This window comes from Miniopterus schreibersii (assembly GCF_964146895.1).
Source record: "Miniopterus schreibersii genome assembly, chromosome: 3".
In the NCBI taxonomy this organism is placed as follows: domain Eukaryota; kingdom Metazoa; phylum Chordata; class Mammalia; order Chiroptera; family Miniopteridae; genus Miniopterus; species Miniopterus schreibersii.
This window is the reverse complement of record NC_138103.1, coordinates 47,160,633-47,232,721: the sequence shown is the minus strand read 5'-3', so window position 1 is coordinate 47,232,721 and position 72,089 is coordinate 47,160,633.

The window sequence follows — 72,089 nt, the reverse complement described above, 5'->3', positions numbered from 1 at the left end:
CTTTTCTTTTTTTTTGATGAAAAGAAAGTGGGCTTTTATTCCAAGTGTTCTTCTTGGAGGTAGACAGGAAAAAAATTATTGCTAGTTGAAAAGGCATTTTCTGACTTGGCTCATTTATGACAAAGGCTAAATCTTCGATGAACATGATGTAGACGATAGAGTTGGCATCTAATGACAGGGGCCTACTCTGTGGTAGAGACAGGGAAGATAAACTTCCACTTACTCTAAGGAACAAAAGGGCAACTAAAAGATTGTTCTGTCTTCACTCTCCTTGTTTCTTACATATTTGCAGATGGTTAAATATTGTAAATTTCTCACAGACGTGTCATGTACCATTAGGTGACAAGTAGTCTCCTAAGTATGAACTGAAAATCCTGGAGTACTTCCATGCTAAACAAAACTTTGTATCAATGACAGCTGTTCAAATGTACTTAAATCTTTCCAGAAAGCAGGAAGATGATAATGTGAAATCATGTAAGTGCTCAGGGATCTCCCACAGTCATAAATCATGACTGGAAAACAAAGCAAGTCCTGGGCAAAATTGCAAAATAGAGGAAAATGTATCTTAAGGACTCCTCCCCCACCCCACTTTCTCAGTGTCTCTCTTCCATTTCTATGTAGAGTCTAATGATCTCACTGCTCTTTTTAATAGAACAGAGACCCAACTCTAGGACCTCAATGAGTACAGTGCTACTGACCAACAAGTTATTTTCCCTGTTCTATAAAACAATAGTAATTTTTATAACTTTAGTTATATATCTTCAGGGAATATGCAGCTAAAATGAAAACATACATTTATGATAATTACTAAATAAGTATTATAAACCTAACCATATTAAAGTGCATCTAATAACTGATGATGGCTAGCTTAATACATTTAAAACATAAAATGAGCATCTACAAGTTTCCAGGGACTATAAGTTATTATCAATTAAATAGATGTGTTGAATCTATTTTGAAATTGTGCTATTAAGATAACTAAACTATGTCTATGTATCTATCATCTATATATCTACCTATCCATCCATCATCTATCTATATCTATCATCTACTATCTATTGCCTATCTAAGTCTTTTCTTTTTCTATCTAAAACACGTAGGAAAATTTCCTTAAATTGCTGTAGAATACATGTATTGTATCCCTTGATACCTCCAGACAATGAATACATAAACAACCAGGGGTCATGTGACAACCACTACTATAAATGAAAAAAAAGTTGATTCTGACAAATAGCAGGCAGCAGCAATTCTTTTAAAAATAATTTGTTTCTTCTTCTGAGCCTTTGTTTAATTCTCTAAAATTTAAGTTTATAAAGAATTAAAATAGCTGAACTTTGTGTAATATTCTAAGAAAATGTGGGTAAGTTCTAAATTTACATTATAAATGTACATTCACTACTCAGATGTACAGAAAAGTAACATTAATTTCCCATAACAAATTGAACTTAGCAAAGATGTACCCAATTCTGCTGATATCTGAAAACTCTAACTCTTAGCCTTCCACTCACTCTAGAAGTAAGTTCTATGAGAGCAGACACATTGTTTTGTTTCCACATAATATGGTATATGCTCCATAAATATATGTATAATAAAGTATATTAAATTTTGTCACTTTATAATAATCTTTACTAGTAGATATGGACTTATTTCTATTTTAAAACTTAGACCAGTTTGAGTATATATTCATTAAAAGTTCAACTTGTGATTTCCCCATCTTGATGTAAGATGGTCTCCTGCCAGGCCTCTAAATTGCAAGGAGGGAACAGCCATCTGATATCGAGTTTCCCCTCAGCAGGTCTAGAATTTATGTTGCCAAGGCCCTCATGCCCCAGGCTTAACCTGTACCATCATTCTCTACTTTACAGTTTATTCTCTTTAAATCTATTCCCCATAATCTACACTCTAGAAATATAGAGCCTGGACGAATATTCTAAATTGAGCATTTGGACATTTAATACATCTATGGCCATATGAAGTGTTCATCACAAAAGTGTTTTATTTCAAATCAAAGTATCTTCTATAAGCTAAAACATATTTTCATCACTTTAATTGATTTTTTCCCACTCTCTGTTCTATCTACTACATTCCCAAGGGGAAGAGGGAGGATATGATTTACTGAATGGGAAGAAACATTTGGAGAAATAAAAATATATCTTTTTTATAATGTATTTTATTTCACTCAATATGTTGAAGATGCTATTTCAACCTATAATTAATATTTGAAAATATTAATTTATTTTACATTTTTTAATTAAAACTTTTTAATGTTAACCTTATTGCAGGTGTCTTCATTTTTCCCCACTTTGCCCACTTACATCCATCCCCTCCTCCCCCTCCCTTGGCTTTCATCAAACTATTATCCTTGTCCATGGGGTATGCATATATGTTCTTTAGCTAATCCTTTCACCCTCTTTATCCAGTTACCCCCAGTCCTCTCCCCTCAGACACTGGCTTTATTTTAAAAATCTTCAAATATTATTTCATGATAAAGTTTGATGGAGTATTGTAGTGGTGGCCAAAAATACTTTGAGACATAAACTTTCTAAAAAAAAAAGAGATACAGAGACTACTTAAGGGAGAAAAAGACTGAGAATTTTAGAAAAGTAAAACACTGTGTTCTTCAAATGCAAGTATCTGATGCAAATAAATGATCAACAAGGTGTAATATATTTGAAAGAATGCAGTTTAACAAATAAGGACCACAACATTTAGCCCTTGGATATTGTTCTTACACTTCTGACTTTCTATCCCACCTGAAACAAATATGCCTCTCACATTAAAAAACAAAAACAAAATTATTCTAATATTAGCTTTTTCAAGAACCATTTCCAAGCCACTGAGATAATTTTGAGAGAATCTGATTTTATCTTCTGACACATTGCTTTTCTCATGGATAGCTGCAGGTTTCCCCCCCTTTTAAGAGCAAGATCACCTCAGAGGAGTGAGATCATCACATTACCTCATTATTCTTATATCTTATAGAAAATAATGCTTATGTTATAATGTGTTCCTGTCTTTTGAAGATGAAATATTTACTGAACCATCCTTAACAGAGACATATTAACAGAGATATCTGGATAATACAATCCATTAGCATTCTGTTCCAACTCCTCTCAAGACATGAATTCCTTTCTAAAGGTGGGAAAAAATAAAACTTTCAACAAAAATGCACTTCAAGTTGCAAATAACCAACTCATAGTCCATTGCAATGACCAAAACATAGTTACATAAAAGGAATAAAGCAGTATAAGAAAGAGCAAATTATGAAAAGGCAGTCACTTGCTTGATGTCTATAGAATATCCTGCTGTCAATCATACCCTGGCAGAGAAAATGCCAAAACCTAAAATATCACTGACTCTTGAAAATATCACAGCTCCATGGAAAGTGATTTCTTAAAACAAATTCTGAAGTAGCAGTAGTCAACAGACATGACAAGAGTGTATTTGGATTGAAGCCCTCTTTTATCTACTTCATAATTTTTCTGATTGCTGGATGTGACCAGAAATTTTGGGAATGTTTAGTCACAGACAATGAAAAAGATAACGAGATAAATGCAAGAAGAAAACAAATACAATATATGAAAATGTGTCATTTCCTTCTGTGTGACTAATTTACTAATTATAAAAGTTCCCTAATATTTTCAGTACCAAAAGAATCTATTTTCTCATTTTTCAAGACTCCGTTCATTTAACAACGCTGATTTGCTCTCTGTTATAGGGTGTACCTCATTACCTTTCAAATTTGCATAATCACAGAATGCTTGATTAAGGAATGGAAGCTTTGAGTATAATAGATATGCATGCATGATTAGCTGTAGGAGGGGATCTGTAATTAGTGGTGTATAAATATACATCTATATACTTTAAAGCTTCATAATAAAGACAACAAAAGTCTTGACATTTATTTTAAAATTCTTTTGGCCATAACTTTAAAAAAGGAAAACAATAGTATGTTTAAAAGAGCTATAAAAAGTCTTGATCCATGTTTCCAGAGGGAAAATTTACATTTGCCATAAAAAATATTGGTGATTTTTTGGAAAGACAGATGGAGCTTTTGATTTCCCAGGTATTTTTGTGCTATGAGAACTAAATATCCCAATTCCTTAGGCATGCGGAGGGTACTGCACTTCACATCTGTTGAACTGAATTCAAAACTGGTACATCCTTTATATACTTTCCCCCTCTGTTTCCCCTCACCTTCTTGTACAAATGCCCATAAACACATACTACACCATCACTGCTTCCAAATATCAATGTGGACTTCAAACTTACCAACTGCTAAGGAATAAATTGCCATTCAGTATATATGCATAAAACAAAAATGATAAACTGCTATTAACTTTATTTTCACAGTAAGTGTAAAAAGCCAATTAACTAAATTCAAATATCAATCTTTAAATACCCTAATAATCATATTATAACATAATTAGAAATTAATTTTTATCAGTCAATTTTTTTCTATATCCAAGATGACTAGTATTCATCTACTTATCTGGATTCAGTCCATAAAGAATATATATATAATGTTTTTATTTATTTCAGAGAGAGGAAGGGAGAGAGAGAGACAGAAACATCAATGAGAGAGTCATTGATCATCTACCTCCTGCACTTATCCTGCTGGGGATGGAGCCTGCAACCCAAGCATGTGACCTGATCAGGAATCAAACCGTGACCTCCTGGTTCATAGGTTGACGCTCAACCATTGAGCCACATTGGCGGACCGTAAAGATATTTTTTATTTATGATTTTTTTCCCACAAAATGTGTGGAAACATTTTTTATTACATATACTGAGAGAGAAAACTGGCAATTGTAGATAACAAAAGTCTCTTTTTTTCCCCTTAAATGATTCTGAGGCATGTCACTTGTAGTTGTTTAAAAAAATACATTTTAAACAAATTTATTATTTTAAAGGCCATGTAAAAAAATATTCAACAGACTTATTTCTTATGTCTTTATATAGATTTCATTTTGAAGAAAGAAAAGTTCCTTTACACATCTAATTGACTCACTTGCCCCCCTCTCTATTATCATGAACCACATATTCCTTAGTTTTCAGCGGTCCGATATTTTACTGAAGAAGACCTGATAGGAAGTCATTTTTAAATGTCATCTTCACTTCCTACCTCACTAAAGTGCTCTTGTAATTTGCAAAAGTGAAAGAAAATTTATTGCTAGGTCATTAATGTGGTTTTCTGGAGTGAATTGATGCCTATGGTTTATGAAAAACTTTATGTGCACAATCTACAGCCATAATGAAGGGGGGTAAGAATAAAACATCACAAGATGTGTTGGACTGCTGCTAGAAATCAATGTTTAGCAAAATATATCAAGGTACAAATTTGCCAGTTATTCTGGACTGATCAAATGACTTACTTGGTTCTTTCTTTCTCTCTGTCTCTATTTCCCATCCTCCCTCCCTCCCTCCCTCCCTCCCTCCCTCCCTCCCTCCCTCCCTCCCTCCCTCCCTCCCTCCCTCCTTCCTTCCTCCTTCCTTCCTCCTTCCTTCTTGTCACTTTTTAACAGAAAACGTAGACAAGATGGCTCATGTGCCTGTTACCTGGAGTTTAACTAGGAAGGACCCGTTTTCATCTATACCATGGAGCTCAGTTACCCCACAAGTTGTTTACATAAGAAAGGTGGAAGAACCAAAAAATTTTAAAAACATTTTTCTAAAACATTTGCCAAGATGCATCAATCTCCAATTGACTTGCAATCTTCAGTGGACTACAGCACTTTCTCGGTATCATAAGTTTCTAGAGGTTCTGAACAAACAGCAAACTCTGGCTATTGTTACCTTGTTCTGATTAAAAGTATGTTTGTTCAAAAGCGTAGAATTCATTACTTTCTATTTGTTAATATACAATACACACACATACTTCACATTCAATAAATGCAACCTAACCAAATTTTAGTCCTATCCTTATAATAACTGCAATTGTTTTTCTCTCAGATAATTGAAGTGAAATGTGAAATCTATATTAACACCAGAGTCTATCTTTTCTAAATGCAGACTATATATATTGAAAACTTTAAATCTCAAGCAGGAGAGTATAATTCCCACTGAAGGTCAAAATAAATGAGCTAAGGTGCTCATTCTTTGCTTTAGACCTACTTGTCATACTTTCTAAGAGAAAATTAAGCATATATGTTTAAGTATCTAAAAAAATCTACCGAAACAATTTCCATGAAATCAAAACTTCTATAAGTTACTTTTATAAAATTAATAAGGCAGAACCAGCTATCTCTTCTTTCACCCATCTCTATTTCACTTCGACAAATGCACTAACTTTGACTTGGCCAAAAAAATAAGGGTTCAAACATAAAAGCCAGTCCAACATTCCAAAGCAAATGTTTGTAACAAACCACCCAATCAGTGATGTGAAATTCAGTTCCATGTATCCAGCACATTTGTGTTTACTTGAAACAGGTGACATGTATTAGAAAGAGAACAAAGCTTACATGTATTAAAATTCCAGCTTTAATCCTCAAAGTTCTGAAATTTTTAGCAAGTTTTTCAATTGCTCTGAGTCTCAGCTACTTAGGAGAAAATTTCAATCTCATGATGTAAATTTATGCATATGTGTTGCTTAGCTAGCATAATTAAATAATTCATAGAAGTTGATTGGCATTCAATAAGTAATCAATAAATGTCAGTTCTCCTTCTTTCTTAAGTGGAAATTCCTAAGTAGAAATCATAAGAAATATATCCTTAACAATGTCATTATCTAGAAATGTGTGGAAAAATCTGGAAATCCAAGACTAAATTTGATGGCAAAGGATTTAGAAACATGAGATGCAAATTAGGAACACTATTTGCATGCTTACTTGTAAACCAAGTGACTTCTATTTGGCTGGAGAATCATAACAAAGTGCTACTTCAGAAAGGACATGAGAACTTATCTTGAAATCAGCACCTAAGAAAACTGTCTTTTTCTTATTATAATTTCTTTTGTTATATATATGTGATCTCAGATCTATATTAAAAACAAAAAATTATAAGTGAATTTTCTTAATATGTCAATCACATAGCTACAACAATATAGAACTTAAAACAAATTTATTTTATTCTGGAATTTGTAGTTAAATTTAAAATGTCTGTTTGCTTTTCATTTTTTAACATTTTTTTCTAGTTTTGAATGTTAAATTTATAAATCATTCAATTTGCACTAAAGTAAATATATATTTTTTCTCTTTGAGACTTTGATAGTGTTCTTTTTCAGATGATTTTGGACATCCAGGACTATGATGATATGAAGATGCTAATATTATTTATGTAATGAATTGGTTCTCATATTATTGTGGATCAGAATAAATGAAAGCATCCTGGACTAGTCAGGCATATCTATGAAAGAAGCATCATATTTTATAGATTTGTATTGTCCTACATTAACCATTTGTTTGGAGATTCCAGAGCTGCTGGTGATGCTTGTGAGAGGGAATGGAACTGGGAAGTCTTCCTGAATTCCAAGTCAAGCCAATCAGAAAGAACCCAAGTGGGTTCTTTTCTTAATATGTCAATCACATAGCTACAACAATATAGAACTTAAGACAAATTTATTTTATTTTAGAATTTGTAGTTAAATTTACAATGTCTGTTTGCTTTTTATTTTTTAACATTTTTTAATGATGAGAATAGCTAGGTATTTTGCAGCATGGTCAGTAAGGAAAAAGAGAATTCAGGACAGCAGATCCAGTGGCAGGAGCAAAAAAGAAAAGAAAATGAAAATGGGAAATCAAAGAAAAATGGATTATAGAGTGTCAGCCTCTCACATGTACATTTCAGCTGAAGCCTTTTCAGTATACTAAACAGAACTAGTGTTATAAGCACGACACTTGAGTTGTGTGCTAAGTGAATCCTTATTTTTAAAAAATCAAATGATTTTCTTTCACTAATATTCTTAATAGCATAGATGTTTTCAGTTCATATGCCGTGTAAAAAAAGTAAGTGAAAGAAAATTAATTTCTCATATATTTCCTCTCCCAAATTGTGATAAAAGAGACTCAATAAAAATTGGCCATATAGAATTTGTTTTATATGTTTTAGATGTAGAGTTCAAATGGTGTCAGAAAAGAATTCTCAGCATACCATTAGCATAACTTTCATTCCCCTGTGGGCTTCCAGCTAAAAATAAACTCCAGTCAGTTCCCTTATCTCTGTTCCCAATTGAAGAGAAAAGATAGCTAATCTTTCAGTACAATTAAGTATAGAGACAAGATCAAGCCTTTTTTCTAAAAGAACCAGATACCTCCTGCCAGAAAATTTATCCTTTAGGGTTATCAGACTTAAAGTCTAGCCCCAAATATAAGAATTAGAGAACTCTCTGGGCTGTCTTTGAAGAGACATGAATGGACTGCCCTGACAATAGGATAGGTTGTAAAAAACAGCACTTACCACAATTATCCTAAACTAAGAAAAGACAGATACAATATGTGAACTTTTGTTAAATAGCACATGCTCCATTTGCCCGCTGAAGATCAACCAGTGTAGGATTATCCAAAGGAGTCCACTGGTCCTAAAACACTGGTCCTTAGCCATTCATTATGGGAGCACTGGCTCCCAGGGTGCCACTCCATATTTTCTTATTCTAACAAGTTCCAGGGTGATGATGATGATGATGCTGGTTCTGGGTCCACATTTTCAGAGCAACTATCTTAAAGTCTAGATATTACTGAGTGGGTTCATATATAAAAAAATACTTAATTTTTAAGATTCATGGTATGTGCTACTTCCCTCATGTGACAAAGCCAAATGACAATTTTAAAAACAATAATAATAATGATAATGGAGTGAGGATACTCTTTATTTAGCAAGAAATCAAATTGAAGTGTGTTGTTTTTGCAGTAAGGGTGGTAATGCAAATAGGTACTACCTTTGGAACAAAAAATAAGAGCTCTAAAAGCATAGGCATAATATTTTTATTATATAAAAATGCAAACAATATATAGAACTATTAAATTGCATAATGTATTATTTCTTAGAAATTATATTGCAAATCACAATTCAAATTTTAGCTGAGGTACTTGCTAAAAATCAAGTTTTTGGTGTGTGCTTCTAGATATTAATTACATAAGTCACTCTGAGCTCCAGAAAATAATTTGTTTAATAGGAAGCTGAATGACTCCCATGTAGAGAGCTAGCAGACTATATTCTGGGATATGTTGTCCCCAAATAACATTGTAAATTAAATAGGAAGAGTAAGGTTACTCTATTTAAATGATGTAGAAATATGGTCAGAGAAATAATGCATTATTTAATGTCCCAAGGCTGATGTGTTAATTTCAGAACTCAAACTGATGTCTTTGACTTTGAGTTCCATACTTCTATTCACCATATCACATTATCTTAAAAATATGAGTGACTTTAGGGTTCATAATGTTCAAGGATATAAATAAATCCAACCAATATTGAGACAGTGTTATTTATTTGTTGTTACAATGTACTATTCTAGAATTTGAAACACCAATGGTCTTCCTGAAGAGCTTACAATTAAAGGAGGGGAGGACATTTTAACTTTATATAGAGTGTAAGTGATTCTGTTTATACATGTTGAATAAAACCTCACAGGGACATACATGGTTAAGCAGAATCTTAAGACTAAGAGAGCTCACTAAAATGGCATAAAATGTGAACTATTTTCTATCTGCACTCCTTAGCAAAAAACTTTTAAGTTATATGAAATAGATCTGGTAAAATGCCAGTGGGGAGTACGGAATGTCCTTACTAAATACAAATCATTTACATCAAACAATTTTTTTTAAAAATAGCTTACAAAATGTTTAGAGTTTTCATCAGTTCTGCACTTATAATTTGAAATATATTTCATCATGCAAAATATTTGGAAAGTATAGTCATTTTATTCTAATATAGTATATTGTTTCACATAAAATTAATTCCAAATTTTTGTCCCTTCAGTTCCATGACACTTAGGAAACAGGTTGATAGACATTTAATCTCATTCAGAAATAAACTTTCTAGTTTCTTTTCAGTGTATCAGAGTTCAATGTCATGCATTTTCACTCACATACGAGGACTTTGGTCCACAACTAAACCTGTGAGTACAAGAGGAACACTTTCCAGCCCTCATGAAGGATATGGGTAGATCAAAAAGAGCTAGTAAATGATGACTAAACTCATATCCCTGCAAGCTCCCTCTGACTGGCTAATGGATAAAAGCTGGTGAAAAAGATTTTTCTCTGTTGTCAAGCCAGCATTATATATTGTTAACACTGTTTCAACTGGACTTCTTAGCAGTTTCATAAAAGAAGGCCATTAGAAAATTTTTTCTCTATTCCTTAGTTTATGTGCTGCTTAATTGCAATGGAATAATAAGAGTTTCCTTCTGGCTTGCTCAGTGATCTCTCTCCTCTAGAATTTCTATTTCCCATATGTGTTTAATATGTCAAACAGTCATAGGTAAAAAGGAAAAACCATATTCATCACATGCAAAAAAAATAATAATTATGTGCAGCCTCCAATCAGTATCCATGGCTTGCACGCTATGTGTGGATTTTGCACTTCACAACTCTAACTAGACAAACTCGATGTGCTTTAATCAGTTTTGTTTTCACTGACTTTAGATCCCCTTTTTTAATTAGCATAATGAACAAATAATTTCTTTCATCTCATCCTTGTCTCCAAGAAGAGTTCATTAAATTGATTGCATTTATCTTGTTAAAGAGGAACTTTCATTCCACCCTAGCCCTGGTTTAGTTTCATAAAGTTTCACACTTAAGAAAGTAGAAACACTTAAAAAAAAAAAAAAAAAGCCCAGTTTCTGAACTTTTCCGTTTAAATCCTTCTGTGAGCTAAAAGAATTTTCCTTACTAAGCAGTGCGGCGAGTCTATATAAAACCTCTATGGAATAAAATGTCAGTTTATAAATCCTCCGCCTTTCTAGTTCATGTGAAGCTCTTTGTCATTCTGCTTCCATCTAGCAGTAAGACTGTTCCCTCTTGAGGTAGGATGAATGGAATAAATTACTAGAAAACATCTTCTAGAATAAAGTCATAATTTTTGTTGTCATCATCCTCAATCATAGAGGGATTAAAACTATTCATTCCTACTCTTTATTAGTGTTACTTGAATATTCTCTTGCTTTTATGGTCAACATTGAACACCTTTGATAGCTAATCAATGCACACTCTTGTTTATACTATATGCTACAGTCATATACTGATATTTCTCACTTAATAAACAGACTAAAGAATCACTTTAATAGAAACTTGTATTTTAACTTTTATTAAGCCAAAAAATTTTTGTAGTTATTTTGGCATTGTGGCCTAATTCAACTTTTTAATTTGATATAATTCACAAAGGTACTGTATATAACAAGAGAATTATCAAAATATATTGACCCTTTTCTTCCTCTACTGGTAAAAATAAAGGGTTAATAATTAAACAAATATCTGTATTGGGAAAAAAATCAGTATTTTAAGGACTATCTTTAATTACCTTGCTCTAAAATTGAACTCATACAAGTTCTTTATTTTTGAAAATGTAGTAATATATGTAGTTTATTCACATTTGACATTTATCAACTAAAGTGAAGGTTAAGGGATAATTATTCTGTATCTATGTAAATATGTGGGGGTTTTTCTCTAAGGACTTTTTTTCTTAGTCATGATACGTTTTTGCAAATGATTTTGCAAGTTTCTAGAGTTTTGTATGAGTTCATTATAACATGAGAAATAGATTGTCTTTTTTAGTTTAATGTATTTTATTTGCTTACGGCTTGAAAATAAAATCATATCATCCATGCTATCATAAGACCTTCAGCTTATGCAGTCAATTCAATTTAATAAACATTTATATTTAGATCATGATATATAATAATGTAGGGACTCTCAAGGTGCAAAAAGTATGGTGGTAATTTCAAGGAGTTTATAATCTTGGAAATAATTAGAAATGCCTCATTCTACTGATGATAATAAGGAGCAGAGGTTAGAGATTTTTCATTTGAGCAACATCACAATCACCTGATACATAATCATCTATGCCATGGCCCAAATTCAGAAAGTCATTCTGAAAAGGGCCTTTACTGAATTACATGTAACAAATATAGGCTTAGATATTTTATTTACTTTATTATAAGACATGAACACAGGAAGATTCTTCCCCTATTTTGAGAGTGTTTCCACCTATCTTATTCAATGTCCACATTTAATGTTCCTTGTGAGGCCAAGCTGCAAACCAAGGCCAATTGCTGTTAATGCCATATTTGAAGACTAGGATCTTGACCAATAAACTGCCAATTAAAACTGAATACGTTTAGTGTACTAAATAGACATCTCAGACATTTGCAACCAAGGGAATATGCCTGGAAGAAATGGTAGCTGATATGAATGCTAAAAGTTACATGGAATTATGGAGAAGAGATGAATCATCTGGGAGGTAGAAGGTGGAATTTTCTGAGCAGAGAGGAAAAAAACAAACCTGCATATAACTAGAAGAGAAAATTGAAGGATTTGGCAAAATCAGATTCATAAAGAATGTTACTAGCCCTGTTTTGCATTTGAATTTATCAGTAAGTCAAAGAAGAAATTTAAGAATAGGGTGGCATAATATATGGATATTCCCTGGAAATATTTGGGATAGTAAGTAACATTTCTAGGAAAGGTCATGTTTCTGTTTCGATCAATAAGGTGAATGATAGTACTAGTGACTGGAATAGAAAATACAAAAGCAACTTCTTGTAGAAAGAAGATGAATATAGTTTTGGACAGATTGAGTTAGAATCATGTCTGAGATATCCAAGTTGAGCTATATAAAATTCAGTTTAAGGTCCATGTCTAAAGCTTAGGAAATATTTGACCTACAGTTACAGCTATAAGTTTTAACAACTTAAATGCTAAGGGAGTAGATGAGATTACCAAGGAAGAGTATATACAGTGAAAAGAAAAAGGGGTCTGAAAAGACAAAAAGTTGGACAAAGGCCATTCAAAGTATTAGTACTTCCCACTTGAGAGGAATGCAATAAGTAACTAAGCACAAGATTTCTAGTATACAGAGAAGAAACACTTGAAAGCTTCATAAAAAATGCTATTTGAGTATTTTAGGATGAAATCCATAAATGGAAAGAGCACTTAGTTCCTGGAATAAACAGAAAAATAAAAATATATTTAGCCTTGATTAAATTAGGTAGTGTAGTCTAAGAAACTATATTTATATTGCCGATTTTGACATGATTCCAAAATAAAGCATCTGTTTTTAAACCAATGATTTTCAAGAAGAGAAGCTTTAAGGGAGAACTTGTCACTTCAGGATTTTCTAACATAACATGCTTACTGCTTACTGCAGCAAATTCTCCACACTTCACACAGCCACATACCATTATGATTCTGATATACTAACTCCAAATGCATTTTGTGGAAGTAGTAGTAGATTCAATTTCTTTCTGTAGATTTTTGAAATAGCAATTTAATTCAATGTAGCTATCTATTAATTAATTTAACATTCTATGCCCTCAGCACCAGAAATAGGAATAGAGCAAGAGACACTTTTTGTTGACCTCATACAACTCAATAGGGGGGGAAAATGATTAAATAAAATGGGCAAAAGACCTGAATAGACATATTTCCAAAGAAGACATACAAATGGCCAACGGGTTCATGAAAAAATGCTCACCACTAATTATCATGGAAATGCAAATCACAACCACAATGAGATGTTACCCCACTCCTGGCTATTATTAAAAAAACAACAACACCTGAAATAACAAGTCATGGTGAGAATATGTAAAAAGGGAACCCTGTGCACTCTTGGTTGGGTTGTAAATTGAGGCAGCCAATATGAATAACTATGGAGTTTCCTCAAAACATAAAATGTGGAACTAGCACATGATAAGAAATCCCGCTTCTGGTCATATATCCAAAGGAAATGAAATCAGTATTTTTTTATTTTTTTATAAGTTCTTTGATTAATCTCTCCCCCCCATTCCCTCATCCCCACCTTCCCTCTGAGATCCCTCAGTCTGTTCCATGCTTCAGTGTTCCCGGGTCTATTTTGTACACCAGTTTCTTTTGTTTATTACATTCCACATATGAGTGAGATCATGTGATGTTTGTCTTTCTCTGACTGGCTTATTTCACTTAGCATAATACTCTCCAGTTTCCGCCATGCTGTCCCAAAGGATAAGAGATCCTTCTTTTTTACAGCTGCATAGTATTCCATGGTATAAATGTACCACAGCTAGAAATCAATATTTAAAAAAAATATTTGCACTGCCACATTCATTGCAGCATTACCCACAATAGCCAAGATATGGAAACAACCTAGGCATCTGTTGATGGGTAAAGAAAATGTAGTATATATGTACAATGCTTCAAATATTACTCAATCATAAAATTAAGGAAATCATGTTATAAGATGAATGAAGTTTGAAGGCATTGTGCTAAGTGAAATAAGTCAGACAGAGAAAAAAATAGCTATGATCTAACTTATACGTACAATCTAAAAAAAGCTGAACTCATTGAAATAGAAAGTACGTTGGTGGTCGCCAGGGGTTGGGGGTTGGGGGTTGGGGAAAATGTTGATCAAAGGGTGTAAATTTCCAATTATATGATGAATAAGTTCTGGTGACCTAATGTACAGCATGATGATTATAGTTAACGATATTGTATTGTTTACTTGAAAGTTGCTAAGAGAGTTGATCTTAAATGTTCTCACTCTCCATACACATACATACACAAAATAGTAACTATATGAGGTGATGCATGTGTTTGGTGAACTTATTGTGGTAATCATATCAAACCATCCCATTGTACACCTTAACTCACACAATATTTCAATAAAACTAGGGGAAAGAAAGAAACATTCCTTGTCTTCAAGTGACTTTTTTTTCTTTGCAATGTACTTCTTTTTTTAATAAATAGATGCATGCATTGGAAAATAACATAAATATTAAGAAGGAGAAATATAATAGTAATACATTTTATTTGAGTGATAGAATCTTATATCTTATTTATAATCTTGTAAATAAGAAGATCAAATGTTTCTAGTTGGTATTCTGATCCTCGATAGTTTTATGAACTTGAACAAGTTACTTAATGTCTTAGGGCTCCAGGTTTCTTATGTTAAGAATAATTGTTGGACTGTTTACCTATATTTTGTTAGAAGGACCTGGTAGGAGTAAAATATACAGATTTCTAGATTCCACTTCAGAGCTATTAAGTATTCCATAAGCAAAGCTCCTACACAGCCAATCCTGCAGCAGTACATCATTTAGAAGCATCTGGAGTAGGTGATCACTGATATTATGTCTACTTAGTAGTCATTTGCATTATCCATAAGTTAGGAAACAAATGAAATGTCCTGGAATTTGGAAGAGGTCATGTAATTATATAAAATTCACCCTATGTTTTATAATTGTATTTCCAATTTTTTATACATATTTGTAATATGTTTTTATTGATATCAGAGAAAGGAGAGGGAGATATAGAAACATCAATGATAAGAGTCATTGGTTGCCTCCTGCATGTCCCCTACTGGGGTTAGAGCCTACAACTCAGGCATGTGCCCCGACTGGGAATAGAATCATGACTTCCTGGTTCATAGGTCAACGCTCAACCACTGAGCCATGCCGGCTGTGTTTCTATATTGTTTTAATAATTTTTATTTTCTAGTTAAATTTGCAATAAATAAACCAGATGGTCCATGAGGGTTGGATATAAACAAAATAAAATTAAATAAGTAGCTTTCCATTCTAATAATAAAGAGATATTGTATGCAACCATTAATTACAAACTTTAATAATATATAGTCTCTATGTCAAGAAAATTTGGTTATCTCTTTCCAAAGAGAGATGGTCTCCTCACATAAATATTCCAATATATTTTTATGCTTACTCTTCTAGCCTCTCAAATTATTCAATTCTTCATTGATGTGTAAAAAAATCTATTATATACAAAGCATTGTGCTGTTTTATCATCACCGATTGTTTCATGTTAAAAAAGAACCCCTATGAATACAAAGCTTTCCCCAAATTAAACAATAACAGTGAATTTGGAAAATGCTATTTATGGGCCTACAAAAAATCAATGTCCATAAATACAGGGGTGGGCAAAAGTAGGTTTACAGTTGTTCCTATGGAAAGTAATACAATAATTAAATAATAATAATACAAGAAAAAAATTTGTGTTTCATGTACTCACAATTTATAGGCCTACTTTTGCCCATCCCTGTATATTGCCTGGACAGGGCAGTATTATAAGCACAGACTTCTAAGCATTTAATTTCATTCTATGAGAAATTATCTCATATGATATTATTATCATAAGACTGAATACTGTTACTTTTATTTCTTGGACTTGATATAGAATTTTATCAAAATATTTAAGGATATGTGTATATATGTGAACATGTGAGCGAATGAAAATGAGAAAAAGTGATCCTCTGAATTTATATCTAGCTGACGTGTGTGCTCTAAATCTTGTTCATAGACCATCTAAGACCATGAGAAATGCTTCTGGAATATTCAGTTAATTCTATGAATAATTAGCATCTTTATCTCATTGAAGAAACACAATAACTATATCTCTTTTATAAATTCCAATTCAAAGTACAGTAGAGTCAAATCAGTTTATAAAATATATCAATTATCTAATGTGACATGATGTTTAAACCAAAAGATTTTGGAGTGCGCAGGAAAACGCATTCAAGCTTTTAATGTAAAAACTTTAGACAATTTTTCTATGATTTTTTTTTTTATGCAATGGTAGAAAATAGTTACAGTGCTATTTTCAATAATAATAATAGTGAAAAATGCTTAAGTCTGTACCATGTGCAGTGTACATGTGTTGTCCCTTAATCTTCACAACAATTTTCCCTGACAGATACTATAGGGTATCCCCCAAAAATGTATACACACACTTTGAATAATTATAAAGAAATGTATTTATTAAAATACATTTCATTTTTAAAATTAAACTCAGCTAGTAAAGTATATGTACATTTTTTTGGACATCCTGTATTGTTATTTCCCAAAGAGGAAGAAATGGAGATTTAGAGAGATAAGTAACAATTAGTAATAGAGGCAATGACATCTGAACCTAAGCAATCCAGATCTTTAACCACTATGCTAATTAGCTTCTACTTACAGAAATGTCTATTTAGTAGCGAAGGTTTGGTTAGGATCTTCTAAGGTCTACCCTTTAACACAGAAAATTATGTCATTGCCAGCTAGTAAATATAGATATCTGTAATCACATTTTTCTCTCTAAGAAGAGAAATGCTCAATCAATAACATCGATATATAGGTGTTAAATGAAAAGTGCCACGCTGTGGTGATAACAGGGGTTTTGAAGGATATTGTGTTGTTATCTGGTTTGTTTGCTCTGTTTTTCAACAGTGATTTCTATAGTATGATCCTAGTTGGAGTAGTAAGTACTCTCCCAGTGGGAGTTACTGAGCTGAACTTTCAAGTTCTTTCTCCTTAAATTTTTGGTGAAAAAAATATGACATAAAACTTCGTTAATTTTGTTTTTATGCACAAACAACTAGTAAACTATTAAATAAATGATTAAGACCTACCAAAATTTAGAAGGAATATATTATGAGTGAATTTTTAGGGTTTATTTTGGATTCAACTAAGAAATCCCACGTGGCTGGCTATGGTTTTCAGTTACTGCTATTCTTGATTATAATTATAGATTAGTGTTATTTTGCCTTCACAATCAGCACTTTAATTTGTTGTAGGTTTGGCTAATTATAAAGTGATGCATATTTCCATTAACAATCTTTTTAGAAGCTTAATTTTTTAAAGGGGCTTTTAAGTATATGTATTGTAGTTCAAATATGAATGATTCACATCTCTATTGCTAAAAAATACAATTATAGTTTTAAAATGACATGTTTCTACACTGACATTCTATTGGAAAGTAGTAGAGCAAGATATGGCAGAAGGTCCTCTTAAGAGAAGCCTTCACTAAAAACTACTGGAGAATAACTGAAATGCAAAAACTATAGGACCACCTAATTGTTCTTAAATAAAGACAAACTATTTCAAACTTATTCTGATTTAATTTATATGTTTAAATGTATTGTTTTCCAAAAAATATATAAGGTATCAGACCATATATGCATGATAAAATTAGTGTAACATAATTTAAACATAATATTAGAATCAGAGAAAGAAAATATTCTGGCATGCTTAATATAATTATTGTAACATGTCAAAGTGGGCTTGAAAAAGCACCTTGATATGGAAAAAGATATTAAGAAGCATATCTTGTTCAGAAATTGAGATTTTTCAATTAGTTCACTTTTGTAGTCTATAGATCTTATAGACAGTAACTTTTTAAATAATGATTTATATGGTACAACATTGATTTGCATAACAACTACTCAACAATTAGAAATATACAAAACCTCTTTAAAAACTATAAATGTCTTTGAGTGTTACTGCCAAGAGACAGTAAATAGCTATGTGTTGAATATCACATTGTAATTGTAAGAAAAATAGTTGAGACATTTCAACTTGGAGGATTTCACTACTTAAAAGACAGGATATGCTAACCAACTTCTTAGTTGAAAATGATATACCATTTTAGTAATTTTTATTTTCTTGATTAATTGCGAAGTTATACTATAAATATTTTTTTTGCTTATTTGTTGTTTTTTTAGTAAACTGTCATATATTTTTCTAGTTTTGTTTTCCCTATTTGGATGTTCAATTACTTTTGTATTTATAGCTATGAAATTTACATATTAATACTTTTTCTGTCATATTCTTTTTACATATTTTTTAATGTAATTAAAAATTTTAGTTTTTTACTTAATTCTGTATGTAGAACTTGTTTAAAAGTCTATGAAAGCTATTGACCTTTCTCTTTGACATTTCTTCCATTGCTGTTGTTAGATGGGTACTAGACTTTTTGGGGTGATCACTTTGTAAGTTATATAATTATCTAATCACTATGTTGTACACCTGAAACTAATATAATATTGTATGTCAATTGTAATTAAAAAATTTTAAATTATAATAAAAGAAATTTCTTCTATTGCTTTTGTGCTTAGATAGCCTCATTTTATCAATTATCAGTTAAATATTTCCTTTTATTTTTATTTAACTACTCATTTCCCCTGAAATAACATGCTCCATGCTGACACCAACAAGGACTTTTCATTCACATAACTCTCATTGTGCCTGGGAATGGATGTCGTTATAGACAGGGACGTAGGTTGAACAGGTCCTGAAGGATCCTGCTCCTGCCATGTGTTCATCAGTCCTTTAGCTGCTAGTTAGGAAAAAAACCAGGAGGGAGGGCCGAGAAGAGAATCCAGCTGCAGGGAACTCAAGAAAGAATCTATATAACCACCTGCATGAAAAGACTCAGATATTTTTTAATTATATGACAGTCTGGTTGTGCACTAGCAGATTATCAGCCTTGGCTGAGAGCGGAGGTTCTAACTGGATTTCTGCTTCCCATGTAACAAAGATTCCTTACATCAAATAATTTGATCAAGTAATTCATTCATCCATTCTTTAAAATGTTTCAATTACAGTTGAAATTCAATATTATATTAGTTTCAAATGTACAGCATAGTGGTTAGACATTCACAAAACCCACCAAGTGGTACCCTGATAATTATTGCACCCACATGACCCAATACATTGTTATTACAATATTATTAACTATATTTTGTATTCTGTACTTTATGTACCCACCTTTGGTTTTACTAGTGAAAGAAAAAGACTCAGTTCATTCTATTTTTAGTTGCTGAGGGTTTTGTTTTTTGGGGGGGGGGTTTCCTTTTTATTTTTGTTTGTTTATTTGCTTATTTGTATTTCCTATGCCCAAGCTCACTGGTATATTTTTTGGATAGTAACATTACAGAAAAACCCCATTATAGCAAGATGATAAACTAAGTTTCCTACAGTTGTAGGCTCTCTAGTGTTTCTTTCACTCCTTTAAAGAAAAATAAAATTAGGAAAATAATAAATAGCTCTGAGACCTGTAAGTTTCCTTTGTGTAAAAGTTTAGCCCAATCCTGAATGTACCACTTATGAGAGAAAGTTTGGGCAATGAGTGAAGTAAATTAGGATTTTATTCATCTGTTTTAACCACTTAAATGGGCCATGGTTTTGCATAAATTACTTAATTTCCTAAGCTTTAATATTTGCACCTAGAAAATAAGGATAATAATCATTTAGAAGTGTTGTAAAAATGTATGTGTATACACATTCTTGCATTCTATATGTACTGTAAATATACTATATATTATAATACTATGCATATATACTATATATATTTTATAGATTAGAACTAGGAATAAATAAAGGGTAATTATTATTAGTTTTATTAAAAAACTTTACCTTCCTTAAATTAGGAACAGGGTTTAGATAAGCCCTTTGAATTTCAGTGTGAGCAAAAAGGTGGCATGATGACATTAAGGCCACACTTTTTTATTAGAAATTTAGTATTGTACCCAGGGGGTGGGGTTGTCTGGTGGAACCTGGCCACCTTCTTTGTTTTGCCCTCCCAGTAATAGCAACACTGGGTCTCTGCAGGGCCCCCTGTGTCCCTACTGGGGACCAGTCACAGAGTATATCCTTTGCTCAGGGAAAAGAGTGATTCTATACTACAAGTTCTTGGGGTTGCACTTATTTCTGAATTCACTTTAAGCCTCTCCTTCATTCCATGCAAACTTGCACCCTGAAATTTTTATGTCAGCTGGTATGCATCTTTCATTTTTGATGTTAAAAAGAGTACTTCTTGACACATTTTCTGAAAGTTTAAAATACAATGCAGCCCGGCCGGGCGTGGCTCAGCGGTTGAGCGTCGACCTGGGATCCAGGCGATCAGGGTTCAATTCCCGGTCAGGGCACATGCCCGGGTTGTGAGCTCGATCAATAACTCTCTCATCATTGATGTTTCTATCTCTCTCTCTCCCTCTCCTTTCCTCTCTCTGAAATCAATAAATATATATTTAAAAAAATAAAAATAATAAAATACAATGCAAGTTAAATCTAAAAAGGCAAAACAGCAGGAAGAGTTTTGAGAGTGTTCCACTAAGAGAAAGGACAGTGGTGAGGCGGATTTGGTCACCTGCTCAATTGGGAAATGAAAATAAAGACAAACCAAATTTTACAAGAAACCTCTGCTTGGTATCTCACTGTTATTGTCACTTGGCTATCTAGGTTGTGTAAAGCATCTGTCATTTAATGAAGAGGCCTTAACTAATTGGCTTGTTGCCTAATTATTAGGTTAGGAAGCAACTCATTTTGTTTAAGTAAAAGAGCTCAAAACTTATAGTGGATGGCCAAATTTAATATTTCTGGCACATACCAGTTGGTACCTTAAACTAACTCTGTTTATTATATTTACAACTCAGTCATAAATACATTTTATATGGCATATGCTATGTTAACACCCCACAGGACCAACTCAAATACCTTCAGGAACTCACAAAATGGGATAGTTAGCTATATACACTATTGTATAATAATATGGTCAAAATAATAACAACCACTGGGATGAAGCATGGATCAGAGCATGCTTGGCTTGAGTTATGCGATGTTCATATTCTTTCCTTGAAACTAAAAATAATCTAAGCTTAGAAAAAAATCCCAATAATTATGGGAATAAAAATAAAAATGTGATTGTACGTAAATTCCACTGTTAACTAAAAGTACTGCCCACGTATTAGGATTTATTAACGACTCTTTTAGAGTATGGACTATTACGTTTAAGATAAAAGGATAAACTTGATTCACCTTACATGACCCTTCTCCTATGTTTCCATAACGTAAAAGCTAAATGGAGGGAGTCAAATTAGCAAATTGTAATGCTTCTGACCAAAACTCTGGGATTAACAAGCAAGGATTAATTTGGAGCAGAATATTGCAATGAAAAAGACACTACGTAAAGAGGCTAATATTTCAAAGGGGAGAACTGCATTAAGAATGACAGAAGTTCCTGAAGAAATTCTTTTTTCTAGACCTGAGAACATCTGGTTCTGAAAAAGCCACTTCTGCGAGCCTCAGGCAAAACTAGCGGCTGTTTCCAGGGGTGATGCTGGATTGAGTTGTCGCATTGAACGTCCCAGCTCCAGACTCGCCCTTGTTTTGCTCGTCTGGATGGTGAGGACTGACTCAGGGGCAGGGCGGGAGCAGAAGCTCAATGACGGCTCCTCATTTTACGTCTAAGGTAGGCTCCGGCACAGCTGTCACGGACGGTTAGGGAGGCAGGACAAGGGGGCAAAAGACATCTAGCAGAGGGGCCAATATATGTTAACTTCTTCCCACTGACATGTGATGGTGAAATTTCAACGCAGACTAAAATAAAAAACAACTTAGGAAAGAAAATAATGTGCACTTTTCAGTGACATTCTACGAGTGCTTTAAACGATAAAATGTAGCTGAATGTTCACAATGTCCAACTACTTTCAAAGTAGAATTTAACTCACTAGCAGAAAGACGTTTTTACCAAAAAAAAAAAAAAAAAAAATGTGTTACTCAGCTCATAAATCTCCAGTGGAAATGATCAACACTCAGGTGAGGTGGGGTGGTGATAATAAAGTGCTAAGGATGTTGGCACCAGGATTCTAGCACGCTGTGTCATTTAGGCAGTTGTGTCAGTACATTAACCTCTCAGGTCATCTGGCTGTCATCAGGAATTAATCAAAGGTCAAAGAGAGTATGAATGTTTACGTCCAGAGGTGGAGCTAACCTATTCCTGTTACATCTGGAAAAAGCAATTCAGCAAAATTCAGCAGGGCCAAACTGGGAGGGTGGAAAGAGTACTGTATCCGCCTGGCTGGGAAGAAGCCCTGGGGCCAGCCAACCCTTCTGAACTCTGAGTGACTGAGCGCTGATGCAAATCATTCCTCTCCAGTAACTAATGTATTTCACTACTGTACATTAACACAGGTGAGAATCTCCCCTCGTTTCATAATTGAGAACACTGTAGAACATAAAAAAGAAAAATTTAAAAATTGATGTAATAGGTATGCTTCTAACCTTCTCCATGCCCCATCTGAATAATTGCATTCTTTTCTAAAAATTAAAATATTAAGTAAGTCAAAAGCATGCATAGATGTTTTTAGAATAACTGGACCAGAAAACAGTGTCAAAAATCTTTTGCTAGAAGTTGGGCGAGGCCCTTACAGGGGCTTCCTGAGCTCAGCATTTGTTTCACAACAATACACATTTCCAATGTGAAGAAAAACAAACAAACAATGAAAAAACCCAGAAGGAGTCATATTAAAATTGATGATCTAATCTAGAAAACTCCTTTAGGTAATTTTAAATTTGACATACAACCATTACTTCTGAATTTACTTTACATATATGAGACTCTCACCATTTGTTGACATCCAGTAAAATTGTCAACCCTAAACTTCGATATAGGATGGACTCTTAGGGGAAGAATCATTTGTCTAGGAGTTTTCTTTTTTCAATTTGAAATGCTATGTCTGGGTTGAGCTTTTTACATTGCAGCATTATGCAGTTTGCAGGATTTGAGTATAAAAAATAGCCAAATACATGGAGTAAAGAGAAAATCATAGGAGGGAGCAATGAAAACAACTAGCTTTTTATATCTTAAGAGGTTTTTATAAGTCTCATACTTTATTGAAAATGGGAATTGATTTAAGGAATATAAATATATTTTAAACTTTTTATTGAAGTAAAATATATGTGGAGCAAAATGCACATAAGTATAAATCCTGATGAGGTTTTTGCAAGTCAAATGTACTACCTTTGTAACCAGCACATAGAGTAAGAACCCACCTCAGATTCCCTTACCTTCCTCCCTCACCAGCCCCGCTGGCCCTGATTTCTAATGCCATAAATTGGTTTCGCTTGCTTTTGTACTTTGTTTCAGGGGAAGAATCCTCTTTTGTGTTTGACTTCTTTTGTGAAATCCACTCGTGTTGCTGCTTGTTGTTTTTGTTTACTCTCATTGCTGGGTAGTATTCCATTCTCTCTAGATCAGTTGTATCAGTTGTTTCCAGATTTTTGCTATTGTGAAGAATGTTGCTATGACGATTCTGATCAATGTCTTTTGGTCGCTATTTGGGCACATTTGTGTTAGAAATATACCTAGGAGATGAATTACTGTGTAATGGGGTAGGTATACGCTTAAGTTTATAAGAAACATCAAAAACATTATCCTGAGTGATCTGACCAAGCTGCACCACTTCCACGACGAAGCCTGCTCCACACCCTTACCAGGCAACGCCTGATGATTTCTATCTTGAGAACTTCACCTGTGCTGGTGAGTGCGCAGTGGCACCACATTGTACGTTTGAAGGGCACTTTCATAATGCATAATGAAGTTGAGCAACTTTTCATAAGTTTATTAGCCATTTTAATTTTTCTTTTGTAAATTTTCAGGTCAAGATTTTTGTTCGGTTTCTATTCGGTTTTCTTTTCCTTAATAACTTGTGTGATGTCTTTTTATAAACTAGATTTACATCCTTTGTCAGCTATATATATTGAGAAAAACTCCCCTCACTTCTGAGTTGAGTTTTTATTCCCTTGATGGAGAACTTTGAAGAATAGAAGCTTATTAAAGTTCAACTGATATACTTTTTTTGTTTTATGACTAGAATTTTGTGACTTATTTGAGAAATATTTTCCTATTCCAAGGCCATGAATTTTATTTCCTTTAAATGTTTTATTGTTCTACTTTTCATACTTAGATCTAATATTTCATTGAAATATATTTTTTTAAAAGGAAATTTTCTCATTCATTATTATCTACTTTATATACACCTTCATATATGCAAACATTAATTCATCATCTTAACAATACCTTTAAGCTGAATATACATTTAATTCATTCTTTAATGAAGTACACCTCTTCTTTTGGCATGGGTGTGCTTTTAATGTTCAATTTGCATGAGAAGCTATGGAAAAGAAAAATAAGCATCCCCCACCACAGGTCTATTTTAAGAAGTATCAATAACATATTCAAGTCACTAAGATTTTCCTATTTAATAACATATAACACAAAAAACAACACAACATTGCCATAATCTCTTAAAGTTTTCTATTTAATTTAAAATTAATTAAAACTATTTGTTTTCATAAATTTAACACACTTTGACATGTAGAATTTTTTTTATAAAATGCTTAACAAAGATAATGTTTGCAATTCTTTAAATCAACAGATATTTTCCTATTACAAAGCAAAAGCATGTGAATCCCACCCTCAACACCTTAACCAAATGTGTAATGTTTTACATAACTTAATGTTTTCTCTCAGTTCAGACATGGGAATACTTATAAAGATTGAAAATAAGAAAGGAGGTGAATATGGGTTAATATAGCAACAACTCTTTCCCTAAAATAATTTCTACATTAATTGAATACATGTATGTATGTATATATATGCATAGGTGCATAAACATATATACACACACACACACAAATATGTATATATAACATTTTTTGCCTACTTTCTCAAATATTTTTAAAATCAACAACTCACACTTTTACTATTACTACCCCATGGGAAGGAAAGAATCAGATAAAACAACCTTAAGGAAACTTACTCAAGTTTGTTTATTAGTGCACTTCCCATAAAAGAGAAATTAAAAACTAATTTTAGAGACATTATTCTCTTTTAGTGAATAATTTAGTGAAAATTAAAATTAGTTTTAATTTTTTTCCTTTCTTTTTTATGTGAAGAAAACGTCAGTGGCCCTGATTATATGGTAAAATAGAAACTCTACTAGAATTTCTTTACCACTAGAAATTGTGCTATTGTAAGGGGTCTTGTTTCTACATTTTTCTATAGAATGACAGAGAAAAATACAGAAAGAGAGAATGGGAAATGGAGAGTAGTAGAGCTGGAGAGTGATTGAGATAGATTATGATATATCTTTTCACTAATTTTTTAAAAAAATATCTTGAAGAAGAATTAAACCCATAGTAACAGACCAAGAAATAAAGGTATTGCTCTCTTCTTAGAAATAAATACATTTTTTCGTATCATCTGCTACCTATGAAATCCCTTGTTAATTTTGGATTTCATATTCCAAAGAATATGAAAGAATATATATTGTTTTATAAATATATATCCTTTAATTTATCTGATATCCTATAAGAAATAAAATGGCATCTTACATTTAAAAAAAACCTCTAAATAATTATTAATATGACATTATCTTTTTTTACAATCCTTTTTTTACAATTTTCAGGAATCTAAAAATAACAAAAAAATATTTAGTGAGATCATGGAAAGTAGAATGGTGATTACTTTTGATCTAATTTCTTCATTTTTATGATTAAGGAAATCAATCTTAAATGTAGTTAAGTAGCTTGCCCGAGGTAGTACAGGGCCACCAAATGCTACAATCATCTACTTATCAGATCAACTTGTGGCCCTAGTATCCTCTGAAGGACCTAACACACTAGACAGTCAATCTAAGTTATGACTGTGTCGCTCTCCATCATGACTAGTACAGCAGTTGACTTAGTATATAGTTACACTAATGACTTCACTGGTGACATTAATAAATATGGACGGATGTTCTCAAATTAGAACTAGTCTTCGTGAGATCAGAAACTTAATTTTTAGAGCCATTTTAAGGAAAATGTATACATAATTAGTGATGTCCATTTGGAACAAATGTGTTTATTTTGAAAGAGAAAATTTAATCGCAAGACTATTTTTTTAAAAAAAGGCATGTGCTAGATTTCTATTGCTGCCATAAGAAATTACCACAAGTTTGGTGGCTTAAAACAATGCAGATTCATTCTCTTACAGTTTTGAAGGCTAGAAGTAAAAAAAAAAAAAAAAAAATCGGTTTCATGCTAAAATCAAGTGCTGCCAAGGCCTTGATCCCTCTGAAAGCTCTAGAGGAAAAAAAAATTGTTTCTTTGCCTTTTCTAGCTTCTTGAATTGCATTTCCATCTTCCTTGATTATGGCCCATTTCTTTATTCTCAGAGTCAACTGCATCGTAACTGGTTTGAGTTGTCACATTGCCTTCTGTTTCTATGTCAGATCTCACTCTGCCTCTCTCTTCTAAGTACACCCATGATTGCATTTAAGTTTCACCTCGTAATCCAGGATAGTGACCTACTCAGAAGATCTTAACTTATTCACAATCTGCAAAGTCTCTTTTGACATATAATAGTCACAGTTCCAAGGAATTTCAACCCAGATATCTTTAACAGCCATTATTCAGTCCACTACACGGAGACAAAGTAAAATAATTATGAAATATTAATAAAATTTACATGAGTTAACTTCCTTTTACACTACTAAAATTCGGCTCTATGAATTTTATGTGATCATGCTCTTTGATTGATTATTTATATAACATTTTACAATATTTTTTTTACTTAGAAAATCGAAAGATGACAGTCCTTTAGTACAGTTAACCAAAACATGTAATTTTATTATTGTTATTATCAACAGCTGGTGTGCCTAAAATATGTGATACTACACACAGATATATGCACTATTTTTAAGTACAGATCCAGGTTTGTACCTTACGAATGTTTGCCATTCTATTAAAAATCATACACAGCATTTATACTTATATACTATGCAGGAAGGAACTTCTGCATTGACTAGGTATTGATAAGAACCACATTTTACACAATTGACACGGGGAAGTATTTTGCACAGTCAAGGCTCTGGCTCCACTCAGTTCCCCTCTACTACTCCCATAGTTCCTGTGCCAGGCGCCACCCCACACCACCACCAGCCCTTTGTGACAGGATGCAATGCTGTGCTGTCAACATTATGGTAGCAGTAGAAGTATTTCTAGAACTGATCCCTATATTGGGCTGTTAACAATAAGTTAGCCATGTGTATATATAAAAATGTGAGCCACATAATTACATCCTTTTAAACTCAAACTAAATAAATTCCAAAATCAACTTTCCCTTAGCAGGATCCAAAAAATTTTCATGGCACCATCAGCACCACCATAACACAAGGGGAAGTGAAAATAAGGGGTAAGTCAGAATGGAAAGAACAGTGGTTTTAAATGGTTATGGTTAAAATCTTTTAATTCAATGACATTTACAAAAACATATGGCCTTGTAAACCCATTGAGAGGGTTTCTTCCTGGGCCTTGGACAAGGCCATGAAAGGAGAAGCCCTGAAGCCCAAGCTGCTTGGTGTTATAGGAATTCTGCCTCCATTACCTTATGGGAACATCTTCCTGCATACAATTAACAGATCAATCGATAATAAATACAGCTTAAGGAACATACATAAAAACACTCTTAAATGGTTTGCTTTGAAGTCCTCATCATTTTGTACCAAACCCTGTGAACATCTGCAATCTTATTTATCATTAGCACATGTGTGAACTCCAGCGATCTTAACTGCTATCTACCTTTTGATTATTTTATGATCCTTTCAAGTGCATTTAGCTAGCCTCATTAACTTGAAATAACTAAGAAGAAAGGTCTCCTTGAATTAGTGAGTGATATGAACTATAGAGTCTTTTTTAAAGAAGTATAAATTTAGTGACTTTAAGTAGCTGCAGTAGCAGAAAACAGCTTAACAAAATACTTCTGCGGAGAGCTCCTATTGGAACATATTATACCAGAGGTTGGAAAAATTTTAAAAGAGCATATTCTTGTTCTGTGTTTTAGGCACTTATAAGCAAATTAAATTATAGGTTATCCTTTTTATGTATTAAATATTTCCCCTATAATATTTCATATCAATATTGAACTTGGACCAATCTGGACAAAAAAAATACATCAATTTGACCAAACTTCACTGAAGGTTCTGTGCTTCCCAAAGACCCCCAATTTTGGCTCACACCTGAGCTAACACAGGAACGGAAACAGGGAGAGACTTCCTTAATAGCCCCATTCAAGAACCTGTTGTCCTCAAAAGAAAAGCGTTCCCCATTTAGTAACAATACCACACTTGCTTACCCTCCTCCACTCACAATCAGTTCTTTCCAGTTGTGTTTTGCTATTTAAATTTTGTACTTGGGAATATTCTCCCTGTGGCAACAGTCTTTTAGAACAAAGGCTCTTCTTTTTCACCTGCATTGGTTCCCTACTTGATGGCTTGTTAAATTGTCCATTAACTTTTTAAAATCCAGGTTATCGCCAGTCCATAAGACCTCAAATTAAATATTGGTCATTTTCAAATTAATAAGATTTTACTTTATATTTTGAAACCTGTATTTATTTATTTTATTGAGGTACAATCACCATAACATGAAATTTACCATTTTACTATTTTAGAATATGCAATTAATTGGCTTTTAGGGTATTCACAATATTGTGTAACTGCCAGCACTGTCTAATTCCACAAGATTTTCATCATCCACCAAAAAGATCACATACCCATTAACCAGTCATTCCACATTCCCCTCAGCCTGCACCTTCCGGTGCTTGGATCTATTAATCTGCTTTCTGTCTGGATGTATTTGACTATTCTAAACAGTTTATGTAAGTGGAATCTTACTGATACCATTGTAATTTAACCCAGTTATTAACTGGAAAGGAGCAAAGGGAAGGCCAAATATTATAGGCAGGCATTTCTGCAGCTTTGCCAAGAAGCTGCAGTTTAACGCTCCCCAGGACTGGGCAGAGGGAGACTAGGTGCAAGCCCAGTAAAGTCTGTGTGAAATAGGGAAGCACTGGTCTGTCAGTCACCCCTGGGAACAGGTCACTGACCAGAGTAGGCATGGCCACTGCCAGCTCAGGAAGATTTAAGATATTTAATCTCCTGAACGCAGGAGTTTAGTTTGCTCTCTTAGTTTGAGCTCTAGTGCTCTTGGCTCTCTCGCTTGCCCGCCTGACTCCCGGCTGGTGGGGCTCTCGGGCTCCTGCATTTGCCTGATGGCCAACAGCCAGGGGGACGCTGTACACAGTGGACTAATGGGCTGCGACCAGCTTAAAGCCACACCAGGCGCGGCTGCAATGGGGAGCGGAAACTCTGGATGCGGCCTCAGCTGCTGGCTCTGCTCAATCCCCAGCTGCACAGTTTCCAGAACTGGATTAAGGGAAATGGGACTCTGGAAACCCAAGGATGTAATTCCATGCAAATAAAAATCATCCTCCCATGCGAGTCTCAGAAAATTCTTTTTCTAGGGATATAGTAAGGACCCCGCTCCCAGTAAAATTTAATCAATCGAAGTTTCACAGTCTCTTGTTAGACATCATGCGTTAACTGTATTCATATTCAAGTAGACTTTAAAAATATTTCTTAAATAATATTGGAAATGGATATCCATTATGAACAAATATTAAAGGTTAAAACTCTACTGTTATGTTTTGGACTTAATTGTAACACAAAATAACGAGAAAATAAAATTTAAAATATGTTCAAATTTTATTCAAAATAGGTATTTTATTCTTTAAATGGTTTGTAAGTATTACATTTCATTGATATTAGGTCATTTGAATGGCAATAAAGTCTTCAAGACACTGGGAGAAATATTGGCTTCTAACTTATGGGTACTTTTTAGTGTTGCATAAAAGTTCTGATAATATTGGAAATACAGTAATTTGTAATTTGCAGGAAGTTTAGGCCTGCTAATCTAGTGTAGATTAAGGATAATAGAGTTATTATCATCAGTTTGGAGTTCAAAGTTCAAGAACAGAAATCTTCTGAAATATATTGATGCTTATAGAATGGAGAATCTCACTTTGTGAGCAAATGTTGGATTGCATCATAAATACTTTGAAAGCATCAAGCTCTGTCTCATTTTTGTTTGTTTTTATTTTATTCTATTTTTTAAAATTTATCATTATTGTTAAAGTATTATAGATGTACCCTTTTTCCCGCCATTGATCTCTCTACCCCACATCCACCCCCACCCCCAGGCCTCCCCATACCAATGTCTGCGTCCATGGGTTATGCTTATAAACATATAAATTCTTTGATTAATCTCCCCCACCGCCACCTTCCCTCTGAGATCCCTCAGTCTGTTCCATGCTTCTTTGTCTCTGGACCTATTTTGTTCATCAGTTTATTTTGTTTATTACATTCCACACGTGAGTGAGATCATGTGGTAGTTTGTTTTAAAAATATATATAATTACAGTCTGTGATAAAATGTGTAAAATGCATTGTCTATTTGGCAAATTTACTTTAATTATAATATGACCATTAATTATTTTCTTATTCCAAATCTTACTAAAAATTTGACTTTATAACTGTATGTTTTATTTTCAAAAGCTCATTTTATCATAAAAAATGTATTTTAAAGCAGTGTTAATAAATTTGAAATATGCTATCCTAGGCCCATACTTTATAAGGCCATCTTGGGCAACATGGCTGGTTTCATGCAAAGAAAAATATTATGAATCACTAAAAACTTATGAACACATATCTTGATTATTTTTAATTGTTTTTTCAAGTCATAGAATATTAAATTATCATTGCTTTCTTTAATTTAATTTTCAGAACTAGGTAATGTCTCTTCTTGAGTTTAGTATGTACAAAAGCATCAAAATTTCATCTATGACCACAGCCTAAGTCTGGTTTATTAAGTATTCTGAAATTATTTAATATGGTTTTCCTATGGAACCATAGCATAACGAAAGAAAATTTTATAAAACTACAAATTTGAGGTATTAGCAGATAGCAACCAAACACAAAAAACTGCTCAAAAATAAAAAGAATATTTAAAATTTTTATGATGCCCATATATACATACAAATTCTCACACAAATTTTAAACTTTTCAAATATTTTGAATTACAGAAATTCTCCTTTCAGGAGCAAATTACACTATTTAAAGTTTAAGGTAAGAAAGTAATACTCAAAATAGGAATGATAGAAAATCCAAGAGAAAACTCAACATATGCTCCTGAGACGTGTGCTTTCATTTTAAATATTTTCATAATTTTGGTTGCTAATGTTCTTTGTCTTTAGTAGTTTTAAAGCTCTATTACATAATATAAAAATAATAAAACTTATTCTTAGTATTTTGTTTTAGTTGGCATTATTTCAAATGCTAATTTCTATCTTCTGTGTCTAAGATAACTACATAATATCCTCAATGCTTAGCAACACATTAAGTCTGAACCAAGTTCTCATTTTATTTAAAATACTTTTATAAATTTTAATTAAGAAATACATTTTTATTGATTAATATTTGTATCATATATAACCAATTACCAAGACATCATTAAAGTGATGCAAGTATAAGTAGTAAACAAAGTTATTAACTTAAAATAAACTCATGAGAAAAACACGAAGTAAAATAAAAAGGTAAGGAATGTTTTAAAAATTCTGTATAAGGACCTTTACAGAGTTGAACATCTGAATAAAATATTAGCTTCTATCCCTGTCCAAGTGGCTCAGTTGGTTAGAGCATCATCCTGATTAGCAAGGTTTCAGGTTCAGTCCCCTGTCAGGGTGCAGACAAGAATCAACCAAGGAATACATAAATTAATGGAACATCAAATTAATGTTTTTCTCTCTCTCCTTTCCTTTCTCTCTAAAATCAATATATATTTTTTAATATTAGCTTTTAGCTTTCTTTTATGCAAGCACCCAGAGTAAAAAGAAACTCAGTATATTTAGAGCCTCTAATCAGCTAGTAGCAAATGCGTCACTATCAGGAGAAAAAAACTGTTTCTCACCTTGAGTTCTACAAAGAAACTGGAATATATATATATATATTCACGCACACAAACATATGTACACATGTGTACCTAAATATACAAATATTGTTAGGTACACATACATACAAATAGTAATTATTATGTTAAAATGAGGAAGATTGCACAATTATCTGAATCTTTGAATATATAAGGTTTTCATATATTGCATATATAATAAGGTACAAATTCAACTGGTATAGTAAGTAAATGCAGCTTTTGCCAGGGTTCAAAGCCCCATTTCTGAAAAGAAAAAGAAAAGGCTCTCTCCTTATTCTTGAATTTCAAAAGATCCCCCTGGCACCTCTGTCAGGTCATTCCTTCCACTGGAAAATAATACTTTCTGATGAAACCTGTCTCTCTACATTTGTTCAAATATACCTGGAGTGAATTTTGTGTATAGGCACTTTGGTAAAGATTTTGTAGAAGAACATTAATTTCCTTGTTGTGATTCTTGACTTTCCAGTGAAATTAAACTTGGATTTACCCCCATGAGAACACAATTATGCTTTCTTGTTGCTGCATTCAGTGTTTCGTGCTATTTCCCAAACCACTCTTTAAAGAAACATATCCCTTACACTTATCTACAGTGATTTAAAAAAATTAGTTAATATAAATTTTTGAATGCAATTTAAAAGATGAAATGATTAAATTGTGCCAGACCTAACCGTCAATTCTAAGCATGTAAAATGTAATCTACTCTTCAAATGAAAGTGTAAATTTAACTCAGTGGAGTATTTCTCTTGAAGTTTATGTAGTGACCTTAAAAGCATTATTAGAAATTGCTTACCTATGTCACAAATAAGTTACACACACACACATACACACAAGTACCCTTTTGTTTTGCTATGCTAGACACATACAGTTTTAAGCAACTGATTTGATTGAATAAAAACCTATTGTTGCTACCACATTACTTTATTAAGACAGTTGAATATTCTTTCAGATCCATGCAGACTTCTCATTCCTTTGGTTAAGATTTAACCACTTCCTGACATGGGAGATCGGGCAGGTTATTCCTCAAGTTGCATCCTCAGTAATGATATTCAGTATAGATAGAACTCTTCTGGTAGAGAGACCACAGTCTGAATGACTAGCAAGTACCCTCAGATATGACACATACCTGAAGATCTTGAACATGTCTGATAAAAATATTTCTGATCTAATGAAAGAACCTCTCTATGTACTTTGGAAATCCTAGTCACAGTAGTTTGGTCTCTTTGGCTGCATATTAGATAATTGGCAATTTAATTTTATAAATACTGATAGTATACATTTACTACATACAGTTTACTATAACTTGACCAAAAAAGCACCTATCAAAATCTGAGATCCTTTATTGTATAGTGATTACTTTTCCTATTTACAAGAAGTTCCCTTAAGAATGACTGTCCCTGGTCATTAATATCAAACAGTATATTCTCTCTGTTGCTGCTCAGGTTGTTTTTATATGTCCATTTCCAGAGACATCTTTTAGCATTAGCAGACCTGTTACTTGCTTCCAAAAATATTACCTCCAGACAAAAATAGTTACTAAGTTTCACATCTCGAATGAAAAACAAAACAATCTCTTAAATAATACCAGAACTTTAGGAAACACTGATTTTCAATGTTAAATTGAAGTCTATAATCCCATAGCAATTTAACTGAAAAATATGTTCATCAAATTTATGTATCACATATTGTTGACAAGAAGTTTTGCTTCAAATAGTTCACCTGATGGGATGGAAGAATTGTAAACTTGATATTTTCAATTTAAGAGTGTGTTCTCATAAACACAAAACTACAGTAAGTAAAAAAGAGTAACCAGTGATGTGCATCAATGGTGAGAATTGTAATGATAGTTTTAAATGTCAAATGTAAATTTGAAGATTGAAAACAAATTTCCTACAGAGAAATTTACTGAGCACTTGTCAACCACTAAAGCAATATAAAATGTATAAATCTGAGAGGAAATACCAAAGAGATTAGTATGTTGCTTTATTAGATTGATAGGATTATATGATCTTGTTCTTAAATGTTCTTTTCCTCTTGCCTTTCTATAGTTGTCAGTTTCTCAAGCACATATTTTAGCAAAGAAATGTTTGGATTTCAAGCTTCAGTGATGCTTAATATTCTCGTTGAATGAATATGGTAACTTTGCTAAACCCTAAGAAGAAATGTCTTCTCTATTAGAATCTATAAGACATTTTAAAGGAAGAAAATCATGATTAGTTACTTCTACTCTGAAAATAGTTTTCATATTTATGACATACTTGAGTATTTATATTGAGAGTATCAAAAAAACATGCAATCACTAAGCATGTCTTGCGAAATATAGGATCTTGGTTGCGGTAAATAAAGTCAACTTTTACTCTTTATTTTATTTTTTTTTAAGTGAGAGTATTTGAATTTTTAAGATAGTCAAGATGAGAGAAAGGTAAGGGATTTCTGCATCCACAAAAACCAACTATCTTGGATTGAAATAAATTTCTAATGTAATATTTTTTTTACTTGGCATTTCTGCATCATATTCTATAAAAATAGAAAACTACCATGACCTTATTGTTAATAAACATTGCTACATGTTAAGCTCCTATTATCTATTATTTATTAACACTACCTCTTAAACTTTCAGCCAAATAAATGAAAGAACCCATAGACAAATTCGTGATGGCCTCCAAAATTCATTTTGATTGAATACTTTTCCAATATTTATGATTCACATAAACATTTGTTCGTGAGAGTAACTAAATAACTATCCTATGTAAACTGAGAATTTATGAGTCATTATTAGTTTGTTGGGAGAATTAACTATATAATTATTCTGTGTTAACCACGTGACTACATTTTTAATATTATTTTTACTGGATTCTAAAGTAGCTTAAAAACATGAGTTATATTCAAATATTTGTTATGTAATATCAGGCAAGAAATTTAAGCATTCTTATAAATGAGTTTTCTTATCTATAAAATAAAAATAAACACAGTACCTTCTCACAAGGCTTAAGTAGGTCAATATATAACTTAGTAGGTTCTTTGTCACTAAACTGGTATGAAATTCACTTTATAAGTTACTTAATATGAAAAAAAAACCCACCTAATAATTTCCTCTAAAAATTCCCTGGGGTGATATAATAAAGAGGATTTGGTCAAATCTTGTTCAAAATTATTGCCTTGGTTTATTCTTTGTTTGTTTGTATGTTTTCACAAAAAGTAAACCTGGGTAATCAGAATATTTACATTACCTGCAAGTCTGAAATTTTTCTTAAAGGTAATAAAATGAAAATTATTTCAAATATTCTATTATTTGTGAAAATATTTTCCCATTATTTCCCACAGATTGAAGGCAAGATTTATCTTCAACCTCTATATAAAACAGAAATAATATTTAGGACATACAAAATGATGTGTAATGTGTCAAACTGACTTTGTTCCTGAGCAACTCTTTCCTGAAATTTTCCTTTGCTGATTATATTTTATTCTTAACTCTTCAGGTTATTTTAAGGTTTTCTTCCTAGGATACGTGGCTTAGAGTTAGTGACAGATTGCTGCAGGTGGAGAGGCAAATTACTGCCACGTTGTTGTTATCTCTTAATTGACCAGTAATAGGGGCTATAGCATCGTGTTCTAGACACAAGGCTGCTTCTGTGGCTGGAAGACGGTTAGCAATTGCAGCAGGGCTCTTACATAAAAAGTAGCCAATTATCTTTTTCCATTCGAAAGCAGTTGCAAACCCTCTCCTCAGTCTGAATACTTTGCTTCAGTCCTGCTTGGCAATATTGAGGGGTGGGATGACGAAAGTAACTGAGAAGCCTGCATCTTTGCTGAGATTAGGCCAAGCACTTCAAGGCATCAGGGCTGTATGGTAATAGTCTTTTACCCAGCACAATGGCTCAGGTTTCTTTCTAGATTTACAAAGCAAATAAAATTACTATTGGGTCTCAGATGTCATTGTGAGGCTAAACTTGTGGAAATGATAATCTTACTAAGGCTCAGCCTTTTCTTCTGCCTTTAGGCAATCTCTTATCAATTTCTGAGATTTTACTCCTCAGGCCCATAAGAATGAGCATTTTTATTAAGTTAGTTAAGAGGTCCTTCACTGAGAGTTCTAGAAATGCGGCTTTAAATTTTACTTTCATGAAACTTTAATCCATTTTTTTAAAAACAAGACTGCCCCCACACAGTAGTCTGTGTTCTGAACCTGGGTCATCAAACATTCGCTTATAATTAACACAACTAACAATATTTAAATTGACAATTACAAGCTCAGAATTTGTTTTCTCACTACCAATACTGGATTTTTCCAAGAGGGGCAGCAGTTGATCTGCACAATGATGAAGCTAAGAGCTAGTTTTCCTCTGGAATATTCAATTAGAAAAACATTCAAAATAAGCTTCGAAGTACCCAAAGTACTGGAATCAACTCATGGGTAATATTAAAGACAGTAAATCAGGCTCATTCAGGAATACAGAAAGTTGCTTTTATGTATGTTAGCATTTTTAGTTAGAAAGAACAACATAATGTTAGTGAAATGGAGAGCAAAATTAGTTTTACATGTGTGATGACTAAGGTCTAATATAGAATTATTATATATATTTGATACTCTACTTCTATGATTCATCAGGTTACTTTTTTAAAAATTGAGTATTATACATAATTTTGAAGAAGAAATATCATTCCATAAAACTTAAGGTATTCTCTCCAACACTTACTTTATGATAAAAAGTCCAAATCAATTTGACGAAAATTTTGTTTGCTAGTACATACAGAGGGGGAAAAGGTAGGTTTACAGTTGTAAGTAAAACACACAGTTTATTCTTGCATTATTACTTATTAATTATTGTATTATTTTCCATATGAACAACTGTAACCCTACTTTTGTCCCACTCTATATTAAAATGTTTATTTTGAGAAAGAGAATAGTAATCCCTGACATCCAGGAAATGTCCTGGTAATATTAGCTCAGCTTTGGTGTTACTAAGAACCAGTCTGGGACTCATACCTAGGTTTGAGTGTTTTCCTCTTGAACATAAACAATTTCAAAGAACATCAACATCAGACAAGGTCCATCTGACCATCACAGATTGAAGCAAACACAAGATCACTGTGTAATCATGTCTGAACACAAGTGAAACAGAAACACTGTCAAGTCACAAAATAACATATCCTATGCTGCCTGTTTATAAATTACACCTTTACCCTTTGTCTATTTTCCCTCCCAATACAAAACATTTACAAATAATCATAGATTTATACCACTTTTAATATATATATATATATATACACACACACATATATATATATCTTTATTGATTTCAGAGAGAGGAAGGGAGAGGGAGAGAGAGAGAAACATCAATGATGAGAGAGTCATTGATCGGCTGCCTCCTGCACTCCCCCAACTGGGGATCGAGCCCGCAACCCGGGCATGTGCCCTGACGAAATCAAACCACGATCTCCTGGATCCTAGGTCAATGCTCAACCGCTGAGCCATGCTAGGCTATACCACTCTTGATAACATACAATCTTGAATAAATTCCCACTTCTTTAAACCTTCCTTCAAAGTATCTAACACGCTCTTACTGAGATATCTCATGGTTCCCCAGGGAGTGTCTTTTTTGTTGCAATGAACAATAAACCCAACTTATTAAAATATGTGTATTCCAGCCCTGTCCAGGTAGCTCAGTTGGTTGGAGCATTGTTCTGTTACGTGAAGGTTGCTGGTTCGATACCAGGTCAGGGTACATGCAAGAACCAACCAATGAATGTATAAATGGGTGGAAGAACAAACTGGTCTCTCTCTCTCTCTCTCCCTTTCTTTCTCTCTGAAAAAATTAAAACATAAAAAATAAATAAATTGAAAAATATGTATGTTCCAGTGAGTTTGGAAGTCTTTGACATATTACCTATGTTCCACTATTACTTTTATCAGATGAAATAAACAAACCTACGAATAAAACTATGAAAAAATAAATGTATAAGACATTAGTTTTTGGGAGAAACAGCGATCTTAGGCAAGAAATGATTGGATTAATTCAAACTGCTTTTTAAAGATGTTTTTTATTGGTTCTGTATTTCCTGGGTCACAGTGGGTCATAATATAAATGGCATGGTCTGCAGAGAACATTTATTCTCACATGTGGCTTACACTCTAGTAAGGAAAACAAATGTACTCAGCACTATGATTAGAGGCACACTGTGTGCACTGTATGGAGAAGGTTCAACAGGAGCACAGAGAAGGTCCGAGTGCTCAGATGTGTAAGATTTGCTCTAGCGCACACTGAGGTGATCTTCTCTGCCCTCATTCTCTTAATCAGCTACAAACGGCCAAATGCTAAAAAATTGTGGGAAACTATAAAGTTCTAATAGAGGTTTTTTTGTGGGTTTTTTTTTTTAAATTAAAGAACATACAGTACAAAGTGAATAAACACAGATCATGAATGAATATAATTAAGAATCAATTTCATAGAAAATTAAAATCAATCTAATGTTTTATAGCTAGTGGGGAAGAAACATGAAAAAACTAAGAAATTAAAGAAAACTAGTAAGCTATTTATATCACCAATTTCTATTCTGTGGTCTAATACAGCAAAAAAATGGGAGTGTAAATAATTTTTGTGATTTCTCCCCAAAATTTATGGAACCAAATGTTTTCATGCTTAACTCATTTTAAATTTACCTTCCAGACTACATTTTGACATTTAGTTACGCATGGAGTACACAAGAAAAATATTTTGGCAAGAAGAACTAATCACTAAATAACCCAAAGTGGCTATTTTACAGGAGAAAGTAAAAATCCTCAATAAACAATCAAATTTTAATAATTTCATTTTTTTTCAAATAATATAGAATTGCTGTCGAGGAAAAGTCAATCTATGAAATTAGTTGGAGTATGTGTGCATTTTTTAAATGTGTCTCTGTGCTCAGTTTATGTTGTGTTTCAGTTATAAACAACTGCATTGAATTGACATTAGTAAAATTCAGTGGGTGGTAAAGAATAACAGTTACTTTGTCTCCCTAGGGCTGAAGAAAAGTAAGCATTTTTTCTATTTTTTCCCATAGTTTTCAGATTTAATATGCTGTTAATAGAAAATAAAAGTAACACCCTTACTATATAACATTTTGCATATCACACAAACCGTTCCATATGTATAAAACCTAAAACAAACAAACAAAAATTCTAGAAAGACAACTAATAACTTTAGAGGGTGATCACTCACAGGACTTTATTTTTGCTGGAGATTTGCAAAGCCGGCGATAATAGTTATTGTGGTGCAAGTACTTTGTTGTCTTTTTTTTTTTTTTCTGTGAATAATACTACCAGCAATGTTCAGAACCTGTTCTTAGCAAGACAATATGTTGAAAACTAGATATTCTTTGAGAGGAAGCTGGGATTTTGCAACTTTTGCTCTTATCAATGAGCGGGAGCCACTAAAAAAGAAAGATCTGAAAATGAAATATGAGAAACTTCAACTACATTAGCTGAATATACTGTATTATTGATTTTTTTAGCTTTTTTATTATCATTTTGGTCAGTTTATATGGTATTATGAAACTCTGTTTTTGCTAATACTATAAAAATTCACTTCAAGAGCATGATAGAAAGTCGGTAATACTTTAAGACTTTTATCGCATTAGTAACTTTCTTATGATATTAGAAATTCAATAAAGGACAGAAAAGTCACTGATCCTATAGCGAAATTGCTAATATAATGCAGCACTTACTACCATGACATGAAATATGCATTTTACTCTGATGCTTAAAAGCTTTCAATTTTTCTTTTCTTGTCCTTTAAGGGACCTTTCTTTTGGTGTATTTTTTAACTATATATATATATATATGCACACACAATAATGTGTAAAAGTTCACAAACAGTAAAACTGCAGGACATTGATTCTTCTAAAGAGAGTAGAAAGGTCGTTGGAGAACAAATTGTGCTTCGGGGCTCATATAGCAGAGAACTCGTGTTGCCTGAGAATACTAAAGAGCGTGCGAAAATCAGCAAACATCAAAAACTAAAGTTGTAACAGGATCATATTTCAGGATCTTGTATTTACTAATTGGAGTAGGAAGTCTTTACTAATTGAAACTCAGGTGGCATATTTTGAAAAATAAAGGATCAGTATCACGTAGTGAGCTCTGAACTCATACCAAAATCTCCAATACACGTGGGCGTTGCTTACTAGAACAATGGGTGTACACTGCAGAAAATTCCATCGGCAGTGACTGTTGACATTCTTTCCACCTCTGTTGAACCAATATTTTACTAGGTGCTTTACTTGTGCCAAGGTCTGTCCAAGTGACGTGAACTGTGTCAGTAAGCTGTTATTTTGTTCCTGAGACGCTTTCAATAACTCGGGTCCTCAGCATACACAGTGTCCTGTTCATTTATACCTTCTTTCGGGCATCACTTATCCATGGCGCACCGACTGCGTACCTTCGGACGCACTTTTCAGCTTGTTTGGTATACAGTGTTGAACAGCACATAAAAGAAACGAAATGTAATAAGTAATTGCAGGTCAGTTCTAGAAAATCAGTGTAAAAATGCAATATGTTAGCAAGTGATGGGGCTGGTGACACGATCAGGCAAGACTTCACTGAGAAGGTGACATTTAAATGGAGGCCTGAAAAATGAAGAGCCATTTGCCAAGTGGAGAAAAGCCATCAAACGAAGCCCTAAAACGGTAATTACGCTTTTTGTATTTGGTGGGGTTTTTTTGGGTACAAAGATACAATATACAATGCTGTTAAAAATATTCCTGGTTTTAAAGTAGTTTGAATCAACATAATTATCAAACTCTTTTTCATGGGTCACTTCTAATATAATAGCTGATAATAGCAAAGTCATAAAATTAGGGCCTGCAGCAGAACTACCTGAACAGAGAATGTGGGCAAGAAGCTGGGTGCTTGATGTCGCAAAGCCAGGCGCTGAGAACAACAGGTGTTGCTGAAGTCAAACCAGGGTAGGGCAGACAGGAGAGACTCAATTGAAGCAATTTTCATGAAACTACTAAGTACCAATATTCTGTCTCTGTGCTCCCCAAACTGGGTAAAACCTGCTCCCTTCAGCAGGAGTTTGGAGGTTTGCTCTCCGGAGTGGATGAACCAAAAACAATACGGCCTTGGTGACACCTGGCGAGGCTGAGGAGGGTGTACTGGGCAGTACTGAAGGGACTGGCACCAAAAGAACTGTCTACACAGGAAAGGGAGGAAAAAATGTATCAAAGGAACAATACTTTGAAACTACTGAGAAAAAATAATGTTCACTCAGAGCAGCATGTATAGAAAACTATCCATCAAGGCTAGGAGTAGAATAAAATTTTTCAGAGTTTGAATATTTTAAAAAATGTACTCTTACACATTTTTTCTCAAGAACTATTGGATGCTGTGCTCCACAAAACAATACTCTTTATTCCTTATCAATTTTTATGTGTGCATACATTTTTAAAAATCACTATATATTTTTGAGTGATAAAGTTTTAATACCCAAATGAAGGCCTCAGATAGTAACTTTATTTTATAGTAATACTTATTTCCCACCATGTGTTAATTAATAATATATACTTATTAAAATATCCTTAATACCTTATATGATAAGGTGATGATTTTAGGGTGGTATTTCTTCAAAGGCTTTACAAAATTAAAAAGTGTTTGACAGTAAAATATATTGTTCTCAGGGGATGTATGATATATTCAAAAGAGAATAACTTGTAACCGTTAAATATACTTCTAAGTAATTTGAATTGTCTACAAACACAAGTGAAATAAAGTCTTACAAGCTGCATCATAAAAGTATACCTGGCCTCAGTTCCCAGAATCATAGACAACTCTGAAAGCCAGCTCACATCTTACCTATACACACAAAAATTACTATCAAGTACTTTTAGATAAATTTACAAATGGATTCAGTTTAACATACATTATAACTTTCCCAATTGTAGCAATTTACCTAAGAATTTGAAACACACTTTTCACTGTATAGGGTATATAAAATAGTTTCTATTAAGGGAATATTTCTGTTACACTACATTAATAATGTATGGCCAGTCCCAAAACTCACAATGGTTGCATGTTTTCTTTCAAAGTTCATTAGGAAGTTGTCCAGCAGAGCTGGAGTGGCTCAGTTGGTTGAGTGTTGTCCTGTGCACCAAAAGGTTGCCAGTTCCATTCCTGCTCAGGGCACATACCTGGCTATGGGTTCGAACCCTGGTTGGGGCACATATGGAAGGCAATCGATCAATGTCTCTCTCTGTCTCTCTCTCTCTCTCTCTCTAAGCATCCCCTTAGGTGAGGATTCAACAAACAAACAAAAAAGTATTCCCCCTGATATTTCCAATACACACTTGGTATTATACATACTTATAAAAAAAGTAGTTGTTCACATTTTTGCTATGTAAATATAAATATTAAGGTCCAATAAAAAGTATATTTAGCTCATTAGAGAGCTACTGGGTTTAATAGAGTATGCAACTTAGTACCATTCCTTGCATGAAAATTAAGCCTATCTAAGGTGATATTTTTTTACTTTGTTTTTTCTTTAATCCTCATTGGAGGATATTTTTTCCCATTACTTTTCACAGAGAGTGGAAGGCAGAGAGAGAGAGAGAAACATAGACGTGAGAGAGACACATCGATTGGTTGCCTCCCGCACATGCCCCTACTGGGGCCGGGGAGCTGGCCTGCAACTGAGATACGTGCCATTGGTCAGGATCAAACCTGGGACCCTTCAGTTCAAAGGCTGACGCTCTAACCACTGAGCTAGCCGACTAGGGCCAGATTGTCTTTTTAAATCTAATAGTCTCAATTCCTGACCAATTGAAAATCTCTGGGGAGAGAACCAAACATCAGCATTACTTTTTAAATGACCTTGCTGATTCCAATGTGCAATCAAGTTTGAGAGAGAGATAACTCTAAAACTCATTCCTGTTTTATATAAACCCCTCCTTGCTTTCAGAAACCATCCATCGTCTGAAGATTAGCATTATTGTTTTCAACACATAATTTTCATAGAAACAGAGATTCCTGCTGTGATGATACAGTATATGTTTGTAGGTACAGGTCATTGAACATTTGAGTATTTTTTAAAAAGTCAATTATAGCTGTAAGTCAATAGCTACGTTTACACTATTGTACTTCAAAGGAACAAAATTGATTGTGACAGTAGTCTCAGCATTGGTAATAGTTAAGACTAAGTTGTCTTTCACTCCAAATATGAAATTACATAATAAAAATACTAAAAACATGGGCAGGGCTCAGGAGGACCCTCTGCTTTGCCCTGGGTTCTTCATGCTACAAGAAGAGCTGCGGAATAAACGGGGTCCAACTCTCAGTGAGCCCTTCTTCGAATGGCCTCTAAGGAAGAAAATGGGATTTATGCTCCTCTTATTGCTCAATTTGTGTGCCCCTACTCTTTAACACTCAAAACATCCTTCCTTCTCACTTTTTCTTCAATTTAAAAATAGTTGTATGCCTTCCATTCTCCACGGATACAAAAAAATGCTTAATTATCTTGCTGGATATCTTCCTATCTTGTTGGTTTCCAACTTGTTTAATCTCCATTAAGTATCTTAAATTCACATTTTCTAGCTTATATATCATTCCTCTACTTGTCTCTCTTGCCAACTCCAATTCTTTCTTTTTTGCACAGTTAAAGCCATACTAAACATATTTTGATAAGGATCAGATTAAAGTGGAGTTAGAAAGAAAAAAAAAAGTTCTTATTGGCTTTTTCCAACCATAGAGTGTAAATGAGTTAGTAGAAATTCATTCCGTTTACCAGAGCTCATGTTACTCTGATGCACAAGCCTTTTTTCTTTTGCACATGTGCTTGGACAGACATTCTTAGCTTTTGAAGTTAGTTTACAAACATAAAATGGAAGAAAGACAAGAGGAACCAAAGGAAGGGAGGGAGGGAGGATGGAAGGGAGGGAGGGAGAGTGGGATGGGGGGGAGAGAGAGGGAGGGGAGAGGGAGGGGAAGCAAGAATCTTGAGGTTTTTATTGAATGGGCAGCAGCTAATAATAAGAGGCAGGCTTCATTAAAAAAAAAAAATCTGATTGTGAAAAGACAGGCCCTCACTGTCAATAATCAGTATTCTAGAAAATAGTTTATCCTGTCTGCAAACTCTTATCTATCATTTAGAGTTTCCCTCCAATCTCAGCATTACTCTGAAACAAGCTTCACGCTTGCTCTTTGCTTCCCAAAGATGAAGAGGATACTTGTGGAACACACGCCACCCGTTAATAACTTTGTGATCATATTTACAAGATGGGAGCATAGGCACGTGGGGAGGGGAACTCAACTCCAGGTGACACAACAGAGTAAAATAATTAGTGATTCTTTGTGGTTGCAAATGATGGAGAAAATAAACTCAATTTGTTATACATCATGTTTTTGACTCCCATAAACAAGTGTCAAAGATAAAGGCAAACATTAGTTAAAACAGTAAGAACAGATTTTAATCAGTAATATACTATTGCAATAAGGAAGAGCCTAGTGTGTACTGAACTCGACTTTTATTTGTGCAGAGGCGACTGGGGTTTTTAAAGGGAGAATTGGTGAGCAGCGCCTAGTAGAAGTAGTCAGGAAAGTGAAATGTAAGACCCACCTGGATTTGCTAACTGGTGCTTAGTAGAGCTAGGCATCTACCCTTCCACCAAGGCTATGAGACAGGGACCCTGTCTTCAGGTGTTGGCTGTAATAAACAGTCAATTCTTTTGGTAGCCTTGTATTTTCTCAGCAGATACTTTATAGATCAAGGTTGAGGTCTAGTCAAGAAAGGACTCAGGAGAACTTGGCTAAAGTTTGGTTAAGAAGAGAATATTTGTCACAAATTAGTGAAAGAGCTATCACCCATGGCTGGATCCAGCAGCTCAAATGACTTCATGAATGTTAATCTTTCTCTGCCTCGCAGCTCTGTTCCCTTTTTTTGGCTTCTCTCCTAAGCAAAACAACTCCTCTTGGTGATTCCCTGAGCTTCAAGTGTTTCTAGTTGCTTCAGTAATTCCAGTACAAAAAAGTGTCTGCCTCCCTCCTAATCACTCAAGGAAAAGTTCCAAGAGTTTGGCACTGCCTGAATCATGTTACCATCTCTGAGCCAAAGTACTCTGAGTGAGGCATGTAATGTCCTTGTTGGCTGGATCTATATAACATCACTATCCCTGGATCCAGAGTGACAGTCACCCTACCTAAATTATGTGGGCTGAGAGTAGGTGAGTAGTCAATCATCAAGAAAATATATTCTATTTCCAAATAAAAGGGGAATGAGTGTCTGTCATTGTCAGCTGACAGAAATTGCCCGCTGAACTAAAAGACACCTTTTTATTTTTCTGACTCTTACCTATATCATTCAATAAACAGAAGATGACTATTGTGTACAGGCCATTTTATACACTGGTCAGAGGCAAAAAAAAAACACACACCACACTTCTTCATATGTGAGTGACATAAATCTTTCCAGGGAATTATAACTAGGCTTTCCATATTTTATAAAAATCATATTTTGATAATTTTTAAAGAACATGAACATAGGAAAATTTTTTCTAAGTAGTGTTCTGTAGTTCTGTGATTCATATTGCTTTTCATTCTTAAACCTAGATTTCAACAGCTATTAGTCTATAATCTTAACTAATTGCTTTCCTAGACTTGAAAGGAAATATTTATAAATGACTAAGAAATCTAAATCCACATGACATCTGTTGCTCACAGCCAGAACATTTTTCATTCACTTTTATTGTTCAAAATCATTTACATTTGACGTAAGGACAATTAACTACACACATCATGAAAGATAATCACATAATTAAATATTCTTCACAGCACCAGAACACTTTAAAAATACTACTGCAGAAATTTGGTTCACATTGGGAGGGCAATTTTGACAAAGTAGTACAAAAGGTAATTTAATTTTTTACAATGCATTTTTTTTCAGTTATGAGAATAAGCGCAGGGTTAGAAGGAAAATAGCAATATTTTCTTAATTCTACCACCGGTATTTTAAGTCTTATCTCCTATTTTTAGAGAATATTATTGAAAAAAATGAATTATTGTTGAAATCCCAGAGTTTGGAGGAATTGGGACAACACATAAGTTATAGCATGAATTATACTGGTTTAACTTCTACACTGTTGGGAAGTTTGATGTTCTGCTGGGAATTTGACATTCCAATCAGGTCTACAAACTAGCAGTCACGACAGCCTATTTGGAAGAAAGTTTTGGGATTCTTATTCAGGTGACTGGAGAGGAGTGGGGTGGGAGTGGTAGGGACAATTCACTTTTTTAGCACCAGTCCTGAAAGAATCAAGAGCGCCTGATTTTGTTTTCTACATGCAGTCAGAACTGCTTTCAAGCTTAGGTAAAAATGCCATTTTAATAAGGAATCTTTAAAGATAGTGACTCATAGTCTATACTGACAACGTGACTCTGAATACCAGAATTGTCAAATTTAAACCATAGTCAATGTAGTCTTCAGAAGGAAGGGACAGAAGTCTAGTGAGTTTAATTCAATGTCTCTTATGAAGTTTGGCAACTACAATTAAGTCATTGTTTCTTTCTACTCCCAGTCCTTACTCTTTCTTAACAAGGCTTATTTTTCCGGGCTTTTAATCATATACCATGTTATTTTATTTGGTTCTCCTTCAAGATATCCATTTTATATTTCAATTGTGCAGAGGTAAACAAAATACCACCTCATAATATAAGCCTAAGAAGTCCCAAATATAGTTTTTGAAAATCACTAACATCACTAACATTTTACTTCATAAGGAAAGAACTATCTTATATTCAATCTATCCTTCTCAAACATTTTATTACAAACACTAAAAATTTAAATAATGATGCAAAGATGCAATAAAAAAGGTGTAATCCTTCTGTAAAATAAGAGCCAGCAACACTCTTGTGTTAATCTGTTTTCTTTTCAGTCAGTCATTTCAAAACAAACAAAAAAGTTGTATATTTTAACAAAATAAATTATGATCAGCAATTTAAAAATAAAGAGTATTCAAATTTATTTTTCTCTTATTAATAAAAATATTTATGGGCTCTCAATGAAAATAATAATGAAAATTTTAAGTGACATTAATGGAATAAATGTCTCATTTGAAAAATCCTGGTTTTTAATTTTTTTTCAATTACACTTTACATTCAATATTATTTTGTGTTAGTGTCAGGTGTACTGCATAGTGGTTAGACAATCACATACTTAGAAAGTATTCTCTGATATTTCCAGTACCCATTTGGCACAATAACTGATATTAAAATATTATTGACTAAATTTCTTATGCTGTACTTTACATCCCCATGATTATTTTATAACTACCAATCTGTACTTTTCAATCCCTTTACCTTTTTTACCCATCTCCCAACTGCCCCCTCCTATTTGGCAAACATCAGTCTGTTCTCTGTATCTATGACATTGTTTCTGTTTTGATTATTTCTTTATATTTTTCTTTAGATTCTACATGTAAGTGAAATCATATGGTATTTGTCTTTCTCTGACTAGCTGATTTCACTTCGCAAAATACCCTCTAAATCCACCCATGCTGCCTCAAATGGTAAGATTTCATTCTTTTTTATGGCTGTGTAGTATTTCATTGCGTAAATGTACCACAGCTTTTTTACCTACTCATCTATTGATGGGCACTTGAGTTGCTTCTATATCTAAAACTCCTGAAAGAAATCATAGGCAGTAATATCTGAGACATTTCTCTTAGTAATATTTTTTTTCTGATATATCTCCTTGAGCAAGGGAAACAAAGGGAAAAAAATGGGACTACATCAAACTAAAAAGGTTTTGTACAGCAAAGGAAACCATCAACAAAATGAAAAGATATGCCACTAAATGGGAAAATGTACTCACTATGAGACATCTGGTAAGGGGATAACCATGAGTCAGAAATTGTTAAATACTTTACCAAATATGTATTTTTTTCTTGACTGGTCTGAGAGAGACTCAATTTAAGCCTGTTGTCTCAACAACCTGTTCAGTAACTGTCCTCTTTTATGCTCAAATCTGTCCCATTTGGACAATAAATGTATGGTCACCCTCAGTAAGATGGAATAACTGGGTGGCATGTGAGATATTGTTATTAATTATCATTAAGAAAAGGCTTGTGTTTGATTAATGGCGCTGTTCCTTAACACAGAATATACATGTTTTGTCATAAATAAGTTATATCAGGTCTTATTAGAAACCTTGAGAGAAAGTGTTATCGTAAGAAAGAGTAACCTTATTTAGTAATTTTTTGCAAACATTTCTTACACCTCTTTCCAGCTAATATATAGCTTTCTCAGCTCATTTCTCATTCTCCTGGAAAGGGTTTTATGTGGACCCAAATCTGAGTCTAGACATTCTCACAAATAGTTATTTTCTGTGGTGTGAAATCACTGAATTTTCACATGTAAATATGTAATGGAACTAGGAAGAAATACACGTGCTTTCTTAGACTTTCTTTCCATTATAATGCCAAAGAACTGTTGGGAGTTGACTTACTGATCCGAGTGTCCCTAATAATGCCATAATCCAAAATTTCTGGGTCACCATCTGAACCATAGTTTTGCTAAGACAGTGGAATTTCTGTTTTTAGATGAGTTTTAGATAAGGATCAATAAGCTTGTAGGCAATTTAATGCAACTATTTGGCTATAAACTGCCTCTGTAGACATACACTTCTTTAATGTGTTGGCTTTAATGTGGTAAAAGTAATTCTATTTGCATTCATATGTATTAGTTTTTGTTTTTATTTCTCAACAAATTTTAAGAATTGGGAATACTTTTATTTTGCCCTGGCTTTCCTCCATTCCCTGAACTTGTGTCTGAGTATTCATAAGCACACAGGGAAGACAGCAGGCGAACAATGATCCATCCTCGATTAAACATTATACTTTTACATCAAGGATAAAGAGGGTCCAGGGAAATTAATCCTTTGCCCTAGGAAGTTTATTAAAAATGCTAAATCAGGAGCTGATGGCAGCTTAAATAGCTTGAAGTAATTCTCTAGGGGAAATCTTCTAAAATCCTATCTTTTAAGGTAGATTTGGTTCAAGGAGCAGCAAAGATCAAATAAAGAAAAATTGCATAGTTATTAAGCATTGCTGACATTAAGTATCAGTTAAAAAACTAAAGAAAATTTTCACACAATAGACACTATATGTCAATAAGAATCTATTTAGTGCTGAAAGCTTGAATCATGTTTTTAACTTAAGAAGATTTCAAATATCTGAAATTACCTACGAATAGAAAAAAAGTAAGTATCAAGATTATAAAATTGATGTTAAGTTAAACATTTAAGTTCATGCAAGATTGTAGTATGCCTCCCACAGATACCTACTACGAAAACTACACAGATTGGAATGCTATGTGAATAAGACATGGTCTCAGACTTAGGACTTATTTATGAAGGAGTAATGAGATGGGAAAAAAAAAACACCCCTAACCATATATATTGTAATTAATTGAGTTGTGTGGCACAAAGTGTGATGTATACAAAACTATATATTTTTTCGAAAATGTATTAGGCTCTACAATATATAAGCATTTCAAGACTAGTATAAAAACTAAATTTTAAAACTCTAAGAGACAAGTTCAGTTTCTGCTCTGATATGTAAAGATCTTGGAAGCCATCACTCCCATACTCACAACAAGAAACTAAACAAATTGATAATCAAAAACTTTTGTTTCATCTACCAGAGAATTGAGGTCACTTAACATACCACTGCCCTAAAAGCTGGAGATGGAAAAATACAGAGAATCACAGAGAATCACAGCTTACGGGAACAGAAGTCACTAGAGCAAGGAACAGGTAGGAACACAGCCAGTACTTGACAAATGACTATAAACTGAATGTGGACTAGCTCTAGAGTTAAAAACTCCCTAGAGGTTCAGTCTTAGCAAGGGCTCCTGCACTTTCATGAGCTTTCCCTATAATTGCCCCATGGATTCTCTTGATAAAGGTCAGAGAAAAATTGCCTCCTACTTCCGGTGGTGGAGAAGGGGAGGGAAAATAACAATTTGACATTTACCCACACCATTATTTTCTCCATAGCAAATTGCCCTCAAGGAAACTTTACCAGAACCTCACCTAACTTAAGGGAAGAGGAATTAAAAATGCCAGCACCCAGTAGCCTTCAGTTCTCACACAGGGGAGATTGAAAAAAAAAAAAAAAAGCTAAGAAATGCTTCTAAAGGTCACAACGCAGGGACACTGGTGCACTTTGAAAATGAACAATTAATTATAAAATTGTAGAATGCTTCTTCCCCCAAATACCTTACAACCACATAAACATCTACTATAGTAACTGGTTTAAAACTGAGAGAGCTTCAAGACAGACTCTTGAAGGAAAACCAAAAGATAACAGTGGAGACAAAAATAAGGGCATAGAGGGACTTGAAGCCTCTGACCCTTTCAGCTACAGCAAACATTAAATGCAGTGTGTCCCCTAGCCAAGTAAACATACTGATACATCGTATATTCTGCTTTCAACAAAAAATTACAAGACATAGTATAAATGCAAGGAAAAACACAGTCAAAAGATAAAGCAAACATATAGAATCAGATATAGGAGAGTTTTGGGAATTATCAGACAGGAAATTTAAAATGACTATAATGAATATGCTAAGGACTTTAATGAAAAGAATTAACAGCATGCAAGAACATATAAATAATATAAGCAAAAAGTTGGAAACCCTAGGAAAGGATCAAAAGGCATTACAAGAAATCAAATATGCAATAAAAGAGTTAGAGAATGCCTTTGATGGACCCATCATTAGACTGGACATAGCTAAGGAAAGAATCAGGGTGTCTGAAGATATGAATAGAAACTTCCCAAACTGAAAAATAAAGAGAAAACTGAATTTAAAAACAACAACACAGAATTATACTAAAAAAATCTACATGTAGGTATATCAGAGTCAAACTGAAGAAAATAAAAAACAGAGAGAAAATCTTAAAAGAAGTCAAAGAAAAAATATAGAAGAGCAAAGATAAAAATTACATCAAACTTCTCATTAAAAACTATACAAGCAAGAACAGAATGAGATAAAAATGTTAAAGTATTGAAAACACACACACAACAATGGCCTAGAATTCTGTATCCATTTAAATTATTCTGAAAAGTAAAAAACAAAAAATTTCTCATACAAACAAAAACTGAGGGAGTTTGTTGCTGGTCAGTCTGCCTTGTGATTCTCCATGATACAGGATGAAGGAGGTGATTAGTTACTAATGAGAGAAACACAAAAGACCATGCCCATTTCCATCAGAACCTTCTCTCATTGGGGCAGAAATCTCAGGCGAAGGACAGGAAACTGTCCAGCTCCCAGGACCAGGCAAAATCCATTGCTTCTGGGGTGGGGGGATAGGGTTTGTTAGCAAGGAAAATACATCTGTATCTGGGGAGATATAAGAACATTCTCACCAACAGGATGCAAGTAAAGATCCATTGTAGCTGGGGAAAATATAGAAGTAGGGTTGCTGGATTCAGCAAATAGAAATATAAGACTGCCAATTTAAGTTTTAAATACAAAACAGATTTTTTTTTTTTAGCGTAAGGATATTCGTATATCGCATGGGACATACTCTCATGGACAGTATATTCCATAGGACATATACTAAAAATGATTTATCAGTTGTCTGAAATTCAAATTTAACAGTGAATTCTGTATTTTAGCTGTCAAACCTAGCTAGAAGCAAAAGTCCTCTGCCCATGGGGGAGGAGCAGGAAACCCTCCTGCGCCTACATCCTGCTTGTCTGCAGTTGAAATTCATTTAGTATCTAACCAGTTTTCAGCAGCTAATCTGCCACTGTCAATTCTCACCTCAGTTATTGGAAAAGATCTTTAACTCCTGTAAATATTTTTTTCCTTGACCACAAACAGTCAATTCTCAACACTGAAGTCGGATGTTACTATTGAAACCCAAGTCACACCATGTCATCCTTAGTTCAAGTACTCCAGTATTTTCCAGTAACAATGAAAGCTCAGAATAAAAGCCAAACCCTACAAGATCCTGAAAAGTCTAGCCCCTTCTCCGAATGCATTTGCTCCATTCCAGCAACAGAACCTCTTGCTGTTTGCTGAAGTTGGTGGTCATGTTGCCTTTTTAGGGCCTTTGTGCTTGCTTTTCTCTCTTTCTGGAAGGTTTTCCTCCAAGTTATCAACACTTGGTTCTCTGCTTATGCTTTGGATCTCTTCTCAAATGGTAGCTTGTTAACTGAGGCCTTTTGTAACTGTAGTTACTAAAATTACATCTCACCATCCCCATCCATCACTCTCTACTCCCACCATGCTTTATTGTTAATCACTTAAAGCACCATCTAGTGTATTTATTTAGTTAGTTTATTTTGTATCAACTCTCACTGAACAGAAATTGGGGATTCTTGTTTTTTGATTGATGGCTGTGTTCCTGGAAACATAATGATGCTCAATAAATGGGTTGAATAAGTGAAGGCATACATAAATGAATGAGTGAGTGAATTAAAGCATAAAGTTGAGCAAACATTGCTGCCAAAATGAAAATGTACTTTTAAAATATATATTATAATGCTGTTTTAGAGACATTGATACAAGCATGGTACACTTGTATATAGTTCCTTCTGAATATTCATTCCATTGGAGTATAATTTTTTTTGATTCCGTAGGATACTGCAGTTACCCTTAATGTCACACTGTTTCCACATTGATATAAAGTGCTCCCTCAGATGGGACATGCTGTAGCCTTTTAATACCAACATTCATCATGCTAAAATATATGCGTGGCCTATAACTCCTGTGGAATAGCCTGCAATGTGGAATAGGAGTGATCCCGAGGCAGAGCTTAAAATAAGCAAATAGGTCAAATGTTCAACTTACCTGCAATATTTTTAATTACTTGGCATATATTTCTAAATGAATGTTCAGGCCCTATCAAACCATTGTGACACTATGCTTAAATGAGAGGAATACCAGGAGGCCCATATGTTTCATCTTTTTTTAATGCTCCAAGTAAAATGAATCTTTTGATTTTTTTTTCATCCCGAAAATGTCTCTAAAGAGCCAATGGTTTAAATGCAAAGTTCTTCCCTTAAGGAAAAGGTTCGAAGTTTTCATTTTCTAAGAGTAAAATATTACTTTCTCACATGAAAGTTTTGTCTATTTTATTGCTAGAGTTGAAAAAAGAAAAAGTCTCAACTTCTTTAATATAGCCCAATTCATCAAACTGATTTCTTTCTTGCTCTAGGTTATTTCTCACTGATAGTCCCTTTGGTTGCTAGAAATTTCTAAATTAGTGTTTCATACCTCTATGAGGCACACATTATTTAGCTGACTATTACCTTTCATTTGTATTCATTATGTGTGTATGTGGCTTTATCATTGCTCAGCATTATAATAACCATAAAGGAGTGATTTATATTGCCATAGATACAGAGATAAAACTATTTTATTTAAAAATTTGTTTTTTTATTATAATCTGTTAAAGAAAGGAACTTCATTAAATATAAAATGTCACTATTTATTTTAATATTGTATGAGTGTGTTTCTGTTTATTATAATATCAGTGAATAACACTTTTCAGCATGTTTTTGTTTGGTTGTTTAGATTTTTCAAATCTATGTGTGTTTAAACCTTAAAATATTGCCTTTTATTTTTGAAAGAGAAATGAAGTAATGATGTTGGTAATATCTGCATACTCAGAGTTTATGTCCTATATGAATTAAGTATACTGTCAAATTAAAGAGAGAATTTAGATCCCAGAATGGAATTTTTTTTTGAGAAGGTACATTAATTGCTTTTAATTTTATCCAGTTACAAAATATAAACATTCTCTACTCTTGCATTCATCTTTTTAGATAAAGTAACCATGGTACCACAGTATTTTCAGCCTCTGACTAATTTTTATGTGAACTATCCCATATATATTTTGAGGAAACAATGGGCATAATCTGTCACATTCACAAGTGAGAGTTTGTAGTGATAAAATAACATAAATCATTAGAAATATAAATAATATAGGGCATTTGTTATTAAAAATAAGTAGTACTTTTTATTTTGCAAAATTTAACGTATATATGCTCCTATTCAATAATACTATTATTTACTCTAATATAGGAGTAATTATATTTACATTTAAATATATTTAAACCCAAAACACCATTTTTAAAGGCCTGGCAGGCAGTCTGAGATGGTTAATTTTTGTGCCAATTTGGCTAGGCTAAGGTATCCACTTGTTTGGTCAAGCACAGGTCTAGATATTGCTGTGAAAGTATTTTCAGATGAGATTAACTTTTAAATGAGTAAACTTCGAGTAAATCAGATTAACCTCTAGAACTTCCAACCTCATCCAATCAATTGAAGGCCTTAAGAGAAAAAGACTGAAGCTCCTCAAGAAAGAAGGAATTCTGCCTGCAGACCTGCCTTCAGACAGACAATGTCAGTTCTTCCCTGGCTCTCAGCCTGCCTCTCTGCCTCACAGTTTGCAGACTTGCCAGACCCCACAATTGCATTAGCCAATTCCTTCAAGCCCCCCACTCCCCAATGGCTCTGTTTCTCTGACGAACTCTGACTAATACACTATCTTACAATGATCCTACTGGAAACATTCTTTACTTATTGACTGACATCACCTCTCCTATACCCTTTTCCCTTCCCTAGTTCCCTCTGACCCTTCCCAAGCCACCACTTTGGCTGCAGAAGCTTTTGTGGGAAAGAAATAAGACATGGAAATTTTGGCGGTCTTATAAATTCAGAGGTGGAATAATGGAAGAAATGAGAATAATAATAAAATGAATGAAACTTAAACTAATTCAGAAATAATCAGCCTTGGTGGAGAGAAATTCAAGAGCTAATTTTAAGAGAGGACTACTTATAGATACAATCACTATACATTTTAAAAATATAACCTTTTTAAAAATCTTTAGATTTTCAGGGGGCAATAATTATATATTCGTGTAAAATAGTTAAATCATATTAGATTCTTCCTAAATATAGCTAAATCACCAGTCTTTGCTAAAGGGTTTTGAGCATGCAGAAGTGCAATGACTTTGGATTATTGAACACTTTGAAGTAGGTGGGTGGATACAAGGGGGTTGCTTTAGGGAAGACTAAAACAAAACATTTTAGATATGAGAAACTGGGTAAGATAAGGGGGCTGAAAGGGAGATCAACAGATACCAAAAATAATAGGTACAATGATTATAAATAACACTGCAATTTTGTTTAATATTTAATTATCCTCAGGAAAAATTAGAAATTTCTGCTCCTTTCTTTTGATATTTCATTGTCTTCTCAACCTAGGATTCAGAATTCAGGCAGCCGCAGACTTAGCATTTCATTTTACTGCATTAGAATTTGTATGCATTTAAGGACTAAACTGAGAACTGAACAAATTTAATAACATATTCCCATTGAAGTATATGTTCTGAGTTATGAAAAATCAATTTAAATTGAACTCTAGGACCACAATATATTTGTGATTTTAGGCCTGGCAATGTTATTACACATGTCATCAGTCATTTTTAAGACAATGCAAAGTTCAAAATGTTTTGCCAAAATTTTTGTTTATCTCTTTGGACCTGGATTCATATAAAAATGATGATTTAATTATTCAAAGTATAAAAGGCTTCGCCAATATCTACCAATGAGATTTTAGAACAGAACAGTATTGTGTCTGTTTTGTGATTTTGAAAGTTTGATTGAAAAGGGAACACATTTTTCAGTTAGTTGATTGATATGCGAACTTTTTGAAACATGATAACATTCCATTTAAACCACAAATTATATCAATTTATAAAACCAGTAAAATTAAATATTTTTCAAAACAAGAAAACATCTGGAAAAACTTAAAATTCTTTGAATATACATAATCAAATGAAATAAATTACTACTTACTGAATATCTATTCAGGAGGAGGGAAGAAACACTGATTAGGCAAAGTATGAGGGGAGTAAAACAGAGAACCTTCATTTAGAAGCTAAGATATAGTATAAAATAAGACAGATTTAGGAGTTAGCAAGGCCTCAGCAAATCAGAGAATTTAGCATGTTCCCCACACTTAGTCCTCTTATCACTCTCTCATTTTTTTAAATTACCTAGTAATTTTGTTAATATTAAATTAATATTCTATTTAAATATAATAAGACTTGTAATCACCATCTATTTTAGCCTCATCTCAGAAAATAACATCCTTGAAAACAGACTCAATATGTTAATTGTACTTTTGTATACATATTAGCCGGATTGTTTTTTATGTGCCACCGAAAATCATCTTGTGTATCTACTGTTGTTTGTATATATGTCACATATTGTGAGAAACTATTTCATAGGAATCATGAAAAAACTCAACGAGATTAGCATCAAGCTTCTAGAATGCAGAATTATATTCCTTTGCATGGGAATTTGTTTTATAGAACAGCCCTAGTTATTTAAAAGTTCTCCCTTAATTTGAATAAAAATGTGCCTCCTAATAATTGCTACATGAAAACTAAAGACACAAATTGGGTTGCATCTGCCTTATTTGGAAATTATACAGAAGTAAAGTGCCTAGGAATTCCTCGGGATTAAAATAACATCTACTTTAGGGGAAAAAAAATTAATTACTATGTAGATGTTAATTTTTGGTAAATTCATACTTATCAATTTTTTTTTTTTAACTTTTCCCAACTCACATGCTTAATTATTTAGTCTAGAATTTTTCAACATGTGTTGTTGAGTTTACCAATTCTTTCTTTCTTAAAATGGGATTAAAAAAAAAAAAGGGGGGATTCTAATAAGAATTTGCCAATCTACAGTTTTCTGGATTGTTCACAGCTCTCTATAACTTCACAAAACTCTCTAGTTTCATCTTTTAGTTCTACCGATTCTACAATTTCACCTTTAAGTACTCTTGGTATTTTCATATATAGGGTAAGCAAACGGAACTTTTATATTGAAGCACTCTTGCCCTACCCTAATCTAACACTGAGGTTTTGAGTCTAGTTATCAGGAAAACAGAACCATTAGAAGAAATAAAAACAAAAATCACCTAGCGACAAGTAAAATGGAATCAGTAAAATCAAATGATTACATTTGTCTATATTATGCTGGCTGAGACCATTCATGGGTCTTGGTAAATATTCTATAATATACATTGATGACCAAGGCTTTTAAATACATTTCACATTACTATGATTCTACTTAGACGTAAGTAGAATTTAAGACATAATTATCCTCAATGCATCAATATATGTACGTGTACTGTATATATAATTTTCCACAGTTAGAAAAATATGTGCATAGGTATTTCTTTAATTTAATGGGATATAGTAATTGTTTCCAAATATGATTCCCTAGGTCAATCAATATGCATTCAACCAATTATCAGATATGCAAGATTTATTGAACTGATGTCAAGAATAATATTGGATGAAACCTCTCAGTTAAAATGACTGTTGAGTAAATCTGAACTACACTCAAAATTACTTTTATAAAAAAATTATATTAACTTTTCTTAGGAAACCTCTGAATTTATATTTATGAAAGTTAATATTCTCATTATAGTTTAATAGTTAAGAGAAATTTCAGGAAAATACTTAAAGATTTACAAATTTCCAGCTATTCAGAAATTTTAGCTTAATATTGTATAGGAATTAAAATTACCTGGTAATATTTCTCAAATAATAAAATTATTACTCTTGCTCAGTTAAATAGGCTATTAAGGAGTAAAGGCTTTCTACCAATGTCTGCTTTAAAAAGCCTCATTTTGTGAATTGATCATGAATAAATGAGAAAAAATACAAGAGTTATTCTCATCACACAGCTTCACCTGTACTAGGTGATTTTATTTCCTCTTACTTTCCAGAGAAAAGAGGCATAAGTGTATACTTTTTGATGGGGCTCATATTACTAGTATACAATATGCTCACATTCTTAACTTCCTTGCTTTTGATATATTTTTTTCCAAATATCCTTTCTATGTATTTTGAATTCCATTAGCTTTTTTAAGACCTACAATTTAGTCCTTCTCCTCTTTTTTTAGTTTAATTCACACAATTAAAAACACAAACAAAAAGAAAAAATAAGCAAAAAAATTAAAAACACTTTAAGTTTTAAAAAAATTTATGGGGTGACTTTGGTTAATAGGATCATATAAGCTTCAAGTGTACATTTCTATAATGCATGCTCTGTATATTGCATTGTGTGTCCATCACCCATTTACTTTCTTTTACCCAGTGAAACACATCATATGAGTTTCCCAAAGGCCAAAAGAATACAGTTGATCGATAACTGTGTATTTAATGAACAAATAAGTGCTTTCCCTTAAGGCAATCTGTTTATCTTAGTCATTTTCTACATAAGAGTTTAGAATAATTTAAACACATTTATAAGGCTAAATGGCATATACATAATAGCTTCACATAATATTGATAAATGTATTATTAGGAGTATTAAAACAAATGTAATAAAATGAAAACAAAAATTGCTTGAATATGATAAAAAACATTTTACCATTTTACCCAACTATTCTCTTTTAAGCTAACAGCAAGAAGAATTCACCAGTGTTTAGTTACTCATGTTTCTCCTGTTTCTTGCAATAATTGAGAGTAGAAAAGAATGTTAATTTAAAAATATTTGTACATCCAGGAGACTTGGAGAAAAATCTCTGTCCTGGTTGAGATTGAATTGTTTATGTAAGAAAGATATCAGAAAATTGAAGACGCTACTTGAATTATATTTAAAACATAATATAATTTAGCATGACATCATATTTCCAAATACAACTATTATATCATTACCATAAAATAAAATAACAGAAATAAAAAGTTCAGTTTGATGAGTTTTGCCAATTTTATATAGCACATAACCACTGCCCAAAGCAAGATAAAAATTTTCTATCACTCTAGAAATTTCCCTCATATATTTTTCCAGTGAATTCCCTCTCCCTGCCACCAAATTAAACTCTTCCCTATTTCTAATACTATAGGTGGATTTTACTGTTTTTATACTTCATAAATAAAATTCTTATACTTTATAAAAAGAATTACATATCATGTACTTTTTTGTTCTGGTTACTTTCACTAAGCATAGTATTTGAGATTCACTCATGTTGCTAACGCATGCACTGGTAGTTCACTATTATTATTTTGCTATTGCTGAGTAATATCCCATTGTATAACATGCCACTATATTTTTATCTTTTCTCTTGTTGACGGACATGTAAGTTGTTTTCAGTTTTGGCTGTTATGAATGTTTGCTATTAAGATTCTTGCATGAGTCTTTTTGTGGATATACATTTTTATTGGTGGTGGTAGTGATGAATATCTAGTAATAGTCCTCAGACATAGGGTAGAAATGTGTTTAACCTCATTAGAAGATGTGAAGCTCTATTTGAAAGGTTACATAACCACCATCACTGTATGAGAATTCCAATTGCTTCACATCCATGCCAACATTTGATATTATAAATATTTTTTAATTAGCCACTCTGCTGGTATAAAGTGGCATATTTTAAATATTTTTAACTTTGATTTCCTTGAAAAATGTACTGTAGGTGCCTTTTCATATGAAATATTCACTAATATTTTTGGCCACATTCAGTTGGGCAATTTATCTTTTTATTGTTTATTTGTAGAAGCTCTTTCTATATATTCTAGGTACACATTCTTTGTAATAAACATTTCTTCCAATGTGTAGCACAATTATTCATTGTCTTAATGGTGTCTTTCAGAGAGCAAACCTTTTTAATTTTGATAAAGTACAATGTATATATTATTTTCTTTTATAGTAGATTGTGCCTCCTGTTTAAAACAAATCTTTGCCTATGCTAAGTTTCCGTATTTTTTAAAAATCTATTTTTGTTTATGTTTATGGTCCTGAGCATTATGGTTCAGTTTATACTCCATCTTAAATTAATTTTGTGTATAGAATGAGAAATTGGTTGAAATTATTTTTTCCATATAGATGTGTAACTTTTCCAGCGATTTTTGTTGAAAAGACTTTCTTTTCTCTATTGGATTGACATTGATTGAAAAACAATTGGTCATAAAAATATGGTGTATTTTTAGACTCTATTCTGTTCAATTGATTGTTTTATCTGTCCTTATGCAAATATGATATTTTGATGACTACAGCTTTATAGTAATTAGGGAAATCAGGTAGTGTATGTCCTTCAACCTTTTTCTTATTTTGAAAGAACCTTTAGGTCTTTCTAAATTATTTACATTTTTATATTTTTAGCAAACCAGCTGGAATTTTAGTAAGGGTAGCATTGAATCTATAATTAAAACAGTAAAGACAACATCTGGAGAATATGGAATCTTACAATTCTTCAATATAGTATATTTATTAATTTTGTTATTATGTACTTACACTAGTAATACTTTGGAAAATTTAAAGTTGATGCTATTGTGATTGTATTATTTTTTATTTTCCATTTTTTAAAACCATTTAATCTAATGTGAGTTTTTCAACAATTTAATATTCTCATTTGAATATCTTCTTTCTCACTTTATTTCTAATAGGAATTCAGCAAATATTTTTATCTTTGCTCCTTAATATAATTTTCTTTTGACACAATGTAATATGTAAACTTTCTCTTCAGTTTTCACTAGTTTGAGTATAATATGTCTATGTGTATATTATCTTCATTAACTCTGTTTGGAATTTATTGTGTTTTTTGGAGCTGTTTTCATTCTTTATCAGTTTTGGGTGGGTCCCACCATTTTGTTTTCAATAATTTATTTTCCCCCATATTTTTCTCCTCTCCTTCTGTAACTTAAATTACAGTGTTTTAAACTGTTTGATATTATCCCAAGGATCTCAGACTTTCTGGTTTGTTGTCATATTTCTTTTTTTTTTTTAAGATATTTTCTATGTCCTGTCTTCAGGGTCACCCATCATTTCGTTAGCTAGATATAGCCTAAATTTAAGCCTATGCAATGATTTCTTCACTTCTATGAATTTTTTCATTTCTAGAATTCCATTCAGATCATTTTATAGTATCCATATATCTGCTGAAATTTTGCACCTCTTAACACATTTTTTGTACTCTTTCAAACACATAATTTGATTATTTACACAAAATTGTTTGAAAATCCTTATTTGATCATTCTAATGTTTCAACCATCTTTGAGACTGCTTATGTTGAACATTTTTTTCCTCTGAACTTGGGTCACTTTTTTTTCTTTTTTTGGATGCATCTTATATTTTCTTCTCAAAGTTTAATTTAAAATAATAGTAGAGACTTAAGTAAATAATATTAGTGTCAGGAAAAGGGTAGACCTCTTTCTTGTTATCCCTAAACTGTAGGGCTGATTCTATCTAATTTACACTTAATCTGGGTCTGAGATTTGTTACAGAACAACAAATATGGGTCAGATTAGAGATGTTTTCAAACATTTTGAGTGTATAACCAGGACCAGGGACCTGAATGCTGGAGAGATTCCAAATATCTATCTTGTAATGCTTCTTTAGAGCTGCCGGGTTTTTGGCCTCCTGTGAGTCTACTTCTAGTCCTGTCCTCTTCTTTCTGTGCCTGAGCAATGTTCTTTTGGTCCAGTTGCCCCTTTCTAAACTCCTGTGGAACTAGATCCCTGAGCGGTGTGAATTTATTTTTCTCCCTCAGTTTTATTGAGATATAACTGACATATAACATGGTATGAGTTTAGGGTGTACAACATTCTTTAGAAGCATGTCTCTTAGTTCTCTTACCACCCCCTCAGTGTTGTGTAGGTGAAATCCCAGAGTACACAATGTGCTTCACTTTGCTCTCTTACCCTGACCAACTAGAACCTTTGTACAGCTTAAGGCTTAGAAGAGGATTATTAACTGATTTATTTTAGTACTTCACCACCACCACATACAATAAATAACAAGAAAGGAGTGCATCTAGTTGCAATCTGTTCTTCTATAAAATGCTCTGGATTCTGATCTGCCGCACCAGCCCACATATCACATTAAATATTTGTTAAAATCTAGTTAATGTCTTCATCTACCAGAGATGGCAACAATTGTGAGTCTGTTCTCTCTTGAGTAGAAACTGAGGCTTTCTGTAATGTATTTACTTTTACTTGTGTGGCTGTGTGTCATCAATTTTATATTTGAAAAACCATAATCTTCTAGCTTATTCAGGTTATTTTTGGCTTTTAGTGTGGAAATGACCATTCCATGTGACTTCCTCATGTGCGTCAAGCTTATTGGTGAAAAATAGCTTATCCAATAGATATCCGTTACCATTAATAAAATAAGTAAAAATGGAATACAATATATGGAAAGTATATATTGCTCTTTATTTATGTGAATACATACACAAAAATATAGAAAAAATGGAAAGATGTTGAATGAGAAACTTCAACTTTGAAATTGTTTCTACTTATTCTCTCGTAAACATCAGTATTCTATCAATACATCTATTAAAATATTGAACTGCACATAATTAAAAACATAATCTAACACACTCTCCCGGGACCAATCTGGATTTACAACTAAAACACAGAAAAACCATCCTGAATAATAAACTGCAATGGAAGATGAGCTGGAGAGCACCCTCATAACCAAAGAGGAAAAGTGGAGACCGCACAGAGACTGGTAGGAAGTGCGGACGCGAGAGGGCAGGCTGGGCTCCCACAGGCAGCAGCTGAAGGTCCGGAGGAATATCTCAGCTGAGGGGGTCCCACTGAGGACTCTGGGGCCTAAACCCCAGGCTGGGCTTCCCAGCCAAGAGCACCAGAACTGAGAAAGGTGCCCACATAACATCTGGCTGTGAAAAGCATCCGGGTTTCTATCTGCCAAGGAGATGCAGCTAGAACTGTAGGCACCCTCTTAAAGAGCCAATACACACGTTTCCTGTGTAGCCACTCACCTTGGGCTCTAGTGGAGGGGGAGTGGAGTAGACAGGAGCTGTGCGGGGAGAGCCTGGGGTTGTGGCTCTGAAGAGATCAGGGGAAGCCTGTCTAAATTTCTGTGCCATCATTCCCCCAGACTGTGGGGGAAATCTTTCTCAGGAGGCAAGTTTTTGACTTTCGCCTGACGGGGGAAGCAATTGCCTCGCCCAGTTGGAAAGCCTCTCACCCTGCCCAGACGAGTTTCTACAGCCTTGAGGCTTTTTAAGAGACTGATAACAACCAGCTGCCCCACTCTGTGGAGCTTCTACAGCCTGAGGCTCATTAAGAGAAACAGATTAATCTGTCTGCAGGCAGAGGCAGACCTTATGGTGCTTTGAGTCTTTGCCTGAACTGCTTCAGGACCTGGGCCTTAGAAAAGCAGACTTTGGTGTGCATCTTGGTCCTGCCCAAATGGAACCAGTCCCAGCAGTGGAGACCTCAAGCCTAGGGATGTTGATAGCCCCAAACAGGGTACTCAGGGCCAGTCATAAACTGTGTCTGACATTCGCCTGCACCAACGACCCTCCAAAAAGACTGAGAGTCCTAGCAGATCGACCTAACATTTAAAAACAAACCCAAAAAAATAGCCAAAATGGGGAGACCAAAAAACAAGCTCCAAATGAAAGAACAAGAGAGGTCTCCAGAAAAAGAGCCAAATGAAACAGAAATAAGCAATCTCTCAGATATAGAGCTCAGAATACTAATTGTAAGGATGCTCAACAGCATGAAAAAAGATTGGGAAACTGAAAAATGACCAGTCAGAAATGAAGAATGACATAACAGAAACAAAGAATACATTGGAAGGAATAAACAGCTGATTAGAGGAAGCTGAGGATCGGATCAGTGAATTAGAAGATAGGGTAGAAAAAATGACTCAGAGACCTAAAAACAATTAAAAAACAGGAGGACAGTCTAAGGGGGCTGTGGGACAGCATGAAATGTAACAATATTCATATTATAGGAGTGCCACGGAGGTTGAAAGTAAGCAGGGGTTAGAGAACCTGTTTGATGAAATAATGGCAGAAAACTTCTTTAACCTGGTCAAGGAAAAAGTAACAAAGGTTCAGGAGGCACAGAGAGTCCCAAGCAAGAAGAATCCAAAGAGGCCCACGTGCAGATACATTGTAATTAAAATTCAAGACAAAGAGACAATCTTAAAGGAAGCTGGAGAAAAGCAATCTGTTACCTACAAAGGAGTCCCCATAAGGCTGTCAGCTGATTTCTCATCAGAAACTCTATAGGCAAGAAGGGAAGGCCATGGAATACTACGCAGCTATAAAGAAAAAGAATCTCGTACCCTTTGGGACAGTATGGATGGACCTGGAGAATATTATACTAAGTGAAATAAGCCAGGCAGCGAAAGAGAAATATCACATGATCTCGCTTATACATGGAATCTAAAGAACTTAATAAACTGATACAGAATAGATTCAATGACATGGAAGCATAGATGAGACTGATGAATGTCAGAGGGATGGAGGAGGGCGGGTGGGTGGAGGGGGAGAGTGTAACCAAAGAGTTTATATACATATATGCACAATCCAAGGACAAGGACAATGGTGGGGAGAGGGACTGGGGAGGGGGAAGGGATAGGGTGGAATGGGTCATTGGGGAGAAAAAGGGACATCTGTAATATTTTAAACAAAATTTTTTTTTTTTTTTTAAAAGAAGGGAATGGCATGAAGTATTCAAGGTAATGAAAAACAAAAGACCTGAAACCAAGACTACTAAATCCAGCAAAATTATCAATCAAGCTGGATGGTAAAATAAAGAGCTTCCCAGATAAAAAAAGGTTAAAAGATTTTATCCCTACAAAACCAGCATTACAGGAAATGTTAAAGGGACTGCTATAATTAGAAGTAGAAATAAAGAGAATGAGAAACATAGGCATAAAGAAACAAAATGGCAGTGGATAACTATCTTTCAATAATAACCTTAAACGTAAACGAATTAAATGCCCCAACAAAAAGATATAGGGTGGCCGAATGGATAAAGAAGACATGATCCAACTATATGCTGTCTACAAGAGACCCACTTCAGAACAAAAGACTCATACAGGATGAGAGTGAAGGGATGGAAAAAAATTTTCCATGCAAATGGAAATGAAAAAAAAAGCTGGGGTAGCAATACTCATATCAGACAAAATAGACTTCAAAATGAAGACCATAATGAGAGACAAGAAAGATCAATACATAATACTAAAGGGATCAATCCAGCAAGAGGATATAATCCTGATAAACATATATGCACCCAATATAGGAGCACCTAAATATATAAAAAAAACTTCTAGAAGATTTTAAGGAAAAGATCGACAGCAATACAGTCATACTCGGGGATTTTAACACCCCACTGACATCACTGGGTAGGTTTTCCAGACAAAAAATCAACAAGGAAACAATGACCCTGAGTGACACACTAGATCAGATGAAAATTTAATTGACATTTACAGAACATTCTACCCCAAAGATGCAGAATATACATTCCTTTCTAGTGCACATGGGATGTTCTCAAAGATAGACCACATGTTAGGACACAAAACAAGTCTCTCTAAATTCAAGAAAATTGAAATCATATCAAGCATCTTCTCAGATCACTATGGCATGAAACTAGAAATCAACTGCAATAAAAACACTAAAAGACATTTAAATACATGGAGACTGAAAACCATGTTTTTAAACAATGAATGGGTTACCAAAGAGATTAAGAAAGAAATAAATAACTTCCTGAAAACAAATGAAAATGAACACACAACTCCAAACCTATGGGACACAATGAAAGCAGTCCTGAGACTGAAGTTCATAGCACTACAAGCCTACCTCAAAAAACAAGAAAAACTTCTAATAGACTTTTTAACCCTACAACTTCAAAACTTAGAAAGCGAACAACAAGAAAAGCCCACAGTAAGTAGAAGGAAAGATATAATAAAGATCAGAGCAGAAATAAATCACATAGAGACTAAAACAACAATACAAAAGATCAATGAAACCAAGAGCTGGTTCTTTGAAAAAATAAACAAGATTAATGAACCTTTAGCCAGACTCATCAAGAAACAGAGAGAGGACCCAAATAAACAAAATCAGAAACAATAGAGGTGAAATAACAACTGACCCAACAGGAATACAAAGTATTATAAGAAAATACTATGAACAACTATATGCTACCATGCTGGACAACCTGGATGAAATGGATAAATTCCTAGAAAAATACAACCTTTCAAAACTCAATCAGGAAGAGTCAGAAAGTCTAAATAGGCCGATAACTGCTGATGAAGTTGAAGCAGTAATGAAAGGGCTCCCAGCGCACAAAAGCCCTGGCCCAAATGGCTTCACGGGGGAGTTTTACCAAACATTCAAAGAAGAATTAACACCTATACTCCTCAAACTATTTCAAAAAATCCAAGAGGAAGGAACACTTCCCAACTTTTTTTACAAGGCCAGCATTAGTCTAATTCTAAATCAGATAAAGACACTACAAAAAAAGAGAATTACAGGCCAATATACCTGATGAACATAGATGCTAAAATCCTCAACAAAATATTAGCAAATCGGATCCAGCAATATATTAAAAAGATCGTACACCATGACCAAATGGGATTTATTCCCGGGATGCAAGGCTGGTACAATATTCACAAATCAATAAACATGATACATCACATAAACAAACTGAAAGACAAAAATCACATGATCTTAGGAATAGATGCAAAAAAAGCATTTGTTAAATCCAACACTCATTTTGGATAAAACTCTCAGCAAAGTGGAAATAGAGAGATCATACCTCAACATAATAAAGGCCATATATGACAAACCTATAGCCAACATCATACTCAATGGGCAAAAACTAAAACCATTTCCCCTAGGAACAGGAACAGGAACAGGACAGGGGTGTCCATTTTCACCACGCTTATTCAACATAGTACTAGAAGTCCTAGCCACAGCAATCACACAGGAAGAAAACATAAAAGTCATCCCAACTGGAAAGGAGGAAACAAAACTGTCATTATTTGCAGATGACATGATATTGTACATAGAGAATCCTAAAGACTCCACCAAAAAATGACTAGATTTAATAAATGAAATCAGCAAGGTAACAGGATACAAAATTAACACCCAGAAATTGATGGCATTTTTATACACCAATAATGAATTCTCAGAAAGAGAAACTAGAAAAGCAACCCCATGTACCATTTCAACTAAAAAAATAAGATACCTAGGAATAAACTTAACCAAAGATGTAAGAGACCTTTAATTAGAAAACTGTAGGGCACTGAAAGAAGAAATAGAGGAAGATATATACAATTGGAAAAATATACCATGTTCATGGATGGGAAGAAATAACATTATTAAAATGTCCATATTACCCAAAGGAATCTACAAATTCAGCACAATCCCTAATAAAATACCAACAGCATATTTCACAGATCTAGAACAAACACTTCAAAAATGTATATGGAACCAAAAAAGACCCTGAATAGCCACGGAAATCTTGAGAAAGAACAAAGTTGGAGGGATCACAATACCAGATATCAAGTTATACTACAAAGCCACTGTAATCAAAACAGCCTGGTACTGGCACAAGAAGAGACATATAGATCAGTGGAACAGAACAGAGAACCCAGAAATTGACCCATGCCATTATGGTCAATTAATATTTGATAAAGGAGGTAAGAACATACAATGGAGTAAAGACAGTCTTTTTAATAAATGGTGCTGGGAAAATCGGACAGCTCCATGATAAAAAATGAAACTAGACCACCAACTTACACCATACACAAAAGTAAATTCAAAATGGATAAAAGACTTAAATGTAAACATGAAACCATAAAAATCCTAGAGGAAAATATAGGCAGCAAAATCTCATACACCTATCATAGCAATTATGTTTATAGATACATCTCCTAGGGCAAGGAGAAAATAAACAAAAGGGACTGCATCAAAATAAAAAGCTTCTGCACAGCAAAAGAAACCATCAACAAAACTCAAAGGGAGCCCACTGTAAGGGAGATCATATTTGCCAATGACACATTTGATAAAGGGTTAATATCCAAAATATATAAGGAACTCATACAACTTAACAAAAGGAAGACAAACAATCCAATTAAAAAATGGGCAAAGTGTCTGAATAGACACTTCTCCAAAGAGGACATACAGATGGCTAAGAGACATATGAAAAAATGTTCAATGTCGCTAATCATCAGAGAGATGCAAATTAAAACCACAATGAGGTATCACTTCACACCTGTCAGAATGGCTACCATCAACAAATCAACGAACTACAAGTGCTGGCGAGGGTGTGGAGAAAAGGGCACCCTAGTACACTGCTGGTGGGAATGCAGACTGGTGCAGCCACTATGGGAAGCAGTACAGAGTTTCCTCAAAAGATTAAAAATTGACCTGCCATTTGACCCAGTGATCCCACTTCTAGAAATATATCTTAAGAAATCCAAAACACCAATCAGAAAGAACTTATGCACCCCTATGTTCATAGCAGCGCAATTTACAATAGCTAAGATCTGGAAACACCCCAAGTGCCCATCAGTAGATGAGTGGACAAAAAAGCTGTGGCACATTTACACCATGGAATACGATGCAGCTATAAAAAAGAAGGATCTTTTATCCTTTGGGACAGCATGGAAGGAACTAGAAAGTATTATGCTCAGTGAAATAAGCCAGGCAGAAAAAGACAAGTACCACATGATCACACTTATATGTGGAATATAGTAAGCAAAATAAACTGAAGAACAAAGTGGATCCAGAGACATGGAAGCATGGAACAGACTGAGGGATCTCAGAGGGAAAGTGGGGTGGGGGGAGTGGGTGAGGAGAGATTAATCAAAGAACTTACATGTTTATAAGCATAACCCATGGACACAGACATTGGTATGGGGAAAGTCTAGGGGTGGGATGGATGTGGGGTGGAGGCAATCACTGGGGATAAAAAAAAAGGGATCTGTAATATTCTCAATAATAAAGATAAAAAACTTAAAAATATATAAATAAATAAATAAATAAATACAAATAAAAAATACAAATAAATTTTAAAAATAAAAATGAGTACTAAGATTATATTGGCTAGATATAGATTATGCAAATGCCTATGTATATACATATATACAAATGCCCATGTATAATTATATGTTATTTGCCTTTTTTATTGTATTTAAACTTTACAAAATTACATGTAATATGTAAAATTGTCATTTTTATTTTATTACTGAAAAAACTGAGTCAATGGAAAGGCAAGATTTAAACACCTCTGGTGTTTTATTCAGCTTTCTCTTAAGTAGAATGCAGTATTGTCTACAAATCTAAGAACCAAAACTTAAAGGCATGATAAAGATAATTTAAGATAGATACACTGTATAAAATAATAACAAATTTGACTTGTCTAGATAAAATATAGACATGAACAAAATTGCTCTTAGTATTGTTTCCCTCAAGAACCATGCATTAGATTTAGTTAATCGAGCATGGCCATTCTCATACAACATAATTTAGTAAACCTGTTATAGTAAATGATAATATGTTTATGTCTACTTTGTCCTACTTTTCCAAAGGTTTACTTTCCACATCAAAGAATAATATTGAGCCATTAAAGTATAATTCTCCTACCAAAACACTGAAATCGTCGTAAATTAGTAAGATCACTTTTAAATCCCTTTATACTTTAAATAAAGTTATATATTTTAAAGATATAGGCAAAGGATAGAATTTCTGGGAAACTATCTTAGTAATTATGTGAGTTAAACTTCAGCTAGAAAATTCAATTGCCTCTTATAATGTTCTATATTGGTATGGAGGCATATTATAAACAAAATAAGAGATTTGAAGCAAAAAAACCCCAATGACAAAGTCTAATGGGATGGTTATAGGAGGAAAATACAGAAATCTCATATATTCCACTTTTAATAAAATATTATGATACACAATAAATTTATATACTTCTTTTCCACCAGTTCACTTAACTCAGTGTTTTTTAAACTTTGGCAACTTATGCCAACATAAGGTTCTCATCAGGGAATTAAACTTCAACCCCTTTATAGGTAAATTTTTAGTAATAGAATAATAGTTTTCAAGAAAAATGGATAAAATAATTTCTGTTAATATGACAGCAATAATAAAAGTAATGATTTAATATATTTGGGAGGGACTATATGATTTATCCAATGACACTAAAGAATCTCTTTGAGCCTCTGTGACTGACACAGTAAACTTGAGTCCAGATTTTTATCAAGTTTCTTTTCTTACTCTATAATTATTTAAAACAACACACAACTCATAGCTACAGGTTGGGGAATGGCAGGAAGTGTTTGGTGACTTTACCATGTGAATCTGAGTATTTGGCATGGACTTAGAATATAAGGAGATATTTATACCTGAAAATCTTTAACAGTTTTATGTAGTAATATAACACTATGTGTATGTCAGATTTAAAATTTTAAATGTTGAGTATTTCAATTTGCATGACAGAGCCTAATGAAGATTTAATCAATCTTGATTTATATTTAAAAACTGAAGAGTCCTGATTCCTGTGGCATATTTAGATTTTTAAAAATGTATACAATAATGTATCACCAATGCATTGTCTAAAAAAAGAAAGAATGCACCACTTCAAAGTATTTATATCAGAGACTGTGCTTTAAAACAAATAAATATTTTATCCTTAATGTTAAAAAGAATGATTTTATCTTGGATATTATAGGTTCTTACTACATAAGATATTAAATGGATCCCTGACCACACAATGTATCAGGGTATACAAAATAACTGAAATGGAATTTTTTGTATTATCAAGTGCTATGAATAAATATTTTATGCCTTCCCTTAGTACCAAAATGCATATGAGCATTTTCCCTTAGCAGTCAGAGTACTGACTTGACACTATTGATATAAGTCTACTCTTAAATAAATAATGTTTTCCAGTGGCTCATTTTTTTCCTCTCCTTGCAAACTCTGCCATATTAGTAGGCTGAACAATGCTTCTTTAGTTTTGAGTGCTTGCCTGCCATTAGTGACACAATTTTATCAATTTGGTACTGGAAAACACTTCATGATTATTCAGTGAAGCATTCACAAAAACAATAAAAAACAATCAATAATTTCTACAAAGTGATCCCTGTGCTTTGTTCTAAAATGTGAAACCTTAATGAGTATTGACAATATTGTGTATTATACAGACAAATAGGAAAGAAATTGTGTATAGATAGCTGGTTTAATGCATATAAATTTTAAGATATATATTTTCTCTTTTTACAACTTATGAGTTGCTTCTGCAGAAATATTTGATTCACATATTTCCTTATGCTAGAACATATAGATTTACATTTCCTTTTTCTAGAGTTCATTTTACTATTAGCTTCTATATTTTTTTCTATATAAGATGGGGGCAGACTGAGTGGAAGCTATACTGACACTCTCATGGGACTAATCTGGATTTACAACTTAAACATAGAAAAACCATCCTGAAAAAACAACTGAAGATGAGCTGGAGAGCACCCTCATAACCAAAGAGGAAAAGTGGAGACGGCACAGAGACCGGTAGGAAGCGCGGACACGAGAGGGCTGGCTGGGTTCCCACAGGCAGCAGCTGAAGGTCCAGAGGGATATCTCAGCTGTGGGGGTTCCCACTGAGGACTCAGGGGCATAAACCCCAGCTGGGCTTCCCAGCCAAGAGCACCAGAACTGAAAAAGGTGCCCATATAACATCTGGCTGTGAAAAGCAGCCAGGTTTCTGTCTGCCAG